The sequence below is a fragment of the Scomber scombrus genome, chromosome 17 (assembly GCF_963691925.1).
Source record: "Scomber scombrus chromosome 17, fScoSco1.1, whole genome shotgun sequence".
NCBI lineage: Eukaryota > Metazoa > Chordata > Actinopteri > Scombriformes > Scombridae > Scomber > Scomber scombrus.
Genome location: NC_084986.1, coordinates 16,224,788 through 16,296,876, shown reverse-complemented (window position 1 = coordinate 16,296,876; position 72,089 = coordinate 16,224,788). Strand labels below are relative to the sequence as shown.

At 39.6% G+C, this 72,089-nt stretch overlaps 1 protein-coding gene across 1 annotated transcript; it reads left to right on the top strand.

The window, feature by feature from the left end:
• The first annotated feature begins 50,293 nt into the window (after nt 1-50,293).
• Nucleotides 50,294-64,658, top strand: LOC133997364 (sterile alpha motif domain-containing protein 5-like). Its single transcript, XM_062436941.1, has 2 exons — nt 50,294-50,797; nt 64,482-64,658. The coding sequence occupies exons 1-2, from the start codon at nt 50,294-50,296 to the stop codon at nt 64,656-64,658; spliced, it is 681 nt and encodes a 226-aa protein (XP_062292925.1).
• Nucleotides 64,659-72,089: the final 7,431 nt, after the last annotated feature.

Here is a 72,089-nt window from a genome sequence, read left to right as displayed (position 1 = left end):
TTTCAATAGTATTTAAATATGTCCAAGATGCCGGGCTTGTGTCTGATACCAAAACACTCCAAAATTGCACCCCTCAAATATGGACAAGGATTGATGTTGATTTTCCTGGTTTGGCATCCCACTGTGGCCAGTCTGAATCAGAGTTTATTCTTCAGGACCTTGCAGTATGTGGACCAGTAAGTCAAACTTGACATTGAGTTGTCCTGAAATAAACTCTCAGCCTGAAGATCTAGTCAAAATCTGGTTGTGATTGAGTTTTGGCTGCAGGTTGAGATACTGAGCCTGTGAGCCGCTGTGCTCTTACAGACCAGAGCTGTGTGAAGTCTAAATGGCGTGGTTTGTTAACAGTGACATTTTTATTTCTTTGTGACCCTGCTTTTGGAAGATGCTCTGTAAATAAAGTTTTACTAATTGCACTGACTGTAAGATTTAAACTGAGAACCAACAAATGAAAATAATAACACACCACCAAAGAATTTTAACCCATTTTCTGTCTTCAGTTGGACGCCAGCACTGGAATTGAATACAGCTAAGCCTTAATTATGTTGCTGTGTTTGCTTTTGTTTTATGCTCTGCCATACTGACAGGAGCAACATATTGTGATAATTCCTCCCGGACAATGCGGATCAAGAAAAATATCCCAATAAGATATTCCCACAGTCTAATCCCTCCAATTTGCTTTACCCAGTATTCTGATTCACTGGGGCATTTGTCTGTGGCTTAAGATACATGCAGTATACAATTACGTTTTCTGGATAGATGGATGGTCAAAATATTGAATTGGGAGATATGTATAGTTGAGATGTGTATAGTTAGGAATGTCTTATACATGACAGCATGGACCATGAGCCAAAACTGTATGAATTTGTATACAAATTTATGTTGACAATAAGTATTTTGTCCAGGAGCTGGTGCATGCAAACACCAAAGCCAATTTATAATAGATGGCATAGACTTATATTCAATAAGAAATGTTTATGTGACAGCTTATAGCAGTTATCATTTTTAGTATTGGTTTAAATAGCCTGTACAAATTAGTCTTTGCTATAGAATACTAGTTTGTTTTAAAAATCTAGAAATGTTTTAATAGGATGTATTAAGATATAAACGTGTACAGTATCACTTAAATCAGCTTAACCAGGACGACTGCTGGTATTAACAAATTGCAAGGACAGATATAAATAAATGGATGCATAAAATAAATAAATGTGCTTTCAAGACAGCAACAGAAAGTCATAATCACAATACACCATCTCACAAGAATAAAAAGTACTGTGACAGTGTGGGAAGTTAGATGGTGAATTCTAAAACATTGTTGCATCACGTTCACGTTACTCTCATTGGTTGATATAAATCTGTGTGAAAAAATGTGTAAAATCTTAGTTTAGGTTTCTGTAACACATGTAGACATGTGAGCATGCACATACACACATCTAGTTACATCAGAGCTAATGTGTGAACCTCTTAATGCGATGATTTTTGCACATCTGATGCTATAATAGAGCTGTAATAGCACCCTGTTCAGTTACGTAACTAGTGCTAATGCAGGTTTTTTTGTGTGGCTTAATTTTTGTCTGTGGCGCCTTAAATATCAAATCATCTTTTGGGTAGTTGAGAAAAAACATGATTCTGTCTTTTAAAAAACAAATAAAGGTACAGTAAGAAAGGAAAACTGAATGAACACATGTTTTTGTGTGAACCTTTCCATCACATTTGACCTTACAGGACAATAAAGGTCCTAGACTTTTCCTTGTTTGGGTGCTTTCAAGGGTAATTTATCTAATTTTTTGGGATTGTCTGGTGAATGTATGAAAGTAAATGCATACTACGCCTGCAGCCTTTGCATTACAAAGACTGAACTTTTTTGCGCCTTGGAGTAAGCTCTGGATGAGGATAAAACATGCAAACAAAAATCAGACATACACGCTTAGAATTGACTTCACTTTAAAGTGTTTTGCAAAATCTATACTTCAGTGTATTATTAAGAGCTTCAATAGGAAGTTGAGCCTTTCCACATGTGAATGAGAGATCATATAAAGACGTACTGTGTATGAGCTGAGCTCAGTCACTGTTGATGATTAAGAACAACCTTGATTGAACCTACACTGTTTGTCCAAATGTGGTGTCACTATATGTTTTAAATGCTGTCTAAAGTGCTGAGCTTAGACACACCTCTACATCTTTGTCATCCTCATTTCTGAGCGCTCCCTACAAAATAGTTGGCACTAGTTCTATTTGCTATCAGGATCCCATCCACTCAGCACTTTTGCTTACAAAATGAACATTCCCCCGACTCCGGGATTCAAGGACACGAGAAAGAATAATGGCAGGTAGACCGAGAGGGATAAAGAGCTCAAGCTAGAAAATAAGAAGACATGGGGATGTTAGTGAGGGGTTACTGGGAGGGGAAAAATGGGGGAAGAGAAAAGCGATGGAGACACAAATGAGATAACAGAAGGGATGGCGAGATAAAGGGGCATTTTAGTGGCAGGGAAGAGCAAGAAGAAAAAAAAAAGATGGGTGTGACTCTGAGGGCGCATAAAGCTTTTTGCAAGCATTTTGTCAAATGTTCAGGGAAAGGCCCTACAGAAAGCTCTTAGGGAGGAGGGTGACAAGATGAGGTGTGAGACGACAGCTGTCACATGTCACCTTGAGAGGACAGACACTGCCAAAAAAAATAGTGACACCTTGCTGATGTTCCTGTGAAGTGGCCCGTAAAGACCACCCTGTACTCGTGAAAATACTGCTGTACTTCAAACTCCTGAGCAATATTTAATACAAATTGACAATAAACAAGGGGAAAAACAAATTGGAGACTTTGATAAAAGGGCAAATAATAATTTGGAGCTACAGTATACATTTGGTTAGTAAATAGAACAGATTAGGAAGAAATGAAAATAATAATATGGAATGGCTCTGAACCATGGTGCATAATCTCCTGATGCCTGGCAGCTACAGCAGGCAAAGACAATGAAAATTCTGTGATACATACACCTCGGCAGAGAACTGCAGCCAAAGAAACAGCTAAACATCATCAGACAAACTGCCAGGCTTATGTTTCATACAAATGAGTACATACTTAAATAAACACAAGATGGTTGGAACACACCCAAGTCAAAAAATAATCGTGCTAAGAATGAATCAACTCTGATGGACAAGACCTGGTATAAAATGTCATACGTATCTGGATTCACTGACCCTCTCTCCTTCTGTTACATAGCCATTCCTCAGCTGCATTACATGGTGCAAGGAACATATGTCTCCAGACAGATGCATAAATACATTCTGACTGACTGCAAAACATGTCACTTCCAAAACATGGTTACATTTTATTTTTGCCATCTTGTCTTTTGGTCAGCAAATGTGCTGCTAGGTGTCGTGAAGCAATTACAGTACAGTACATGCATGATTCATCTATTGCATCTGCATAGCTACAAACCAGCCATATATCCTCTACTGTCATGCCTCTCCAAAGAACTTTAATGTTGGGATCCCTGTCTGCTTTGGGAACAGTATCAGGTGGCGCTTAGAGACTCTTGAGCCAAAACGCTCAGCCATCCATACAGTGCATCAGAGACAAAGAGACAGCTGAACACACCCCATCTCTCTTCTTTTCCTTCTCTCTTTCCCTCTCAGAAAATCTCACAAGCACCTGTGCCTCACTGCTTCCATACTGCTCTGACTCCAGCTTGTCATCAATCTGAAAGAAGGATTGGAAATACTTACCATAGAAAAAGCCCACTGTGTCCAAAAACTCCAGAACAGCTTATAGTACTTTTTCCCTTCTTTTATCCTGGCTGTGATTTATCTAATCTTACTTTTTAGATTTTCATGTTTATTTCTTTTTAAATTTAAATCATTCACTGTGGAAAACAAATACTGTGAGATAATTCAGTGAAGCCAATTTACATATTTTTTGGTCCCTTTTGAATTATTAGCAAGTTATTACGTTCTCTGTAATTTAATTGTTTATTTCCCAAGATGGTGTTGTGCATAGAAGCTAGAGCTGAGCAATATGGGCAAAATCAAATATCACAATTTTCTTTGACCAAATACCTCAATATCGATATTTTGACAATATTGTAGGGATGACTATTGGTGCTTTCACAAAATATTTAAGCAATGAGATTTTTGATAAATAATCATCAGTAATGTGGATATAATGACTAAGTGAATATAAGCAGATAATACAACAGTCTGTTGAACACAGTTAACAAAGTTACATTTTTTTCTGTAATGCAGCCTTTAAAAGAAGGAAAAGACAACACTTATTCCATATCACGATATTACGATATTCAAAATCTAACACGTTATCTCTAAAGTATCACAATATCGATATAATATCGATTTATTGCCCAGTTCTAATAGAAGCTTAACATGAGTTCAAATTTAGAGCATTTGAGAACAATTCTTTTCATTACACAACAAATATGAGCAAATTTAATATAGCTGGTGGTGGACAAAACATTAGGAGCATCTTTGAGTGTAATGCAAAACTGTTCAACACCAAAAAGGAAGGAAAGGGGAAAAGGATAATGGTTTTTTATTAGATTCTGCAGCTGTACCGTGCCACCCAACCTTTTAATGTAGATGCTGTAGGTTAGACTATCTGACAGATGTAGTAGTACATAAGATGAGTATGTATAACTTTGTGAGAAATAGATGTAATATAAAGAGCAAATGCAAAATCAAAGCCCAAATAAGTGACCTAGTAAATCATTTTTGTTCTCATTTCTTCTTGCGTAACCCAATAAAACAAATAACGTAGAATTTTACACTTGAGAGTGATCTACTAATATCCCCAAAGCTTGATAGAAAACACTTTGAACAGACAATAGTGCACATGCCCCTGTCACAATGTATGTGCAGGTCCACCTGGCAGTCCTGATAATGGGACACCTACGACAGCAACACACCTGTCCATATTAGCATATTCTGTACATACAGCATGCCATCTGCACCTGTAAAGCAAACATACTGATAACATGAATTGACTTTTACAGATAAAGTCACTTTCTGGGCAGTGCCTTACCTACAGTAGACCTGTTGATGTGAAAACAAGTCTGCTTTTCATGTGTGTTTATATAAGCCTTAAAATCACATTAGTTGTTTTTGTATTTCTGTTTGTAACATAGTGATACTTAAGTAAATGTTCCACCAATATGCACAGTTTCCTGTTCTCGGTTGTTCATTACACTGCAATAAATTGGTCGTGGTCAGTGTATACATTTACAGGTGATCACTGATATAAATCTGGTATATGTCTGCATTAATAGTTAAACAATTTAGAAGTCTAGCTAAAGCATACACTATATTTGCTGTGCTCCAATTATTGTTATTACTGCTAACAGTGGAACCACCCAGCGCCCCCATGGGTATCGTTAAATTTAATCTAATCTTATGATGCAACGTGCAAGCAGCAGATCAGCCACATGACAAAAAGCTGCAAGTGTTGCTTCTCCGTGATTCATGCTGAGCTTTGTCTGTTCAATATAACTTGTCGCCAGGACAGCTAGTGTATTAATATTATAGACTCAGGCCTCACCCCCTTAATCATATCAAGCACACATACACCCTTATGCATACACACACGTAGAACCAGTCAGTGTAGCCTGAGGACAATTGCCGTTGCCAGCGACTGTTAAGGTCAAATTAGCAGATCCACCCTCTGATGCAACTGCTTCAACTGCTCTTATCTGGTAACATTGCACGAGCAAGTACCAACAATTACTCCCACCGCCCCCGCTCAGCCCAACAATTACAAACCAGCCACGCTTGCTTTATATTAGCCTACTGTACTGTAATCGCATTGACTTTCACTACCTCCTCGCTGTGAATACAGTGCGTCCGATTCAGGATGTGCTTTCATCTGAGAAGTCTGTTTATGTTGGTGATGTCACTTTCAATTGAGCTTCTTTTTCCTCTGCAATTATCTACGGCTGTGGCCTTTGTCTCTGTGTTTAATTCTTCCATTCATTTGAATCAAGGCCCCCGTCTGCTGCTTTCACTAGAGTCCTTATGGAAGCAAATTAATAGAATGCAGGTTTTAATTAGAATAGACCAGACCTTGGATTAGGTCAGCCACCACTAGTTAGTCTCCTCCTCCTCCTCCTCATATTTCGCTCTCCATGTCGGTTTGTATAACTGGATCTGCTAAAAGAAAGAGGCAGTTTAATACATTAATACATCTTGAGGTCTGGAGTTTACGACGCAGATCATTTTTTTAATCAGTGTTCACTTTTGCTGATGTCAGAAGATTTTCTTGGATGAGAAAGACCAATTGTGAATGCCTCTTTACCTAAAACAAAACTTTTTGTTTTGTTCTGAGTCTATGGGAAGTAGCAATTCAGATTCGCAACCATGCATTTTTCCAATTTTGACATATGTTTTGAATAGGTCTCGTTGGGCCTGAGGGTCATGAAACTCATCCTCTGAACTTGGGGCCATAAATAAAAAATCATAAATATAAATCACACCAGACCTCACACAATGTGAGTTGTGGGGTTTTCCAGAGCAGCAGTGAATTAATGATTTTTAGTTTTCTGAATACACAAAATGACACTAAATTCTACTACTGGATGCCAAAAAGAGCCCAGTTTAGTCGACGTATGTTTCTTGCCCTGACAGGCAGACAGTGTGTTGATTCATTATGACAACCTGATGATGATAAATATAACTTCTGTTGACAGTATGAGCACGGATCTGGTTCTTTAAAAGCTTATCCTCAGCTGAACCAAGGTCGGTGGTTATGTGATACGTCAGAGAGAATATCAGAGAAACTGTAGCCGAGAATGTTGTGCTCATTAAGTATACCTCTTTAAAGTCATTAAAGTGTAAGTAAAAATAGAGTAGATAAACACACAAAAGAAAATATTGTCACACGTTTAGACCTCCCGTCCTTTTCCCGTCCATTACTGAGCGCTGTCACTTTTAATGACTGCATTTCCTTGAGGATTATCTCTGAGGGTTTGTTTTCATTAGATACTGAGATTTTTCTTTTCATTTTGCTTGAAACTCACCTGCCAACAAGTCTTTGTTCATTTTTTGGATTTTGCACTTTCATGCAGCTTCTCCAAAGATTTTCTTTTTTTCCCCTTTCTTTTTTTTTATTTCAAGGAAAAATTGTCCCATTTTCTTCCCAGAAATTGAAAGTTGCTGGAGAACTTTGAACCCTAAGCAACTGTAGAAAGTCAGAGCAACATGTTTGACATTGTTTGCTTATTTTGCACAGTGGAAGAAATTTTTGGGGTCAGGGCTGTGGGCTAGCCACTCCATTCACATCCTAAAAACACAACCCAGATAACCCCTTCTCCTGACCCCTTCTTGTCCAAAGCTTTTAGTGGTGCTTCCCTACAAACGCATATCTGTTGAAGATTACTAGTGTTCACAGAACTACCAGGATCGTAGGCTTATTTGAGCACAAGCAGATGTTAGAGTTGAAAAGTTAAAGGCACAGCTGTCAACGACACTGTTATTATTCAAAGGATCTACAGCAGAGCATGACTTTATATTAACCACAGAAAATGCCTATAGCTTCACTGCATGTAACTGTGAGGTGTAACATTACCAAAAATGGACTTATCTGTTAAGACTGATGGATAACATACAACCTGGATCCTGTGTTTATAAAATACTGTTTTCTATAAACCTCTCGTGTACGTTGTTGTGGGCAGAGTGAGTAAAACTTGACCGCAAGCCAGAAAGTATTTCATTGTTGTTTCTGTGGCTCGTTTCTGTTTCTTTGCCCACTCTGTGTTCAGAGGGGAGCCAGACAGCTGATTTACATTCCAGCTTTATTCACAGAACATGAAGGCAGTTGAGGTCAAAACCTGCAATCTGGAGTTCAGAATTTGTAAATTAATTAAATTAATGTCGGATGTCTTTTTGTTTCAGCTGCCAACCCCTTGATTCTATAGATGTAAACACAACAAACGGCCATTTCTGTGTGTCTGTCAGGACTGATTGAAGTGTGCTAGGATTTTAGGAGCCAGTGAATATCTCTGCCCTCAATTAACCTCCAGTTTATGTGCGTGAGCTTGTTGTTTTCATGTTTTAAATTACAGCCTTTTTAAGCTGTGAATGGCTCGGTTGTCCATTTGGAATTAAAACAGTGTGTGGCCCTGTAAAGAGCACTCGCCATTCTTAACTGGCAGCTAAGTAAACACAGCAAGATCATTTAGAAAGTTTGTGGGGGTAAGGAAAAAGGTGACCTTGTTTTTTTTTTCACTGGCTGCAGTTCAGGCAGAGAATTTTAGGACACTATTTGTAGGTACTCAGTGCTTCCAGGCCTCAAGCAGAAGCTTTGGCATTACCTGCCAACTCATTACGCAGCCCATAGAGCTTGCTGCAGGCTTTGTTCCCTCTTTCTGCCCTTTGTGCAGGCTCCTGGTCTGTTTGTTTACTTGTTTGTATGTTGGGACTAAGCATTTGACGATATGAACATTTCAGGTCAGGATTATCCTGCCCAAAATAATTGTGATGCACAATATTATCCGATAATCATCAAAATATGCTAAAAACTACAATTGGCACTAAAACGTACTGAAATCACTACTTATTTTTAAAGAAACAAATATTTTTTATTGCATCACAGACACAGAATTATGGAAATTCACCAAATCAATATTGTGTTTTTTATCCGGAACTGGGATAAAATCCCATCCTTAGTTGGGACATTGCCAGATATGCACATACAATCTATTGTTTGATTTGTAACCACCAATCCATCATTTTAACGATGTGCTCCTCTAATGTCTATTACAAGAATGCAAATACAGACCATGCAAATATGGTAGGAATGCACATCTGAGCACACACATGTTCACTTTATTGCAAAGTTACCCTCATTTGGAATAAAAACATCCTATAACTGCACAGAGTAAGGACTGGAAATTTGAGACCAGAATTTTCATTCATTGATTTGGATCAACAATCCTTATTACCTCCAAAATGTATATAGTAGCTTGGTCTACATGGCCAAAAACAAAAACCATTTAAAAAAATGCCTCTTTGCATATTGATAGACAGCAAGCTGTTATACTGATTAGATATAGTGGACCATTTTTAAATGAGACCAAAATTCTGAAGCATAAAGGACTCTGAGGACTTTTTAGGGGAGGCTGAACAGCGGAGACGGTTCAGAGAGAAAGAGAGAGAGAGAGAGAGAGAGAGAGAGAAGTTAATTATGGGTAAAATAAATGGACAGACAAGCTGAATTACCTCCTTTAGGAAATGGGCTGGGAGCGTATCAAGGGAACAGGAAGTGTTATGTTAGGTTGGTAATGTCATCAGTTAAATATTCAGTAGAGCTGATTGATGGGCTTTAGCAGGAAACATTGCTACAAGGTTCAGTTGGGGTCTGGCCCAGTGATTTGGCTTCTAAGTGTAAGAGCTACTTAACAGATACAGGCTCAAAAACATGAAGGACATCCTGCTGCAGCCTAGATCTTTGTCAGCGCTCAGTCTGTTTATTCAAGCTTACAATAATCACCTTTGTCAAGGATCTTGGCACAAGTAGCCTTGAGTGTATTGACAACATCTCATTAAGTGAAGAGCAGAGTATAATCTGAGGATAAAACAGTAGCCACATAATTGTCATTGTGGCATAGATGCACATTGAAATCATCCACAATTGTAAACGAGCACAGAGAATGATTTCGACAAGTGGATCTAATGAAAGTAAAGCATATAATAGAGAATAAAACAGTTAAATTGAGAATTAAACATTTGGTATAAAATACCCTGAAAGACAGAGCGATACTGGCTGTACAGTGAACATACGTAAGTGAGGTTATATTTGTTGACTATGAGACGAGATACAGTAACTATGTGGCCTGTTATTATGAGCTACAGTACTGAGATACTAAAAACAGGACAAGGAATGGGGACAAACGTAGGGCCAGGCAGTCTGTGTTGAGGCTGTTAATGTGGGAGATGACATTGGCTGTCAGTAGTGATTTACTTTTCATATTGGGATGGAGATTGTCACTCTTGAAGGTCTTTACCAGCCAAGAATGCTTCAAACGTACTAGACAGTAGCAGCTGCAGTAGCCACAGCTGTCGTAGTAGTCTTCTCAATATTGTAGCAACAATTGCATAATATGCACCCATGCATGAATGGTTGATTTTGATGTGATAAATCATGCATACTTTTGCTGCGTATGCATGTATGTGTAAGAGTGTGTGTTTCTTGAGCATATCCAAAGTGCTGCCTTTGTTCATGTGTACCTAAATGTCTCAAGTCATTTGTCGTCCCCTGGGTCTTGGTTTATTTACTCCAAGGCCCAAATGTAACAGGCATTCTATTAAGTGTGCCTGGATGGGGCTCCCACACACCACTGAGCAGTCATTAGCTCTGTGCTGCTCCTGACTCAAGTTATTAAATCTTGTTTTACACATGTAGGCTTAGGCCCACACAAATCACATATCATCCAATATGTAGCCCATAGTTTTTATGGCTTGTTGAGATTTTTATGTATTAATCTCATGGTAAGAGAGGGAATTATTCATTATCTGCACTGCCATGTTGTAAGGACATATCTTTAGATGATTTACCAGCAAACACTTGATTATACATACTGTATACTTAATTGCTATACTGTAGGTTACAGATGAAAATCCTCAAATCATAGGCAGGCATGAAGGCTCATATATTTGGGAACTGTAAAGATGTCATGTTACAGGACTGAGGCACTTCAAGGATCACTCAGTACATTCCACTCACCAGTGTTTACAACCAGCATCCCACACACAACTATGTTTATGTTGAAGTCCAAGAATAGAGGGGGGGCTGAGGGCAGAAGTCAGACAAGCATCGCTGTGACAGTTCTCTTTTGCCACCTGGGTCCTCCCTCACAGAGGCATGCTGTACTTGGAATAATGCTTTCTAATGCCCTTCTAAGTAATGACTTTTTTTAGGAAGTCATTACTTAGAAGGGTTTATTCTTAGAGGTGGAGGTTGTTTTAGCAAAAAAATAAACAGGTGTAAAAAAATTAAAGAAAAAACTGAACTCGAGCAATGCTGCATGGCAGTCACTTAGTTTTAGAATACTTTTGTATCTTAATATTCTCTATATCTTTTCTTACTTCATCCCTTTTCTTTTTAACTCACACACACACACACACACACACACACACACACACACACACACACACACACACACACACACACACACACACACACACACACACACACACACACACTGACACACACACACACACACACAGGCACACAGAGAGGCACACAGTCTCAGAGGAAGGCAGCTGAGCCTCTTTGAGCGCCAACAGCTGTAATGGTGTGATAAGGTAGCGAAAACCCAAGGCCGGGGTTTATTTTTTTAGGCATGGTTAGAATCCAAGCGTGGCAGAGGTTTTGCACCACAATGGTACATATGGCTACCAAGAACCACACGTTTATCATTCCTCCTACCATTTCATGCTTCCAAATGAAGACCAATGACATAAACTGAAACCTGCTGTAAAGCTGCTTTATCAGAGGACATCTAGACAAGTGAGAGGAAAGGCAGAAAGAGAATGAACAGGAAAGATGGAGAGAAAGAGGAAGGCAGAATATTTCCTGACAGAATGTCCCCTTGCAGTGCAAGGCCACCTTTCTATTTCCACCGTAGTGACATTGATCTATGTGTCCTGGTGGGCAATATAGTTTGTTTTTCTCTCTCTGTCCTTTAATCTTAGATCGACTATATAGATAGAGAACACATCAGTTATAGGAATGATGAGGAGACCCCCCCAGTAGTGCTTTATCAAGGACATTTTGCTGAGAATGTACTATGTCATCTCTCACTGAGTCAGAGTCTGTTATAGTGGATGAAAAGAAAAAAACTTGTTTGTATGACATAGCTGTTAATATACGGTGACAATTCAATGCAGGATTTATATCACACAGACACAAATTAATAGTCAAGTTACTTTATTTATAGAGCACATTTAAAAAAAGAGCACAACAGACGTTGACCAAAGCGCTTTGCAAAGAGATTAACATTGATTGATGGTTACAATCAAATAAAACCACAGGATCAAAAATAACAACATGGTCACAAATAAGGTGAAGAAATAGAAAATCTGATCAAATTACAACACTAACAGCAGTGCACAGTAAATACAAACAAATACAGACTAGTGTGTGGTCAGACATGACTTCATTATGATAAAGGAGAGGCTAATAAGTCCACTGAATATCATAGCTATGATGCATTTTTACTGCTTGAAACAGGAATTAAGATGTATGTAAATGCTACTTTAGCTTTATAGTGATATATTAATTATCTTTACTCTGAATAAAGGCAATTATTGAGATTTTATGAACTTATTTAAACTGTGTTCAAAATGTTAATTTTACTTAAAAAAAAAAATATATATATATATATGTATATATTAATGTATATAGTATATGTTTATAGTATTATATTACTCTCCAGCTCAACAAAACAAACTGACTGGATATAAAACAGACTGAATATGGTGAAGATCACTAGACTTTTATGCTTTTTTTATGTTCATATCTGCAACCTGTCAGCAGTGCAGCTTCTATTATTTAAATGAAGAATTTGATATCTCTTTGAAGACATCATATAGATGCAGATGAAACACCAAAGACTGAAGTATACAGAGTGAAATTCTAGTCATTATTGTTTTTGAATGTTTAGATATCCTCAATAGTAAATTTGTATGTGTCCCTTTGTTATACTTTTGCAATAAATGCTACCTTTCACAATATTCAATTTACCAATCATGCAGAGATTACATATGTCAACCAACACATTGGAAAATAGAGCCATATGTTAATGATTAATTATCAATGTCCTGCAGCATCAACCTCCCACCCTCTGTTCTTTCATATTTCCAGGCCCTTGTTATTTGTCAGGATATATAAACGCTAATTACAAACATATTTCATCAGACACGCACACACACACACACACACACACACACACACACACACACACACACACACACACACACACACACACACACACACACACACCACCCACACACCCACACCCACACCCACACCCACACACACACACACACACACACACACACACACACACACACACACACACACACACACACACACACACAGAGAGAGAGAGAGAGCTATGCCCAATACTCTATGCATCCTGACATATTTCAACCCTTCCTGTCTCTATCTCAGGCTTTAATGTTCCTCCAATTACCGCCAATTACCACTCTCAGCACTGGTGGGTAGCAAAAAGATTAATGCCGAAATACCAAAGTCATTGGGCCACTTATTGAACGTAACACTCTTCTGTCTCAGTATGCTGCTTCTGTATTGATTTTCAAAAGGCGATGCTGCTGATCCATGAAGGCAACATGGTGGCATATATTAGAGCCATTTGAGCCAATTAGAATGATGTATGTCTCGGCAGCCAGCAGTGGCATAGTCGGCGACCCACTCGGATGGAGACGCACTCCGTCATTTTTCAGAGTAATTAGAAAAACATCAAATGCAATGACATGCGGGGGTGGGGGTGAGTGTGTAACCCCTTTGCACACTGTGATACTGCCACAGAAGTACACACAGATGCACTGAGAAGGAGAGATGACAAACACTCTTTAACGTTGATTTATGATACAGATTTCAGCTAAATACCTCACATCGTTTATCTTCATTCTAATGGGAAAGACGTCTTATTTACAAGTCAAATTACTGATTATGTACTTGGCAATATTCAGGCCTGCTGAGTTAGAGCACCAAGCTTTACATTACATTTGAGGAGGGCGCTCTGGGGCAAGTGGGTCACTTGCAGGTGTGTTCGCGTTACAGCACAGACTAAAAAGGAGCTTAATTTAGGCAGCCAAGCCAGGTGAGACTATAAGAGAGTTGGGAAGGGTGAGTGTATGTGTGTGTGTGTGTGTGTGTGTGTGTGTGTGTGTGTGTGTGTGTGTGTGTGTGTGTGTGTGTGTGTGTGTGTGTGTGTGAGAGAGTGTTGTGCACACTCATCCTATTTCTCTCTCCAGTGCTCCCATGGACATGATCATTCATGCCCACTTAAATCCTCCCCTACAGAGTCACACACAGATAAACAGCAAGCTAGTGCTATATTTGTGCGTTCGTATGCTTGTGTGAGACTGTGTGAGTGTACACACATGTCTCCGCATTATACAGTATATGGACCATATGTGCCACCTGAATACCTGTCGTCTCTCCAAACTTCAAAGCTTGACAGGTGCACTGTGGAAGAAAATGAAACACAAGAAACCACATTGTGTCCAGTAGACACCACAGGTACTGTATGTTTTCGAGCCCGAAGCAAACCCATATTTGCTACAAAGGTGATATGAAAGGTACAGTAGGCGAGTGTGTGTGTTAATACAAATGCATGCAAGGGTTTAGCGCCTGTGCACCGCAGTGTCTCAGCTGGACCAAGTGACAACAGAGAGATCAAAAGAAGCCAAAGAAAGCTGATTCTCTCAAAGCCAGGTCTCTATACAACTGTTGCTCCATTTTTTTTGGTTAATCTCAGTTTTACATGAACTGAATAGGGAGTTGAAGGCTGGGGAGGGCACTGAGGCTGTCTTCAGTGTTTATACTATTTGCCTGCTCCTGCGTGACACACAGCAGACCTAGAAAGATGAAAGAGATTGTATGGAGAGGGAGAAAAATAGAGATTAATTATAAAATTGCTTTGTCCCAAATCACTACAAATCCATTTTGGATAGAAAAAATTAAATTTGGTTTGGAGGATTACTCCCATCAGAACCTGGTTCCTGTGTGTATGTTTATTTTTGGGTTTGTTTATGCTTGTGCATCTACTATACATTTTTGAGGTTGCGCTTCAAAAGTCTGTTTAGACTTTTTTTTACAAGAGTATACGACCCCTGAAAATTTAAAGGCGTGACTTAATCTCAGGAATAATGAAAAAACATTTCACTACTTCAAACATGAACAACAGAGGTGCTGTGTCACTGTGAGACTGTGATGCAGGATGACATTGCACCATTAGATTTACAGTACTGTGTGAGCCTGTGTTAGAAATGGAGATGGGTACGGGGTGAGACAGAAAAACAGACTGGCACACATACAAACTGGAACAGAAGCAGGCTCCTGGGAGGATGGGTGGCTCTGTGTTCTCTCCGGATGACAAATTAAATCAGAATGGTGTCCTCTGCTCTAATAGAGTAGCTGCGTCCTGTTTTATCTATTTACCACTGTACTATCTGCCTCTGCTGGGCTCTCTGCAGAGATTAGGGCTATTTAGCAGCGCTGTCCAGACTCCAGAGCTGCTTCAACTCATGCTTCCTGATATTAAAAGTCCCATATCAAGAGATAAATCAGATGTTATTCTTTATTGTGTCGTTTTAGTATTAAAAACACATTCCATAACTAACCTTGAATTAAAAATGCAATTAAGTATTGTCTATACTGTTTGTGTAAAGCCTGATTGTGATATGTCATAACTACATTGTCGCCCAAGAGCTATTAAAACCTCAAAAACCATACTATAACATCGCATTCGGGTAACATATTATAGTTTATGCCAGCATATCAAACTAGCAAAGCAGTTTAGACATCTACCTGACACATTGATTTATTCTGAATGGATTAAAACTGTCCTTGCATAGTTATTTTAAATAAACTACACAGAATTCAACCATTAGCTTGAATGCAAATGTCTGAACTGTCATGTAATATTGTGGGCCCAACCCACTTTCATTCACATGCACTCTCAGTTGCCATTTCATTAGTTAAAACTAATAAAACTTAAAATGGGAAAAAAAATGTTTAAATTGTTAATAATGGAATGTACCCTGCATATTCCCATGTCTATATTTATATTCTGGGGCTCTACTGGAATATCTTTGCATGATTTGCTTCTTTTTTTTTTAATTCCTTTTTTTTAATCTTGTACAGGCTCTTTATGCAGCCTCTCAGTTCAGACTGGATGAAACAGATCCAGTTTTAGCTCCTGTCTCTTTAAGGCCCCGATCCTGATGAGCCCTCATTGGCCAGCTCCCTTAACAAACAGTAGCAGTAGGATTTCACTTGGTCAGCTGGTGATCCAACTTTGTTGTCATTATGGAGGCTATAGTTTGTGTTGCTGTTGATCTGTATTGTTATACTTAAGTGGTGTTTCTAATATTCTATACACATTTTTTACTGTATATGGAATGTGTATTAAAAGGTCCAGACAATAATTGTAAAATATGTGCAGTATAAGTAAATATCCTGACGCTCTGGTGCCTGAAGAAAATTAAATAAATGAATTGGGAATCATTTATAACACAGTTATTTTGTACACAGACCCTGTACAACATCCTTTCCTTTAAAGTACATAAATTGAAACATTTACTTGGTCTTCACTGTCTTGTGTCTTGCTCCATCGTTCTCTGGGCTCTTCTTAATCTAGACAGATCCTGTTTCTCTTAAAACAGAACTCCAAAGGGGGTTTTAATCATTGGTAATTGAAGACCCTGCTGGGAGTAAATGAGCCTTAATCTGACAGCTGAGTGCGTACCATTAGCACCAGGGGCTTAGGCATTTAGATGGCGCATTTAGTGCAATGCAGATAGAAGCAGGATTTATAGAACCGTTAGTAGCCTTGCTTCCATATTGGGGAATGTCGTCCCCACATCTGATTTGTGTACATCCCCTGTGGGATCTTTTGCTCATGTTAAACCTATTTTAAATAAGCTTGTGGGTAAAGGCTTTTGGAGTTGTTTTTCCTGCAACTCTGTCTTCAAATAGACTACTGCAACAGGCAACTGTTCAGATTGTAAATCAGACTTCTATCTGCTCTTTCCTTTGGAATATTTCCATCAAATCTGATGAAACATGATTTAATTCATTGTTGATCATATTTCCTATAACTTAGATCCCCTGGTTGCTTCACTCTTTTACCCTCACCGGAGAATTTCTACTTCTATTCAGATAAGGCACAAACTCTGAATTGAAAATGCATTATCTGCCTTTTTCTGTGTGCACTGTCTGAGGTGAAACCCTTCTGACTTACATCCCATTTGACTGATAAGCCCAGAATTAATATTTCTCAGACAAAGTCTGGGCCTCAGTCAGCTGGCAAAGGAATAGGACTGAAAAAAAGGATCTAAAGATGGAAGGCGAGCATGAATTAAAAGATAAGAGAGAAAGTTTTTCAAACAATGTTTATTTCGTATTCAGTACATTGTGAAAAGGTCATAATAAAGATAAGCCTGTCATGTCTGGAAATATGGCTTTATGAACAGATTAAAAAATCATCTTATTTAAAAAAATAATAAGAGAATGCTGTCCTGGACATATGGATAACCTTGCCTAAAATATAAATAATAACAATAGAAACCAATCAATATTCAATATTCACACTTCATAATTCATTCATCTAACACCATGAACCCATCACTGTTTCCTGCTGGGCTGAAGGGGGAATAACAGAGTGGCAACATTAGGTATGTGTAAGTGTGTATGTGCCCGTGTCTTTGTGTGTGTGTGTGTGTGTGTGTGTGCTTGCATGTACGCAAGGCAATTTGTGCGTGTCCTCAAACAGTAAGAGGTGTTTGAGTGTCTCTGCACCTTCCACATGACTGACTGTGTCGGGCTACCAAAAATGGTCACCTTCACCGTTTCCTAACAACACTTCCACTTCAAAAGCTAAAAACGGCACCTGGAGCTGTAAGGTTAACCAGAGCTGCTGGGGAACATGAACCTAAAAAGAGAAAAGGAAAGAATGTGTGATATTTACTTGTGTGAAGTGCAAAGTAACAACTAAGATGTTTGAGAAGTCAGATCTGCTGTAGTAAAATAAATCAGAATAAACTTTAATCTTCTGCATTTTTCAATCACATTGAATCATAAGTTCAAATAGATGTGTTTCTGAGATACCATAGTAAAGATGTTCAATATCTCCAGTCAGGGGGGAATCAACCAGTGAACCAGGGAGATCAGATAAAGGTGGATTTCCTGAACCTGGAGGTGACATTATCAGGGTCTCCATGGAGATTCAACCTTTTACCAATATGAGCAAAAAAAAGAAAAAGTCAGTCTGAGCTTGTAAGCAAGCATAATCAAAATGATTTTTTGTACAGATAAGCCAAGCATAAATATATAGAGAAAGCTTATGTATGTTACATATATAGAGCTCAAGCAGCCAATACATTCATTTTGTATCTTGCTGTTAAAGATAATATCTGATAGGATGAGATTTCCACAATTTAAACGTAAAGCAGGAAAAGCCAAAGCCCAGAAAAAAATCTGTGTGTTTCCTCATTAAAGCCATACTGTGGCAGTTGCAGTAAACCATAATGAGTTACGGCATATTGCAAATGGCCAGACATTGTGTGTAACTGCTGGCAACATTCAGAGCAGGAAATGTAAGAAAACTGCAACATGGCTTTCAATAATCCCTGTTGTGATTAACAACATGCATGCCTTTCTCTTTGTACATGGCATTTGTTGTGTGCATGGAGGCGTATGTGTATGTCCCTGTGTTTTAAAAGAAAAACTACCGTACTGGTAAATTCAGCTAGCAGAAACAACCTATAGTTATGTTTATGCCATATAACAGTAGTAGTTTTTAGTGAAACAGGTCAGGTAATGTCAATATAAGGTGACACATTTTCATAATCAAAGGTTGCGGGTATCTTTGTTTTGAAGTGTGACTTCAGAACTTTTTTTCTCCATTCATCTGTTGTGTTAGATTTCTCAGTTCATTTACTCTGTACCTAATGTTCTCACAATTCTTTAAAATACTTCAAAAATAAAAATGAAATTAACAACTCAGTTGTCTAATCAGTCTTTTAGATATGATGTATGCATGTAATGAATTTGATTTAGGTAAGCTTTAGGTAGAGTTCCATCCTTTAATATACAGCAAGACAAAAAAAACCAAAACCAGACATTATTTTTTGGTTCTTCTGTTTCTTGCACATTTTTTGGCTTCCCTTTTTGTCTATTGCAGTATAGACTTTACTTGCTCTCCCACCTCTCCAGGGTGGTAACACAAATTTGTGTAAATTCAATATTTGAATAATTTGAACCTTAATTATAGTAATACTACAATCAAAAATATGTTAAAACAAAGCTTTTGATTTAACCCTCTGGCTTCCTCCTTCTCTGTGACCTCCGTGACTCCTGTAGTGTTGGAGGTTGTGACCTGTTTGTGGTTTAATGGCTTCTCAGTTGGCTCAGATACAGATTGGGATTGACTCATTCCTCTTACCCATCCTCTTACTGCTAATTGGTTAACCCTCTAATCCAGCTGGTGGTCAGTAATAACACTCTCCAAAGGCAGCTTTGCTGTTTTGCTTGAGCTCGGCCTGCTGTGCCAAGAAACTGCTGCCAGTGTCAGTTCATTAACAACAAGTGGTGAGAATACACAGATACTTGGTTGACACATTTGTGAGGGAGGACTGTTGTAAACAGCTAACTTAGCAGATAGCGTCAGTGGTTAGTCAGTATATAAAGAGGATGCATTCAGGCACAGTGTTGGGTTACACAGTATCTACAGGCTGCATAGTGAAAACAGCATGTTGGCAGAGCAGCAGCAGCTTCAATACTTTGTGTCCACAAAGGATTCAAGCACAGTACTGAGCATAGGTCACCGACATTTTGGCAGCATTCAGACCCCAACACACAATCACTGTAGCTATGTGTGAAAAACAGGAGAAAATAGTCTAAAAGTGTAAAAATAAGCTTGGGATTGAGGTGATGCTCTTACTATATAGCAATGCTAAAATGCAGTCTGTGTCGATAGCAGCATTAAATTAATAGCGTGAATGTTCCAGCAGAAGTGTGAGAGACGGATACCTTAAAAAAACCATGGCTCTCATGTAGACAAGATGTTAAACAATAACGGAAGGGTTTTAACATTTGTAGCTTGCCTGCCCAGATATAATTGAACAAGTAAAAGTAAGAAATAGAATTAATTCTCAATCCTGCGTCCAGAAATGTGACAGGACGACAACCAGTAAGAGAGCAAATATGTAACAACCTGATGGCTTCTTCTGGCAGCCCTCATTATACAGAGATTCAGGATTTGAATGTGTTGTGTTTTTCAATGAGACTAATAGGAAGTTACTGTGGAAATACAAGTCTGAATTATATTTGCCTTATAAATGTATATGGTGAACTTGTCAGTTGGGTATCTCTATACAATCCTTATCATTTAAGTTTTAGTTTATCAAATAGATTGTGAGGAAAAAAGCCTGTTTCACAACATATAAAGTTTTGCCTTGGTATTAAAAACTAGTTATAAAGAGTGTTTAAAGTTTTATACAATAACCATCACAAAAGACTGAGGACAAGCAACGTCTTTAAGTTTTGGTATGGTGTGGCACTGGCGGCTACATTAGAAGTCAAATAGATGAAGTTAAAATTAGTTTACAAAGGATACACACACATATCCCTGGTGTCGAATTGATTATCTTGATTAGATAATAGAGGTGAAGCAGCAGCCATATTTAAGCAAAACCACCGACTGTAAGAAATCACACCGGACAGGCAATCTGTATGAAAGTAAATCAGTGCCTCCGGGATATTAATTACTTCATATAATTGTATTGTATTGCCATGCACAGTCTTTCCGTTTAAACTAACAGCATTATGCTCAAACAGAGCAAGATACCATATGTTCAGGTTGGAGCTGTCAACTCTCATTCAGGAGATTTCAGCCGCTCAGAGTCCTCTTTTCTCTCCATTTGTGTCAGGTATTTCCCCCCAGTGGCAAACTGGAACAAATGTTAAGGCTAATTGATCCAGCTAATGAAATTGCTGAGACCGAGGTCAGACACACACACACACACACACACACATCATAGGAATTAGTGTGCTTATACTACAAGGCAGGGAATGATTGAGGGGGATAAATGACTGGTCTAGAACTAATTACTTGATCTGATGGGTTTTGTTTGCATGGCTGTTTATGTATATGTGTGTTTTCATGCCCATTTGGATATCAGACACTGGCCTAAATGCAGGTATGATGGCTGATGAGATGGGTTAGTCAGAGGGGAAGTTACAGTAAGTGGCTCCTTAATGGGCAGCTGTGGCCTCATCATCTGTCAACTCTGGACAGCACCGGGGCATCAGGAAACACACACATACACACAGCTCCAGCTTCTCAAATATGAAAATTTGCCACTTTTCTCTGTTTTCAAATCATTTTAATTGGTGTAGCTTTGGGTCTTGGAATGTTGGTCACAATTCAACCAATTTGAAAATATCCCTTTTGACTAGAGAGGAACTTTTTTCCCCACTAAGTTAATCATAATATAAACAGCTTAGTTGAAGATTAAAATAATGTATTTTTCACCTTGCTTGTTTAACATATTTTTTTAACTGAAAACCTTCAAATCGTAAAAACTGAAATGATACAGTATATGAACCATCTGTCAGAGCAATGCGGTTCACATGCTCCTTCAGATAAAGCATACTAACAAACTAATCCCAGTTTTTAGATGTTTCTCCACATGGTAACGGTGCCCTCGCTGTCATTCTCCATTTAGCTTCAGTTGTACCAAACTGTGATGATTTTAGCTCTGAGTTTACCTTTAGGGCATGCTGCTTGAAAACTGCGCAGTTTGCCCTGCGTCATAATGGAATATTCCATTAGAAAGTGTTTTTTATGCCCCTCTGTCACTTCATGTGTATGTTGGGAGGTGGCGGTGAATCGAAATAAAACTGTGCTGATAAATGTGTTTCCTGTAGTCCCCCCCCCCTCCCACTCATTAAAGTGCTACAGTGCCAGAAGACCATTTGTCTCTGAGTGGTAAATACACAGTGGAAGCAGAGGAGTGATGGCACCGCGAGCTGTGTGGTCTCTGTCTCTGTTGGGGATGCAGTGCAGGAGGTGGGAGGTGTGCTTTCATGGTGTGTGTGTGTGTGTGTGTGTGTGTGTGTGTGTGTGTGTGTGTGTGTGTGTGTGTGTGTGTGTGTGTGTTTGTCTGACTGCATGTTCTTGCTCACACATTCTCACTTAATAATTTTCTCTACTGAATAACGTGCCTTATTTCAATCCAAGGTCACACTGCTTCTATTAAAATAGATTCAAATACCTGGAGCCCAGTCGATATTAGCTAGAGTTAGAGGAATGCAGATTCTAGGGGGGGTGAAATTGATTTCTGACTGTATTCTGTTCTGCATAGACATGGTTTAATGTGGTAAACACGAGTCCTGCCTGAGCTGAGCACACGCTACATGTTGTTCTCGCTCTGGAAGTGGGCGACTCTTGTAGTAAAGCTTTGAGTTTGAGTGGATTTCATGCTTTTAAACTTTCACTTCCAGTAATGTGGTCCTAAAAAAATGGAACTACTTTTTTCATGTGAAAGAATCATCTATTGTTTATTAACTTGATGTTGATCAAGATTAACTGTTTTATTCCTAGAATAAATAACTAAATAGAAAAGATGAGTGTATGAAAAACTGAAGAATTTGTCCCACTTGTATTTAATAATAATTTACTAGGATTCAATCATTAATTTATGAAACCAATATATTGAGATTGGTTCCTCTAATAAGTAATATCTATGTGCAGAATCAACACTTTGAGACCCTGTAAGTATCCTTTCAATAATTTATTATCATCATCCAAGATGTTTTGTTTTGGGAGCAATTCATGTTCGTTCCTCTGGAAAACCGTTTTTAAGACAAGAGTTTGGACAGCCAAGTTCTGATCGTTTTACAATTTTGCAGATTTACTGCTTTTCTCGAAACCATCACCACATGTATAATGATGTATTTGCTAATATACCAAGTCAAGCATGACAGCTGAAGGACATAACTTAAGCACGGTGGGTTATCGTGGCGAAGAGATGCTGTTCCTTAACATACTCTACATGCTTTGTACACCACACACACATCCACGCGCACACACACTTCTAATAATAATAGGGTGGGACGCCTGAGGAATGTGTCCAGGCAAGCGAAAACATTGTACCGCTGGTTTGGCAGGAATCTCACTGCCAAGTCTTTTAATTTGCCCTCCTACTATTTTTTTCCCTCTTGTGCAATCAGGGGTTTGTGTAGTTCCATGTTTAGCAGGGGGAGACAAGACAACGAGCTGCGTCTATTTATTTACCAGTCGTTCTCAGTCGGGATTGTTGGTGCGTGACCAGGAGACGTGTTCCGGAGGCAATGCTGACTAAAGCAGACATGGTGCGAGGATTCGGCTCAGCAGCAGCAGCAACAGCCAGGATTCTGTCAATGGCCAAACCACAACAGAAAATGAGTCCTGGTGTAATAGCAGTATTAAAACAGCAGGGAAAAGATCAGATACTCCACATTTAACTGCAATATCAGTACAGATCTTAAATACTAAATGCTTAAACTGAAGTTAAATTTGTAAGGTAATTTTTATGGGACTCAAAATCAACCCTGCATCTGTATTCAGGAAGTGGTCATGACATGTCATTGTTCTGAGGTCATTAATTCACCCCTCCCCAAAAGTGCTACACAATCGCTACCCTTGTCACACCTTTCCATACCGCACACATGGAAATGGGTGGAATTGCATGCATGTTATGGAAGAATTCAGGTTTGTGTATAATTCGCCCTAATAGTACCATTATTTTCCTTTCCTGTCTGAATGAGAGGGGAAATACTTGTTTCAGTTGTTACCCTCCTAGATGAAAACATTTCATGCTGCTTTCTTGCCTTTCATTTTGCAGTTTGGTCAAGCAAAATGTATTCTTGTCAGTTCAATCCAGAGCTTTTTGTATCAAGTTTAGTGAAATTCATAGGGACAGAACATGTTGTCAGAAAATGACAAATTGCCCAGAATATGCTCCAGAATATGCTATTACATTGTCAATTTCCTGTCCAGTCATTGTGTTTTTGAACTTGCGTGAAAATGGGCCAGGACAGTTTAATTTGTTTGGTCTATGCCTCACCTGACCACAGGCAGCTTTTATGTTTGTTTTTTCTACTTTATACTTCATAGATTTTTACAGCACATGTCGCTTTTTCAAAAAAAGCTGCACATCGACACCCTTGAGCTGCCCTGTGTAAAAGCAGTTTGGAAAGAAAGAAAGGCATTGTAAGTGTACCTTGATGATGGTTGTTGAGCGAGGAGAGACCATTACCTCTCCACTCTCACCACCCAGAATCTTTTTTTTAAATGGTATTTGGGATTGAGACTTCTCAAGCCATGCTGCCATGTAATATCACAATGTATTTTTTGATTATGACACATTAAATCTCAAAGCAATGTCTACTAATGACCCCTCCTCACAGGCATGTCAAAGATTTGTGTGAGCAGTTCAATCAAAGAGTGATTTATTCCTCTCAGATGTCATTTAAAGTGGTGGCCTATAGAAGTAAAACTATACAGTATTACTAACCCCATGAAGAAAAAAGATTAGAGAAAAGTCAGAAAAATAAACATTTTGTGTAGCAAAATGATTTACATTGTGTGAGTTTTGAAGATTGATAATACAGATTTTATTACATCATTCCCACAGATTGCAACCTATTTGCAATCAAAGAGCTAAACAACAATGCAAAACCAGTAAATGTCATTGCTCTTTCATATCAAGACACAAATGTATCTTGGACCCCTGTTGCTCAGTCTGGCCTTGACTATTTGTACCAATAACTTCTGAACTTTAGCTTGAGGGTCAGCAGACGGAAAATATGTCTTATCTGGTAATTACATTCACCTGGCTGATTCTCCTTAGCAGGGCTTTCTCACTGGGGTATATCTATCTGCTTAACCTCACATGGCTCACTTTAATCACAGCCCAGGTAGCATGGTGGCCTTTGCCCACCACTGCTGTTCTCAAGCCAACCACACAGGTCCCCAGTTCTTTTGCTATACCATCCATTTATCATTCAGACACAAACCAATGTCCTGGGTGCCTTTCTGTGTCTGCTCCACTGTGGAATTATGGGGACTTTACCCATTCAACCTTCTTGCTCAGTAGGTGATGGCATTATCGAAAAGACTGCTGACTCATTATGATCAATACTCCATTATTAACATTAATATACATGTTATAGGCCTCAGAGTCAGTTAACAGAAGAATAAGGGCACACTGCAGAGTGAAATACTCCACCAAAAATGTATCTTTTGACCACCCACTGATGTGAAGGATGACTATTAAAGATGTTGCACGCTCTCTTTCGCAGAGGAAGGTAACTGTTCCCCTCTCAGCTGGAAGTAGCACATTCAGCAGTTCATTGGGAAAGGGAGGGTCATATGGAGTACAGATTAATAGTGGAAAAGTTGATGATACTACAGGAGGTGTGGCCAAATTGAAGTTTCTATGGATGTTTCAAGAATTCTTGATTGCGACTGAAATCTATTGTCACTGTAGCATTTCTTCACAAAGCAGCAAGCTACTGACTTTTTAATCCTACAGGCAGTGAGATAAGTATTTGATACTTAAAGGGACATTCCACTAATTTTATCAGTTTTATCAGTTCACTTTTCACGAGGACTACCACTTAGTCTGTGAAGGATGTTGCATTTAAATCCTCTCTGGCTCTAAAGGGAGCTTTCTAAATTTTGAGACGATAACACTAATGATGTCATCAGGGTTATCTTGGCTTGAGATTGAGTCTTCTTGGGACATGGAGTGTGAAAAATGTGGGGATTTATTAGCCTTGGAGGGTCAAATGAAAGACTCTGTTGAATTGCATAGTGGAAATTGTAGGATCCTAGACACTGGAGCCAGGCCCACACTAGGGATTGAAAGTCAGCATATGTCAGTGTCTGCTACCTCGAATTAAACCTTTCTTTTTAAAAGTTGTCTGTGAGATCTCCAAAGTAAAATAAGTGTGCTCCCTTTTAAAAAGAAAACCTGGAGTATCCCTTTAAGAGGCAAAACAGTACCTTTTGTAGAAGCTTCCACTTATTTGCTTTTGTAAATTATAGTGTGTGTTTTCCTTACCTTTTAATATTGTTTCTCTTCTTTTTTTGACCTCACATGTGAAGTCTAAGACCTCATGTCCTCTCAGATGCTGATTGCATGATGGAGGATTAGTTTTTGGTGCTTGATTTTCTGCCAAACTCCCTCCCCGAAACCAAGGACAGTCATTACTGTGAGATGAGTAACTGGACTGCTGCTCTGTGCCCTTGAGAATCATGATAGGGGCATAAAGCTCAAGATGGCTACCTCGTGTGGCCATACTCTGTGGTAAACCTCAACTAGGGGGTTCTTGTGTTCTTGGCGTTCCTTGTGGTCCTCCTTGTGTCTTCCTGACGTCATGCCCAGGCAGAGTTGAATGCCATCTGTCGTCGTCGTGGAGACAGGAAAAAACCCCTGTGGTCCTGAACATGTCCCTCGCCTCCACTTTTAGTCAGCATAGGTAAAGCAACAATGAACAGGTCGGGTATCAACAGGTAGTGTAATCTGCCTGACAAGATGGAAAAAAATCATAAAGCACTTAAGGTATTAGTAGATTGCATAAAACTCGAGCCACATACGTATCCTCTCCTCAGTCAATCAAAATGGAAACAATAGATGTGACTCGCTAGGTGTGACACACTGTTTCTCTCTTCTGTCCCTCATTTCTACACAAGACCACGGTTAGTTGGTCCTACCTTTCCCTCCTCCCCTCCGTGCTCTGGAGGAATATCTAATGCCTGTATAGATTGTGAATTCTAGTTATGGCGCGTCTGAATCATTGGTATGCAGAGCGCAGGGCACAAGTAGCGGATGTGCTGGGCAGAATCGACATGTACAGGTTTATTGAAATACTCTCCTCATTCTCCTGGTAATTGCTCTCGCTCTTTCCTCCGCTTTTCTGCTTCCTTCTTTCTCTCTAGTCTCCCTGCACTAACTCTCTCAATTTCTCTCATCTCATTACTTGTACCTTGTCCTTTATCCTGTCTGTCCCCCTATATTTTAGTCCATCCGTTGTTACTCTCCGTAGTACCCCAGTTTCTCCATCTTTCTTTTTCCACTTTGTCTCCCTTACCTTCCTCTGCTGCTTCGTTTCTCCATTTTCATTTTCATCTTCATTATCATTCTCTCCACCTTCGCTTCAGTGTTCCTCTTTTGTCACCTGTGAGATTGGAGTGGAGGATAACTGAGATTCCATCATGGGTCTCATGAATAGGTTATGCAGATGTCATTGACACCACTGCACCTCCATAAATACACAGCTTATTACCTGCCTATCCCTGCATGACATGCATAAGGCCTTATATTCGTCTCGCCTAACTAGCTGTCTCTTAAAATATATGGAATTTATGCAGCATGCATGGCACTCTCTGTAACACCACAGCGGATATCCAGCACAGGTGAACCGAAAGATGTGATTTGCGAATGTCATCCTCGCTTGTCTGTTTGTCTTTGAGAGCAGACGGTATGTAACTGCTCTTCCTATCTTGAGTGGGCTGCTTTCAACTCTGCCTCAGTTAAACAAACATCAGCAGTGAACACCGTTCACAGCTGGCATTGTGTGAATTGCCTTTCTTGCTGTTGTTCCTTTCCTTTTTTTTCCCCCTTTGTTTCTAGTATTCATAATATAATGTTTGCACACTACCGCTCGTTGATTCTGACTGTTGTATTTTCTCTGTATGCATTTCTCTGCCTGTCTCTCTCTCTCTCTCTCTCTCTCTCTCTCTTTATGGACTCATCAGGCCTGTCCCAAAGAGAGTAGTAACAGTTTTTATGTTAAGACTTCTAGCAGTGGTGGAGGTGATGAAGAGTTCATTTTAGGATTACATCTCTGCCTTGGATTGAGTGTGAGGTTGGAGGCAAACCTGGGCTGTTAACAAAGACAGAATTATGACCAGGATTTCCTTGTGAAGGCAGGAAGAGGCTGAATATCACCCTGACCAGTTTAACCTTATAAGAGGACTGTAGAGAATCCTCCTCTTTATGTCCCTGTCTTATTGCCATGCGGGAGCGAGAGATAAGATAAAGGGACAGGAGACGGCATTAGCGCAATTTGCCTGCGGTTGTCAGCAATTTGTCAACATTAACAGGGTTTATGCAGCTTTCAGCATGACAAAAATAATCTAGATAGACAGTGCATTCAATTAGATGCGCAGTAGAATTGCTGTAAGATAAGGAACTTCACATCTTATGCAGCCGAGGTCCGCTATATGCTAATGGTCATCTCCAGATGGCTGAACGCTGGCACTCAGTTTGACTTGGCTTTGCTCAATGATGCATATAAGCCACATTGACCACCAGTGAGATCATCTGACCTTGCATCCCATGACCCAGTCTGTGTCATTGCCCATAGTCTAGGCTATTCCAAGCAGCAGTGTGTGCTTTGTCACTATTTATTAATATTCAGTGTGTCGTTCTCTATGTAAAATCTTTGTTGTTGCTGCTGCTGCTGCAAAAATAACAAATTTCCGTTCTGATTACATGATGTTCATTTTGTTGATATAATATTGAGTTGCATTCTGGTTTAACAAGTTTGTCAGTTGTCCTAAGGCTTCAATAATATCTGTTTAATCTCGTTCCCCCTTCTTAACTACATTCTAATGGGGGAAATCAGAAGTTTTCATTTGAATTTATCTAATCAGTCCATTTTATCCACAGCAATTCTGCTTTAATACAAACTGATATTTTGTACACTACAATTATGCTGCAGGCTTACAAAATATAAATATCCCTCTCTGTTTCCATACATCCCATTGACAGGAAGCTAGAGCACACCAGTCATCCATTGCTTACAGACATTACCACCCTTCCTGGAGCCTAATAAAAGAAAATACATTCTTGTTGGAATCTGTTAACATTGTACATGGGAAGTAATGAGGTGGGAGACAAAGGGCTGTGGATGGGGGTGAGGACAGGGTGGGGATTAGTACCAGTGAAAGGAAGGATACCAATGCGTGTGTGTGATGGCTGATGGATAGATGAAGAAAGTGTGTAGGGAGGCATGGAGGAAGAGAGCTGAGGGGCTCTATCTGCCTGCTGCCTCTCCCCATAGGAACAGCTGTCTCTCAGACTGCAGCAGATGTAGATTCACAGAGGGGGGAGAGATGGTCTTGAAACTCCCTTGGTGTTTCCTTTACTCCTCTTTTCCTGCAGAAGAAAGTATATAAATCTGTGTCACTTAGCTTTCTCAATGTGAGAACATTCTAACATGAACACATATTACCTAAACCGTTGTCATAGTGATACACTTTAAACCTTCGTAAAGATATTTCATGTGCCTCCCTCCCAGCCGTAATGTCCGACTACATTTGCAGTGTTTCATTTTGCACATTTAATGTTGTAGGATAAATTCTCTACACCATAACTTAGCCAATTGCTAATTACTAGTGGTGTCTAAACTGTAGGCTGCTTTCAATAAATAGTGGAAGGAAACACAATATAATGAGTGTGACTAATAATGTGATTCTTCGTAATGCATTACCTTTGATACCTGGCTAAATGAAATAAAATGATCCTCTTAAAAACAAATAGCTTGGTACTGTAAAGATGTTGCATGTTTTCAATGAAGTTGTTAATACAATTGAGTGACAAGGATACATGCTAAACAGCTGCATGTTAACATCAGAGGTGTTAACTTGCTGTTGTATACGCTCATGTGTTACAGAGAAACAAACATTTATTTTTCAAATTTCTACAATAGCCGTGTTTCCATCTAATTGTAAATCTAATTTTAAGCAAACTCTTGAAGTGTTGCAAAGAACACTTAGGTGCATTTCCATCAGCTGGTTTGGAATATATGAATTTAGCTATGTAAAATAGTTTTGTAAGAAGTTGGCAGTAGGCTATAGGCTATGTTACGCATGGCTGTAATAATAGAGTAGAAGAAGTAGAGATTGCAAAAAGGAAACAATACCAATCTTCTTGACCGTCTATGAGAGAAAAATGGAGAGAGGTCCTCAGGAATTTATTTCAACTGGGTAAGTTGTAATTGTTCTTTCATGTGAGCTACTACCAGCCATGTTTTCTTGTCTCATGAGATTATCCAGTAAGATGCCGACTGTTGAAACAACCGATCCATCATTTGAGTTAAATGTTCGCTATCTCAGCACTCATTCAGTGTTTGCATCTCCCATTTGGCGTATTAACTCCAAAACCACCTCAAGCAAGAATAAAAGCTTTTTTGCGAAATTGCAATACTCAAAATGCGCATAACAATACGTTGACTGGTATTATGCTTGTTTTTTTTTTGGTTTTTTTTGTTTCTTTGTTTGTTTGTTTTTTTGGACTTATATATGTAACTCATGGCAACTACTATCTGTAATAATTGGCATTATGATTATTCATTTTATTTGATCTTGTTTATCAGATTTAATTTTAATACTCATTTCTGTTGTTCAAAAATTTAAATGAGCCTTTTTCTGGTTGTGAATTCTGTTTGAATAAAAAATATTTGATCGCCAAAAAAACCCAATACGTTGACGGAAACACAGCTAATGTCACGGTTTTTAGAGAAACTGCACTATGTCAACCTGAGCTGCAGAGAAATAATGCATGGATGTTTTCACTATCCTTTCCCCCTCAGCATATATAACATCATTTGATCTTGTAGAACTGTGTGTTTTATCTTACTTTGAAGCAACTTAAGGGGGAATTTGCCAGAAATATTGGGAACATTAGTTTTCAAGTGGTAAAATGAAATCCTAAATTGCCGTTTGCTGGAATTCTCCTGAACCCATTCTCTTTCTCTCCCCATGCTCATTCTCCCCGAGATCCAAGACCCTTTTGTACAAGGATGTCAAATCCCACATGTTCCACTGCTGATGTATCTAACCTAGTTTTGGTTTCAACTGCAGAAAGCTCTCTTCACTTTCTGGCCCCATTTGAGGTTCATTTAAAGGATAGTGTGAGTATTTCTGTGTGCGTGATTATGTCTGTGTGTGTGCCATGTAAGTGTAGGTGCTTGTGTGATTGTGTTTTCTCCCATTGTAGCAAATTATCTTCTTCATTAATTTTGACACACCAGGAAATTAGCCTGTTCTCTGCTTGAGGCTACGTCTAAATTAGAATGATTGCGGTAATCCTGAGATTTCAAGGGCTTGGGAGACTAAGCCTATTCTAGGTTCAAATAGTCAAAGAAGAAAAAAGACTGGGGTATTTCTAAGTGATTTCTCTTGTACAGGTTTATCAGTCAGCCATTCGTGGTTGTTCAACCAATTGGGAAGTCAGAGTGTGATGTTTCTGTTGTTTATTTTCAGTATCTTTGTATATGTGTGTCGTATCGATTAGTGTGAGACTTGGTTGAAAAAAGAGATATGTAGCACAGTTCATCATCTACAGAGGCATTTTTTCTTCTTTTTTGACAAATTTGACTTGCTTAAGTCCTTAGCTTTACTTCATATAGTGTCTCTCCTTTCCTCATCTCACCCTAAGAACAAATGTGTCTCTCCTTCATTTCCCCTGCTGTCATCCCTTCCCTTGTTATGTTTGGCTGTGTTTGTATGGGGTCTATTGTGTGGGATGTGGGGAAAGCAGGTCGACTCTCCAGAGAGCAAACGGCATATTCCGAACACAGGACATTTGACTTTGGTGTCAGAGGATCCGCGCTCAGATACTTGACTGTTGGACTGCCCACCCAGAGGCCTGTCTGCACAGCAGCCGGCTCAGACACAATGGAGCATGGGAGAGGAAGAAGAGGAGGAGGAGATTAACAGCTGAGGCAACCATGTACTGTGCAGTATACTGCCCTGTGGGAGGTCTATTGAGTGAAAGCTTGCTGTGCTTCAGTGGCTTGCAGTTGCAGTGCAGAATTCTGCCGAACAGAATCACAATGTTGCATGTTGATTAGATTCCCTTTTATTTCATTTAGTTATTTCTTGTAGGTTTCTCATTTCCTAGCATAACAAATACACCAGCGTGCACTTTCAGAACTCAGACAGTCTACTCCAATCTCAGTTCAATCTTCGTGGCTCTAAGGTCGTCTACAGAGATCGTACCGCTGCTTTTCCCAGTTACAAAAACAAGTCTGTTTCCTGGGGTGTCTCACTGCTTCCTCGAGTTATGCCAAATTATGTTTGTTTGAAAGACCCGTCACACATATCACAGAAGTTTGCATTTGGTAAACAATTTACATCCTTGAAGCACAGTTGAAGTGTATTGAAGAGCTCTACTGTGCTGTTGCATTAGTCCACCTGGTTGCATGCCTAATAGCTTGTTAAAAGGGGATGTATCATGCACATTTCCAGTTGTATATTTATATTCTGTTCCCCTTTTAAGAGTGTGACAAGAAACTGTACCCCTTGCATTCTTCTGCTTTTATTCCTGGGTTAATTCATCTTGACATCAACTTGCCACAACCGCAGATAATTTCCTTCATAATACAGCTTTTTTATGGAAACGGATTAGTATGGTATGTAAGTGCAGTAATGTGTAAACCTTGTGAATAATCAACCTTTTAAAGAACAAATCAAATCCACTCCAGCACCCTTGTTAAATGTTCTTTGTGACTCTTGACTTTCAATCTAATATCAAAGAATCAAAGAAAATGGCTCAAACAAGACAGGGCTATTTAAGCCATGCGGCAGATGAGTTTTAAATAAACATAGCTCTTTCTACATGAGACATGGTTAATTTGCTCTAATGGTCAAATTACATGGTCATCAACCTCGAGACGCTCATTGAGATGGCGTGCGGCCAGCCAGCCCAGTATGAAGCCAGTCTTCCCACACTGACTGACTTATCTCTGCAAAGCTAATCAATAATGAACCATACGACATGCTGCGATGAGGACGTTAATGCCTCTGTAGCAAGATAGCACCTCACATTATCGCTCTATTTACCTTTTCTAATAGTGGAGTGGGCTTGTACAACTTATCAGCCATTTGGGTGAAATCCTAAAAGATTTTTTTTATCAGTTTATAATGCTCTCATATCTAGTGTAGACATTTTCTCAATCCGTCAAGGTGCATGTAAAAACCCTGAGTGAGACCGAAGAATGAAAATCTTCAAAACTGCAGAGGAGTCATGCATAACCCTCCCTGCTGTCAACACAGTGTCTGTTGGATGTGTTTGAGCATGATATTTTTAGCATGTGATCAGAATGATTTGGATTCATTTGGAGTTTGGCTTCACCTAACAAGTCTTTCTCTCAGTATTTTCAACCAGTGCAGCTGCAGAATTGAAGTGAACACTTAAAATACCTCAAATAATGAGACACTATTCCCATAATGTTGGAAAACATTTCACAATACAGACTTTCTTAATAATTTTGTTCATCTTCAGTAATACAAGTAAGCACAAGAAGATCAAATCACTACTGTGAACTGAAAACTGTAGCACAGTTGACGTGCAGCGAGGCTACAGACGCACCATGAAGTAAAATCTATGGGCACATACTGTATAACCTGGGATCTTATAAATATTCACAGAAGACCTGGAAACTGTTCAGTAACTAATTATAACTCAGTAAATTAGATGTCATTACACCTTATGGATTCCAGTGCATGCATGGTCATGTGCTTGAGTTGAAGTCAAGTTCAGATCACATGTCTCATGATCTGATACAGGAGACCTCCTGAAAGAGATCACATGGACATATCAACATAAATAGATTCTAGCCGCACCGGCTGCACTGCTTTTTTCAGATAACCTGTCAGAACTTTAAAAATGTATTTCAGTTGCTTCTGTAAGATGGTATAAATGTCAGAGGACAGGTGGATAAAAAGATAATATCCGGCTGTCATCATCTATCAGCAACAAATGTTGTCTCTGAGTCATTGTTCTTTGAAGTGCTGAGGCAAACTGGTGTGCGTAGAAGTCGTGGAACAACAGCTGATGAAACAAATCAGCTTGTCTCTCCATAACTGTGATGCATTTCCCACTGGAAATTCCTTTTTGTCCCTTTTGTGTCATTCTTCTCATCTCTCCTGTCTCATCACATATCCATTACAGAATCTAGGTTACAAAGATTATACTAAGTCTATTTTTTGTTTCATGTCTTATTTTTCTCTCCTTTACTTTAAGATGTTATTTAAATTTGGAAGTTATTATTATGCTAATAATATCCAAGGTATTAAAGTTAAAAGTACATTAACTTTCTTACATAAATTCAGGAAATTGTAACCCTTTCAAACTAGTTTATATTCTCAATACAGAGTATGATGTTAAACAGAGAGGTCATTTGGCAACTGTCCTTTGTTGCCTTCAAAACAGTGTGAATTAAAAAACATGTCTTTGTCACTGACAGGTCCTTACAGAGCAAAAAGTAAGACTAAGCAAACAAAGTGGTCTAAACAGATACATTATTCATAGAGCTCATAAGATATTCTGCTTCTACCGAACTCCTTTCCAAAAAGAATCCACTGAGGGACCTAAGTGGGAATCCAGAGATGTAAGAAAACATGGAGCAGCTCCTTCACGTTTTCAGCTTTGCCTTTGGAATCTAAACTTTGGTATAGTAATAATGAAAAGAAATGCGTGACTGTGAAACTTAAAACCAGATGAGTTCTTTTGGTCTACCCATTCTGTGTTGTCTTGGATGTTTCTTATAAGTGAAAAACCAAAAATATTACATCCAAAGGAAAGAAGGTTTGGATAAAAACAACCAAAGACGTCTTGAGTCCAATCTCCACTTTGGTGTATTTGTGTCTGTATTCTTTTGTTTTGTTAACCACTAAATAATCCCTGAGCTGCTCGTTAAAAATGGCCTGTCTTCCCACTTATGTTCCAGCACTCCTAACCAACGGCTGCCATGTTATTCGAGCAGCCAAACTAACCAACCCACCAGGGACGGGCAGCAAGGAAGCGAAGGGCACTCATAGCAGCACCGGTCACACCAAAAGCAGCAGGCACATGAAATAATGAGAAAGTTGAACTATGTTTCAGCTAAATCAATCAAGAGGAATCGATTTCACACAGCCATGTTGTGTGGCCTTTGCAGTGACAGGTGAGCATAGCACAGAGCAAATATACCTTCATGGTTTGCACACATAGTTGTACCATGTAAAGAGAGTCTATTCTTGTCTACATAGATCTACACAGATCTTTAGCACTTTTCTTTTCATAACAAGGACCAAGACTGCAAAATAGTTAGGTTTCTTTTTTAGGAAAAAAAAGGTGGATTTATGAGACTATAGATAGTGTTTGAAAATCAGCTCAAGGTGAATTTGCGTTGATTGCATCAAAACACTTATCACTAAACTGAATGACTGAAAGCCTAAGTGCATACCGACACACACAAGCCCTGGTTTAGCTTTTTTCTTTTCTCCCTATGCTTATGAGCAATATTATTCATTCATTGTAATTATTCCTTTATTTCAAAACAGTGCTTGGTTCTTACTATATATTTATTTTCATAAATCATTGGCCATACTGGGGTGTGAGATCACCATCGTCTTGTTTTTGCATCTCTACGTCTGCTTGTACTGTGTGTGTGTGTGTGTGTGTGTGTGTGTGTGTGTGTGTGTGTGTGTGTGTGTGCGTGCGTGTGTGTGTGTGTGTGTGTGTGTGTGTGTGTTTATTGTATCTGTGTTTTCACATCTCAGAGATGAAAGAAAACAGACCCTCTTCCTCCTTCCCCAAACCACATGAAAACCTTTCATCATTATCATCATTATGATGCATCCAATGCATATGAGTATGTTATTTATAGCTTGTTTTTGTTCTAGCCTGTGATCACAATGATTTGGATTCAAATGAGTTTGGCTTCGCCTAACACAAATCTTTCTCTGTCTTTTCAATCAGTGCAGCTGCAACTTGAAGTGAGTACTCAAAATAGCTCAAATAATGGGACACCATTCATTCCATGTGTTTGACTGATGAACGGGTCTTGAACAGTTCCTAAAGATGAAGTTTAACGTGGTAATTTGGAAACCGTTAACCTGTCAGGCAGAATAACCAAGTTTAACGTGTTGATGCGTTGAATACTCAACATATTGCAAATTTCCTCCCATTTTCTGTGATTTCTTCCCTCCTTGTTCATCCCGGCAGTTTAAAGGTGCTGCCATTTTATAATTTCAGATGAGCGGCACAAATGGCAATTACAGCAAATGCCAGCAGTATCATTTGCATCTAATTTGCCTTTTTTATTTATCCAAGGTCAGTTTTTAACCTAACCCCAACCCCGAATTTTGTTTGGATTGTTGCTTCTTAGCCTGTGCCTCTATGGGACCAACTGATATGCTGCTTATTTTGGTCCATTAAACACTGGTTTGTGTTACAGTAGTAAAGTGGCGATGTATTTCAACATTAAATTATGAGTAGGGGTTATCCAGTGGGGATTAGGAGTTTGAAGGACATACCAGCAATGTCTGGGCTTTATTATTATCAGTCACTTTTTATCTATAGGTGTGGGGAAATTGACACCTGATGTACTGTACATGTACATAAAACTATGTACAGTACAGCACAGTATGTACATGACAAAATATTACTCTGCATTAACCTCCTTATAGCTGACACACACAGTACAGTATGTCCTATACAGGTGTGTTTTGGCAAATGACTGTCTACTACAAGACTGGACATCTGCTGGGCCCCAGAGAACCTGACAACTATGCAATTTACTACATAGGAAAGAAGCAAGACATACCACTGTAGGTGGAAATCAGCTAGAGAAAAAAAGAAAAAGCTTAGACTGAAGACATACCAAAGGAAGTCAAATCCAGAACAATGTTAAAGGAATAGTTTGGTGTTTTGGGAAATAATGCATATTTGTTTTCTTGCTGAGAGTTAGATGAGAATATCTTGTGTCTGCCCGGGACTATTTCTTGGCCGGGTGCTGTGACTTCCTGGAGTCTTATCTTCACTTTGAGGTTGCCTGACAACCAGTGGAGATTACAGGAAATCCATCACATAACCCCCATAAAAAACTCATCTTGTTTCGTTTTGTTGTTTTTTTCAGTACAGTCATGACAGTTGTAACAGTCTTCTCATGTAACTCTTGGTTAGATACCGAATAAGTATATTTTTCAACACGTCAAACTACTTTTAAGGCATATTTGTTTTGTTCTATTTTTAATTTGTATAAAGTATTTTTCAGTTTTATTGCCTGATACTTTTCATTGTCTGAAAGTAGTAAAAACAATTGACACAAGATGGGTAGTAGAACAAAATGGAACAATTATGCCTGGTTGATTCCTGGATGATAAAGAACTAGCGATTGTTAGCGAGCACTTCTAAGCAATTTATTTTTAGAAAATAATATATTATCATCAGGCTGAGAGCACATGGCACCATCTCAAGCTACATAACTGTATGTAGTCATTTGTACCTTTCAGAATATAATTTTTTTTTAAAACAAGTGTGAAATATCATAGCAGAGTGTGGGTGGGTGTTTGAAAGGTTGCACTTGATTGTGTTGTTATTTGTTGTTATTTTAGGCTGGACACTTGTTAAATGTGCCTGTAATGTGGGTACCTGTTATTGTGTTGTTATTGCACTTTTGGTTATTACTTTAATTGTGTCGTGTTTGCTCGTTTCACTTTTACATCATTGTATTTGTGTGGCAATGCTGAAAAACAATTAAGGTGCTGATGAACCAAATTCATCTAAAGGCGGTTTTTACTGATTGAACCTGGAATAAGCCTCACACAAACAGACATAATACAACTATTTTTTTTATTTATTCCTGAAATGGAGAAAAGCATGTATTTACACTTAGCATTAAACACATTCCTCCAAATCTGTAGAACACATCAATTTTCTTTCTTTAATCTGTCACCAAGTGACAAGGATTTTCTCTTGTGTGTCTCTGCATATCTTAGCCACCTCCACACAGAGCCAGTTATTTGCTGTAAATAGCCGGCCTTCTCCAGGGAATGGTTTATTGCATGTGACAGTGGGAATGGCTGCTGTACTTTACAGCATAGTACTGATCTGCTCATCACTCTGTGCTCCTACAAAATGTTTGTTTGCTCCTCTATCTTCAACACTCTATATCTATAAGATCCTATGCTGACAATACAAATATTTCACATTTATCAATCCAATTTAAATGAACACTGTCCATCATATTTATGCAGCTTCACTGTCAGGAATTGCTTGCACGCTATAGCAATCAGATATGTAAAACAAACTAACCACCAGATGTTCAGATTTGCTACATTTACTGTATTTACTACTATATGTGATATCTTATAATAGTAATAATTAAAAAAAAAAAAACATTATTAAGGCATTATTATTAAAATATGTGGCAGCAGTTACAAAACCATGGCAATATTTTAAAATCATTACCTTTTTTCCCTAAATGAACCTTGGTTTCATTAAAATAATATTTTACATGGTAATTATTTCATCAGTTGCTATAAGGACTTTAAATGCTACAGTATGTACAGATGAAGATGTTTATTAAATGGATGTAACATGGCAGCACTGAAGAATCCTCAAATTGATTGCAAATGTTCTGGTAGACAGTAGACAACATTATAATAAAGCCAACAAATAAGTGAGAGAAACAAACCTTTATGTGGGATTTTCACCACTAAGAGTCATGCCATGAACACTAAGCGGAGGTGCAATGCAGCCCCCATACCGAGGCTAGAGAGTGACTCACCTGTTTTGCTGTGAAAAGTGTTTGAGAGTGAAGGCTTTTCATGACTCACATTTGATTCTACACCACTGCCCACTCTGCCCACCACTACACTAGATTGACCAGTTAAAATATTTCAGCGCTCTTAGCTGCTGACAAGCCACCAACGCTTGCACTCAACATGCTGCACTCACAAACCCTGAAACCTCAAAGTTTTAACAACCCCTTACAAAATATAGCCAGCCATTTCACACAATCACAGCTGCAGGAGCAATAGAATCGATCCCAGTATAGGTAGATGGTTTAGACATGAAACAGTCTTTGGGGATGTGCAGTGCCCCAGGCAATGTTTCAACATCTGGAATTAGGCCAATTCAAAGGGAGAAACATAACAGTCTAGAGAGGCAAAGGAGTATGAAATTGTTTGTGTGAAAACATTTCCTGTACTCTTCACAAGAAAATGACTTCTTATCTGGCATGTGGAATATGTTGCCCTCAGCTAGTGACCTTATTTGTGGTTAAGATGTTCAGTTTACTGTATGGACTTCAAGTGAATTCATTTGGAGCTTTACAACTTCTTGTCCTCCTTTTGAGAGAGAGAGAGATAAATTGTGTTTCCAGTTGATGTCACTCAACTTGAAGAACCCTTGAAATATTAACAACCATACCTCTCCACAAAGGGCCGGACAATAGCTAGAGTTTGACTGTCTCAACAAAGAATATCTGCACAGCAATCAAAACACAGAACTCGAGACTCTTATATAAATGCATGTGACACCCTTGCAGCAGCGCATTTGTTCATGCATTTAAATAGGAATATTATTATAATGATGGATATGTTCTACTTATAGATTCTGCTTTTCTGCCAGTCTGTTAACTCTTCCACATGCCATTGAACATTAGTCTGTAATTGGTTTGAGGGTGTTGAGGGCCCCGTAGAGAAAATGAGCTCAAACATTTGACCCCTTGCTGCTCACTCTCTGTTGTAGTTCTGGATGACTCCACTATCAATCTGCTTCTCATGCTGATTTGTTTTTTACAGATAAACCATTGCAGCTGTCAGGATGCTGAAATTCCACACTATAGTATTCTGCAAAATGTCAATGTTAAATCAGATTTGCTGTTTCTCAGTGTGTTTGATAGGATATCAGACACATGATCTTGTAGATGAAAGGTTGCTCTTTGGGACCTTTGTCATTTGTTACTGTACAGCTGGCCTATTGTATGGATAAAGGCCCCCTGAAGCTGTAATTATGCTCCATGCGAACTTCTCTCCGAACTTATACACCATAAAGGAGCCAACATGCACACTTTCAAAGATCTCAACAACACATAGTGCAGGCCTGCATGTCAAGTAAATTGATTGCTGAGTTTAATTGCTGTGTGGAGGTGGGTCCAAAATGGATATGAAAAGAAATCTAAGCATGCTACATATAATTATAAAGGAACTAATGTTTCTGAGCAATCCCTGTGCACATTCAACTTCATGCGGACAACCATAATCCCACTTTGAGTCTGCAAAAATTGCTCGTGGCATGTCTCCACCACTTAGGTCCAGACTGAAACATTTCAACGAGTATTGGATGCATTGCCATGGAATTTCTGACAGACATTCATGTTACCAAGCTGATGAATCCTAGTGACATTTTTGAAACTTTTTGTATCGGATTAATTTGCAACTGATAGTATGTTTGAAGAAATGGTGAACCTGCTAAGCATTATACACAACAACATGTTAGAATTGTTATTGTGTGCATGATAGCATGTGATTGCTAAAGAGAACCACTAGCATGGCTGTAGACTGCTAGCCTTGTTAACAAATCTTTCAAATGGTAAATTTAGATATTTAGGATGCTGCATTGTTGGGCAGTTTTCCTTAAAACTCTTAAATCAGTGCCACATAGCACATGTAGAAGCATTTTTTTTCAGTTTAAGTTCATTTGGTCTTTCTTGGCCCCACTGTAGCCGTACAATTACCACCGATTTTCACCCCGCTAGCACCAACACTAACATTAGTTTAGGAGGGAAAAACAAATCATACACACACCACATCTGATTGTCAGCTGATAGAAACAGACACAGATTACATTCAGACAAGATAGTCTGTTTATTCGGTCAACTCCTGATTCTAACCCTTTAGCTATATCCTATCACATATCCATTGTTTCTGCTGCCATTTCACCAGCTTCCTCTGGCCTGGATCTGTACTAATCAGTTCACTTGTTATTGTATGTTTTTATTGGCTTGACTCTTAAAATACTGTTTCTCATGTGTCAGTGATCTGCCAGTGATCTGTCAGTGTTTGTGCGGTTTTGCTCTGAGGCCCATGGGAGATTTAATGTTGCTCCCTGTTGAGTCTAAAGGGTATACTGTACATGATGGTGTTTGTAGACACACTGCATTTAAAATTGGCCCCTCCCCAGTTTGACCAGTATGATATAGAGAGAGAGCTTGAGAGAGAGCAGCAGTGATCGAGTGAGCGAGTACAAAGCCATGATAAATAAAATGTTTTTTTGCGATTGATTTATGGTGGTTACATTCCTAAGTACACACAAACATGCTCATACCTTGGCATAAACCTGCAGGAAATGCTTATTGGTGAATAAAGTTCACCAATAAGCCAAATTTCTACAAGACAAAAATGTATTCATTAAATAAGATAAAATTCCTCAGATGTAACATTAGATGTGTCTACATTAGGAAGGTTGAGAATAGAGAACAGAGCCTCTGACAACAAACAGCATGTATTAAACTGTACACACAAGCCAGACCTTGACGGAGAGGTATAAAAATTCTGCGGCTGGAAGTTAAAATTGTGTCTGTGTGTGTGTGTGTACATGCATGGATGGGAGTGCATGTGCCTTTCCCATGTGCAGGCAGTAAGGTGAGACTTATAGGTCCTGGGGGTTCTGTGCAGCACAGCACAGCGTAGTAGAGCTATTCCTTCGCTTAATTGTGTAGCATGTTTGAAGGAGCTTACTTGAGCAGAAAATTGAATATAAAACACAGTCATCAGACTCATACATTATCTTTTGAGAGCAGAGGGGGGTTGGTAACAGGGCAGCCACTGTGGAGATGAGAGGGAGATCATAGCAGATGTTGTTATGACATCTTTAACAGACAATGTGTGTTTTAGATGGGTTTGTGCAAAAATAATACTGGTGTGCGTCTTGAAAAATAGAGCACCACTCTCCCCCCTGCTGCAAATCGCATAAATATGCTCACCGGAATATTCACTATTTAACTGTTTCCTTAAATCTAATCAAAACCCTTCAAGCATTATCAAAAGATCTCACATTGCCTCGGCCCTGTGAGCTTTATATATGTTTAGGTTTATCTTAAATCCAAAGATATTTTTCTTGGATGGAGTTTCTGGCAAATTCAATATTTTCTCCTTCCTCTGGAGCTTAAAACAAACTTCCTTCAACACTGCCAGAGCTTTTCTTCGGTAATGTATTCCAAAAGAGCTCATCTACAATTTCAATGAAGTCCTGTACTGAATTATTTGAGAAAAGGGAGCTTTCCTGGTCATCTAATGTACAGTAGAATGGATCTCACCAGTGAAATCTCACTTGCAAAATCAGTAGGGAGATATTGTTGAGGGACTTTATGTCAAAATCATGAGAAATCATCTGCATAGAAGAAGTCTTTCATGTTTTGACCGTTAGTGGATTTAATTGATTTGGCTGAACATAGTATATGGCTCAATGACTGTGTGTCTGAGAAAACCTGCAATAAAATCTTCACCTTTACAACAAAATCTGAAAGAAAGGTTATTGCTGAGCTATTGGATTCGATGACAACATATTATACAGATACTGATTGGAAAATAAATTCAACATAACCTTTTATATTTACATGTATAATAAGAACTTTGTGACTTGATTGATTTGATTTGAGACAGTAATGTTTCAGTAGGGACTCTTCATGCTCACAAAGTTGATTGTTTTGTACTGAAATGACCTCGTGTTTCTTTCTTGAGCATTTCTTGTTTTTTTTATGAAGTGTTAGAAGTGTACAATAAACGATGAGGTGATCCTCCCGAGGCTCATAGTCTGACATCGACTCTGATTGATTTGTCATTCCCTTGTTGGGAAATCGTTTGGGTTATGATGGAATCCTTATCCACACAGCCATCTTTGTCACCCGTAATGACTCCTAATGAAAAACGGACCTACATTCTTTCCATCTGTCTTCTCCGTTGCTCTGCAGAGAGATTAATACAGCCATTGAACCTTGTGTTCGATACCCCATTTACTTTAGATTCCACTTCACTTTGCTTTATATGTCATGGACCTGTGTTGTGAGGTTAAATGAGGTTGAAGTTCTCTAAGATGGCTGTGATTTCATGAAATTATGTTAATTATACACATTTTCACAATTACTCTCATCCAACAATCATCTTTTTCCAAGTTCCCCCCAAGTCCTGTATGAAGTGTTTTTTCCACCAATACATCATACCATTACATAGCCCCAGTGGACCTGTACGATAGGTCAAATGCTCAGAGCCCTGTTCATTAATATAACATGTTAACAAACCTGGGCTTGCAGCCATCATCTTTCCCATCCATTTGAGACTAGATTTATTGCAGTGAGACTCTGTGGCCGCTGTGTCTAATTGCTCTTTTGTCTTCTTTTGTCCTGAGGTAGACACAGGGAAAGGGTGGATTCACAGCTTGAGAACAAATCCTTTACTTTATGCTGAGTTATTTTTCAGATGTGGAGACAGTGTATTAACTTCATATTTAGCTATTTATTTAAATGGTAAACAACATTCTCAGTCTTTGCAAGTTTCAAGTTGCTTGGTAGCCTTTCTGGGGGTTAAAATAACTTGGTTGAAAAAAAACCCAACATCTTTACCAGAATTTCAATATATCTAATATAGAGTATATCTATAAGTTATACTTTGTACTATCAATCATCTTCTGTAAATGTCTGTCTTATTTCATGGGTATTTCAGAAAAAAAATTCCCGCACAACTTCACATATCTTCATGATTCATTCATTTTCAATCACCTTGTTTTAATTAAGAAGGAAAATGAGGTCTGTGAAAAAAAGAGCTAATTTTTATTAATTGGGCTTTCTGCACCACTGCCTTGCTGAAGGGATTGTTATAAAACATTCTCTGAAGTCACATGACGCTTCATTTATCATCAGCTGGAAACCTTCCCTTTAGCACATAGCGCCCTGTGCTCTGTCTCTCACACACAAACACACACGGGGGACTGACAAGATGAAATCAGTTCACAAGTCTTTTTCCAGTTTGCATGAGATTTCCCATCTTTATTTGTTGCCTTGTCCTTTTATTGTCTTTTGGGATTTTATTACAATTCTGGTGCAATTCATCCGTCCATTGCAATGAAGAAATCTTTAAGAGATCTCCTGAATGTTTATTTCAACAGGCATCTCTCAGCTAGCTGCCTGGTTTGGCAGTTAAACCTTATACCTCTGGGTGCCATTGTGCTGTGAGGTTAGTCGTAGATCATGAGGTTATGTGGCTGGCCAGGATTGCCTTTAGTCAATATCTCCTGTGAGAGATCCTCAAGCCTGCCTGCAGCCAGACCCTGACCCCACTAGATTATCCTTATATCTGTAATTAAAGGCAGATGAAGAGAGGAGAGATTCATATTGCAACAGTGGGCAGACTGACAGACACACCAACTAATTTACAGCTCTTTTTATCTCCAGCCTTTGATCAACACGTGTGTTAACGATTTCTGGAGGTTGTTGTGTGTATTTGTATATGTGCAAGAAAGAGGAGGGTGAACAATGGAGAGAGAATGTGTTTATTATAAATGTGAGGATAATATCAAGTATAACATTTTTGTGCTAGTTTTTTAATCATGTTTTTTAATAATGTTTTACTTTAAGTGCATTTGATTGAATGTATGTCTGCATGCAAATACTTACCAAGTTTTCAACCCAAGTACCCAATTGCGAAAGAAAAATATGCCACATATTCATGCATTACATAAAATTCTCAGTTACACTTCTCGTATAGCTAGAGGCAATGTGTCGAAAAATTTGCATATATACATAATCCACTTATGCTGCTGTGCTTGGTTGGTGCATGGCCGTCCATATTAATTACATGAGCCTCGGTTCACCGTGATGGCATATCAGTGCGGTTGACTAGGAATTATGTGGTGGTTCCTGTGGGCATGTTGATGCCCTTTGAGCCACCAAATCTCTCCAACAACTACCTCTGCTGCTGCAAACTCAGGTCACAGGTTTGCCGGGTCTTATTAAAGTACTGCCAAAGGCAATAACACAAGTCATATTGGCTGATAATTCTCTCTTTGGTAAAGCCTGAGTTTCCATGATAACAGCTTCAGACTACAAAGCTGCAGCTTGGTTTCTGGGGATGCTTGGTTTGTGGGAATAGTGGGATTTTGGCATTTTTCTGTTTTGCTGTGAGATCTGTTTTTAACACATTTCAACACAAAGAAGCTCAGAGCACGCACACGCATTGAAGACAGTCTGACCCATTTGAAAGAAAATACATTTATTACCTGTTGTGAAAGCAGTTGCTCTCTTTGTTTGCCTAAATGCTTTCAGCTCATTAGTCTACCATGTGAGTTTTTAATTCTGTGCCCAATAAACACAATTAATTTTAACTGCTGGTTTGTACCACAACTGATTTTAATTAGGACTGTCTTTATTGTACTAGGTCTCTCCACTTCTAATGCACAGCTTCATCGCTTTTATGTTCCTCGTGTTTTCTTCCCTGGGAAAGGCTTTCAGCTATATGCTGCCAGTTTATACTCAGGTTGTGAGGGGATAAAACAGGATGCCAAAGACTGTTCTGTTTTGTGTAGAGTCAATAAGAAAAGACAAAGATCTCTATCAGTATTCTTCATGTTTATTTCAAAATTCAAATATTCATGGCTGCAGGTCTCCCACTAGTCTGGTTGTGGAGCTGAAAATGCAGTGCAGTCCAAGTTGCAGACAGAGGGGGTGAAGGAAATAGGTCTGCACTCCATCAGCCTGTGTTCCAATGAAAGTAATAACCAATGCTGTCTGATCGGAGATCTGTCCATCACCACCCGTGGCTCTCATTGAACCAGACCCCGGGAGAAGTTGTGAAGTTAGCTCCAACTTCAACTCAAAGGAGCTGTTTGATTGATGGCATCACTTTTATTGCTCCAGTGGGAATGCTAACATAGACAGCTGACTTGTTGCCTTACCAACACAATCTATCTAGTGATTGGCAGGTGACTGTAGCTGATATGCTTAGATATGCAACCTGTGCATTAACCTCGTGCTGCCACCTTCCCCCCTCCCAGTGGGTTTGGGGATGTTTAGGTTGATATTGAGCTGCCAGCAGAATGGCAGCTGGTCCTGATGTGTTCGCTTCACCTCTGGTCTCTGGAGATTGCAGCCCAGCCAGCCGTTTGTAATTAAAAGCGCATAAAGACAGATAAAGCTCTTTCCGTCTCTCCACTGAAGATGCCAAGAGGTTGAAATACAATCCACTAGATGTCTCGGACCACCAACCTCCCGAGAGAGCTCCGTTATTTCTAAGCCTGCAAAAATAAATAGTTTAGTTTTTTGCCCTTAATTACATCTCGAGAAAGTAAACAATGTGGATTTAACACTCAATTTATTCAGGTTCACCACACAACTCATCATCATAATAATTGGCCTCTTCTAAGTTTTGTATTTTCTTCTTCTGCCCAAATATCTAATTCTAAGGATTATTTTATTGAGTAATTTTTTTTTCTATCACAAGAAAGTCGTGTTAGCCATGAAAACTATCCCTGATGAAGCCATATGTGATATCCAGCAATCATGGGCAATCCTCTGCTCACTCCAGGATCCTCTGGTCTTGGCTGCTCTGAAGAATCACCTCCAGCCAACCCCCAGATCTACAACGGAAAGAGAGAAAAGAAGGTTTGACAAAACAAAACCACTGCCCACTTTGCATTTCAAATTTTACTGTTGCTCTCAGCAGTTTCATGGACACTAATTGCTATTTTTATATTGTCATGTTGCATTTTGTAGTAAATCCTAAGGGGGGTGGGGGATTAAAATAAAATGAAAGAGCCTCTGCAGGAATCGTGGTCAGAAATAGCTGATGATTAACCGCCTCTACCGCAATACCACATTCCATTCAAAGCATGAAGTGTGATTTGTGTTTTCTATATCCACCTTGGCTGTGTTGCTGGGGAGAAGAGTCTACATATCTATCAGGGGCTGACAGATAGCCATTCGCAAAAGGCTCGACCTAGAAACCAACATCCATGACCTTCATGGTGCCTCCGCATCTAGGTGGACAGAAGCCATTCTCTGCTTCAAAGAATTCTAAAATTGAGGTCTTGAAAGGTGCAACCTTGACGTCTGAAGCCAAAGAGACGCTAAAATTTCACCCAGCAAAAATCGTCACTTTCTAATACTTACTTTTCCTTTTTCTTTTGAAGAGATAGACAGCGTAGACTATTAGCATAGTGAAAGCTTGGTTGCCAGTGGAGCTGGTATTGTCTGTCTGGTGGTGTATGTCTCCTCTCCCTCCCAGCTGTGTCTACTGGAGCTTTTCTTCCCTCAACCTGCCACAGTTACACTCTTTCAATCAACACAGCCAAAGCAGCCTATCCATATTTACCAGCACAAGTAGTAATGTGCACTCTCACTGCCACATATTCATATATACCAGCGCTAATGCTCCAGGCTCCCTATTTCAGATTTTATTAAGGGATGGTTATTGAGGTTTTATTGATGTGGCAGCAGTTCTTTAGCTCCAGGCCAATGCAGCTACATTGAGTGCGAAGAGCAATGGGTCAGCTGCATGAAATGGGCATAGACTGCCTTTTTATGACACTACAAACAACGATATACTGCTGACTCCTACACAATACTGTATCAACATAATATACAAGTTAAGTTCAACTGAATAAACAATGTATCATATCTATTAAAGAAACATTATGACAATTTGTTTTTTAGTGCTGAAATTATTAGTTAATTATTCCATTTGTGGATATACAGAACATTTTATATTGATAATTAATTATTATGATTTATTAAGACAAGATTCCAAACATTTGTTGGTTCCAATTCATCTCAAATATGAGGAATTTCTGTTTCATATAATTGTATAAAAAAATAGTGGGAAAAAAAGACATTTCTTCAACACACTTTCTCCTTTTCAAAATTATTCAAATAAAGCAAGGAAAATCACTCTTTGCTTGAAATGGTGACAACTGGCAGAAATCTACAACCAATGAGGTAAACCTGCAAGTAGACATTGACCATCTCAAGCAATTGCTCAATGACTGAATGATTTAAAAACTAATCCTTAGATGAACTGATAATAAACATAATCATCTGCTGCAGCCTTTATGCATTTGTTATGATGATTTGTATCTGACAAACAAGCATATAAAATAAGCTTTAATGAACACTGACAATTTGCATGTAAAGTGCAGGCACACCTGCAGCACTTACATTGACAACAACAAATAAAATTCATGAAAGGCACGAGACTCAGATGAATGCATCACAAACAGTCTTGTGTATTTCCATACAGCTAGAGAGACACTTGTGCGAGGCTGCCATGCACCCTTGTCTCTCTCGGCTCCCGCTGGTCGATCACCGTGGCCTGGGGCAACAGAGTGGAAACAGCAATCCTGGCACTGCCAGTATGCACTCTTAGTCCACCCACCGTAGAGCGCACCAGTCTCCCTGTTCCATCTGTCACTCTACTCCCATAATCCCTTGCTCCTGTAACTGATCTAATGACATGTCTCTGCCCAGAACAATGGGGAGAGCAGAACTGTGGGAGTTTTATCTTATATGCTGTAGGAAGAAAACTTATAATAGCTTGGTGTTCAGGATGAATGTTAAAGGGTAATTCTCAAGTTTTTAAAGCTTGTGCTTATTGTCAATGTTGAGTCTGCAGATAGTTGCTGTCTGAGACGTTAGTGCTAATTTTTTCTGGCATATTCTGATGTTAAAAATCCTGTTTTTAATACTATGTCAGAGCTGATTGTTTCCATATGATTGTTTTGTATGTACTATTCTGAAATTCACTCTGTATGTCAGCTGTATCCACAAACACAAAGCTCTATAAACACAGACACTTGTGGCGTATTTGTTGATAAAGTGGCTGAATATTAATTAGAGATGTACTATATTGTAATGTTCAAAGATTTAATTCTACAGCTCCCATCAGTCAAATCACTTTATACAAGTTGTTACAGAAGATGGGCATTTCTGAGCGATTACTATGACAGCAGCAGACAGGTAAATCACAGGAAACATCAAGTCAGTCGACTCTGATTGGACAGGGAACATGTTGAAGGTTATGCATTGGTGTTCACTTCTTCCTCTGACATTCTGACATGCATTTTTCTTGGCATGTTTCTCCAAAAGGAGGCTGTTTGATATGCTTACCCACTCCTCCAGGACTAGCGTGTTTGTTCTCTTGCCCTGCTGCATGTCATAATGGGCCGAGGCAAATCACTTCCAGTCCAGAGCTGAGATAGTGATGGTATCAAACTGACCCCTAACAAGCTGTCAGCTCACATTTGATAAAGCATGGATCAGCATGAGCCAGTTTGGCATCCATTTGGACAGAACAGACAGATCATATTCAAACGGTGTTATTCCCCTAGTTCTCTGTCTCTTTCTTTTCTTTTTCTTATCTCTCTCTCTCTCTTTTGCCAGACAGTGTAACTTGTCTCATACTGATGATGATAATGACATCGAGTGGTGCTGCAGTATTGTGAGGTCAAGATGAAACTGTGTGAGATGTCTGTTCATATAGGATAATGGAAATAGATGGAAAGCTGCATAGACGGATGGATGCATGAGTTGTATCTCAGCCTCTCCTATTACATCAGCTCCAGTGCTGCGAAATCTTCAGTTCCCCAGTTACCACATAGAGGGAGCTCATGCGTGCTGTGAAACCAAACTGTGGAAATGCTGAATGAGTGAGTGAGAGTGTGTGTGAGAGCAAGGGAAGGAGAGAGAAAGAGAGAGAGGGGAGAGGTGCGTAGACGAAATCACGGCATAGGGGAATGATAATGTGACACAAACCAGCAGCTCGGATTTTCATTTGCACTGTGCAGCAGGTTTAAGATGCGCTGTCGTTTCGGACCAACTTTGGACAAGTCGGTGGGAACCTGCGACGCACTGTATGCCCCGAGGCTGCGTGACAAGTTGGGAGAGGGAGAAAAAAAAGCACTCGCATCACTATTTTTAAATGGGTACAGTGAGATTTGGGGGGCGTGGACGGTAGAGGAGCAGCAGTGAGCATGTTGGCTCATGGCTGCAGTTCCAGTGTAGTGATGTGCCGGCTGGAAGAATTGGACTACGCGTAGACCGAGCGGCTGGACGCAGAGCCGTGCGGTTGCAGTCAAACGTCGGAAGCCGACTTTCTGTCAATTTGAAGCACGTTTGACATTTTTTGGATTAATTTCTTCCACGCGCTGCCGTTTGGAGGCAGAAAGGACTTTAAGGAAGGAGCGCAAGCTGTTGAAAGGGTTTTTAAGACGCAGCAGCTGGTCGAGCAGCTATTTGAATGACAATAGTTTAAGGCAGTTGTTTTTGTATTTGTTTTAGGAAGCCATTATTGGAACTGATTGCGCATGGTAAGTCACTGTGGGCTAGTAAAAACAATGTTGAAATGACATTTGGGACATCTGTCTAAAGTGAAGCTTTCATTTGTAAATATTGACAGGTGTTGTAGTCAGAGTATTCAGGCTGAGCCTTTAATTCACTTACAGTTCTGCTTAAATGTCTTAAACACCGCGGACTTGTAAGGTTGGGTATTGTTACCAAACCTTTGGCATGGATAATCCAACATTTGTTTAATCCAGTTGTCTACTCTCCTAATACTCGGAGATTCGGGAACACTATTGTTATTAACATCCTTATAATGGGAAAGTAGCCTAACCATCACTAGTGTCTTCAACCCTCCGAGTTGTAGCCGATCTGGCAACAGCCAAAATGACAAGCAACGGACCTGTCATTGTCTACGAGTGGCTGAAGACCCTCCAGCTCGCCCAGTATGTCGAGCCTTTCGTGGATAATGGTTACGACGATCTGGAGGTGTGCAAACAAATAGGAGACCCCGACCTGGATGCCATCGGCGTCTATATCCCTCACCACAGGCAGAGGATTCACGACGCGGTTAGAAGGCTGAAGGAGGAAGCTAAAGAGACGGCCAGTGGACTGTACTTCACCCTGGAGCCGATACCACCCGCAGCTGAGATGTATACAAGTCACATGGTGGACCAGTATGAGTCCAAACTGCGGGGATCTAAGTCCTGGACCGAGCCCAACAGTGACAGGGTTGGGCGCACCGGTGGGTACATGGGCGCACAGAGGAACCTGACGCTGGGCAACAGGAGGGAGCTGGTGATTTACCCCAAGCTGAAGCTGAAGATCATGATCAGGGATAAACTCATCAGAGATGGCATCAACCTTGCCAGGCCACCCTACTCTAATAAGGTAGGAGAAAAGCTGATCCTCGCAAGTCATATCAGTTTTACGGGACAAAGGGGAGCATCACCTGCCAAATGTCATACATGACAAATAGTGGATGGAAGCATCTTGGTTAATACCCATAAGCTATTATATTATTTAGACTGATATCTAATTTTAACATACAAATGACCTCTTTATAATTATTGCATTATTTTCACTGTCTAAAAGCAAGAAAAGACACTTGAGAAATTGTTTTAACAGGTTGATTTTCATTGACATCAAACATCGCACCTTTGTCTGTAAAAAAAACAAACAAACAACACATTTCAGAAAATGCAATTTGAAGACTGCACATAGATTGAATGATTTGCAAAGTTGGTTGTACTTCCAATATGCCAGAGGTGGTTTTATGCCACGAAAGGAGCTGTCACCTGCTCAGCTTCATCCATCATTTGGATGAAAGCACACTGTCACTCACATGGAGCCCTTCTCGTGCAAAAAGGGCAGATTTCACTGATGTGTTCAACATCAAAATAAGGTAAGCGGCTTAAGGTAAATACCAGTGTGAAGCCTAAACGTTTCTAGTCTCGCTGCACTTTGCAGAAGTGCAAGAGTGGTTGCTGTCACAGTGAATGATGAGAATGAAGTTGCCACTGGATCAATAAACAAAGAGCAGAGAGGAGATCCTGAGGAGCTTTCACCCTGTCTGTGATTTCCTGTAGGGGGAAAAGATTTACACTTAAATTATTAATCTACTTTGACCTCACCTGTCCAGTGACTTGCCTCCGCATTCAGTGTGGGTGGATCATCCAGGCCTACGAGCATATAAACCCTGGCTCTTTGCTGTGATGAATGGGCAATGGGGTATCGATTGCAGGGGCAATAAATGAAGATGAAGAGCCCCCAGCTGGGGAAGCTGTTGCAGTCCTGTGAGGATCCAGACTGAGAGGGCCTCTTGTTTTCGCAGAACTGATAGCGACCTTTCATTAGAAGTGTCTGAATCATATGCCTTACCAACTGAATGAGTGCTGTTTACTTACAGTGATGCTTTTCATGTCTGCAAGCCAGTGAGGAGGCAGGTTTCATCAACTGTATTTTGTATGCTGAAGGCCTACAATGCAAGTTGGTTAACAATCACAAACTAAACCTGACATAGCATTTGCAGTGTCCAATAATAACAGTCTAGGGTGATAATAGGTATGTTAGCTGGTCAGCAAAACAGACAAAAGCAGCCCTTATCTACTGTACTGTTTAAAAGCAACATGCACATGATGTGTGGTAGCTTGTTTTGAACATGGGAACTTATGCAAATACAGGAATCTGAATGACAGTATTTACTCGGAAATCACTGACTTAGGAATTAATTATTACTTTGGGGTTAAGACGCCTAGCATGAACCACAACTTCCTGGCATCAGTTCTGGCTTGGGAGCTTTGTAGCGTCTTTCTCACTCTCTCATTTCCTGTCATCCTTCTGCTCACCCCAAAATATTTGTTAAAAAGGAAGTTAGTTCTCTAGAGTAGGTCTTAAGCTTTTTGGTGGCGTAGCCAGGAACATGCCCTCTTGATTCAACTGATCTTGAGCCATTTGATGGGGTTCTTTTCAGTTAAATGAACCTGGAGAATGACAGTGGAAACAGCTGTCCTGAGGAATTATATGTGCTTTCATGGTGCATTGATTTACACTGAAGTATTCAAAAAGTCTCCAGTGAAAGGGGAAGATCACACTAATAGACCTGTGTATTTCTAAAATCCTGCTTACAGCCCTGCATGTCAGCTGGATTGTGTGTGCATTTGGAAACTTTACATGCAGGTGTGTTTTATGTGATCAGAACATTCACGACTGTATTTATATGAATCTGTATCTGATATGTATAGTACAATATGGTTCATTTTGTAAGGAAAACTAGGTAGCTACGGTAGTTGCTTGCTTTCAAATTACCTTTTGAAAGTGATGCCAGCTTTGATTCCAACATTTGCATGTTTTGTAAAGCTCTTTTTTTATCAGTCTGTATGTTTCTGCCACTTTGGCTAGACATGAATCCCACAGAGATTTTGGATTTGTGAGGGATTATCTGTCAAACCAGCACTGAAACAAAGTGTTGGTTCCAGAGGGTTAAACCATCTCTCCCTTTGAAGGCTGTATTTATTTAGAGCCAGAGCTTTGGCATTGAGGCTTTGGAAAGGGAATGAGCAGGTCAAGGTCTTTCTCTGTCTCTCACTCTGGTGTGTGTGTTTGTGTGTGCATGTCCAACCCTGTAGTTTTGAATTGGCTCCAGCCCAGTGCTTTTCTCCCCAGGAGGACTGAGAAGAGTGTAAAGAGATGGAGCTGTGACCAGCTAATGGAAGTTTGACTAACTGGACTGTGATTGGTCTGTAGATATCTCTTCTCTCGCTGCCCTTGAGACGAGATGTCACCCCCAGCGGAGGCTGAGACCAGGGTTGGCAGACTGAGGGCAATTACAGGACACACAATGTCAAGTCTCAAGGGATGTTCATTGTATAGCATAACCAAGATCTCTATCCACATTTAAACTGTCCTCTGTGCTTTCAGTAGGCTGGAATTTTTCATGGACTGCAGTCCGCCAATTCTGTTCATCTTTGTGTCAGGCTTTGTCTCCATTGTTTGTCATTATGCAAAACACGTAGGCAATGTAAGCAGCAACATTCAGAAATCCTCTCTAGTGTTTGCTGGATAACTTCTTGTGAGACAACCTATTATGAAACAATTCACTGAAAGGGCTCTGCTGGGTGTAATAAATACCCACGATCCTTATCAAGGCCGGAGAGACCCCTTGTCTGAGAGCGAGAGTTATTTCTTATGATGTAAACAAACACTTGTGCTACGGGTTGCACAAGATCTCTCATCAGGGAACAATATATGTAGAAAAGATGGTGCTGCCTGTTTGCCTGTTGTTAAATACACTGCAGTGGCTGGCGTCAGTGTTATCCTTTTTTTTTGTGGCCAAATGTTTACTTGAGAATTGAATGAACAAATTATAAACGTAAAAAATTGAGCGAACATCAAAATAATACAAACACTTATAAATCTTGAATATTAATAGTATGCATACATATCTGTATATATATGAGTCTACCAAAAGAAGACAAAGGACCCCTACCCTCCTAGCCCACCCATACTCTGAAACACATTAAGACTCCAAAAACATGTAACATATTACAAAGGTATAAAAAAAATTGAAAAAGAAAAACGGCCCCATGCATGCCCGCCCAGGTGCTACAAGGGGATGCAAACGCACAACACAAAGACAGAAAGACAGACACATGGACACACACGCACACACACACACATATGTACAAGCAAACAATTGCCAGGGGATAATAAATTCATACAAGTAGGGATGTCACAATGGGTGATGATAATCAAGACTAAAGAGGGCGCCTCAGTAAATTTTTAAGCAATTCAGCTGCCATACCAGCTGCATACAGTTTTTTCTGTGGCCTTATGGATATGAGCAGTTGATAATTCCAGATAAACCACATCTAAAAAAGTAAGAATCCACTGTCTAATATTAAGCACCTGGGAGGGTTTCCATCGTGTCACGACCATCTTCTTAGTAGCTGTCAGGCCAGCTAAAAGGATACGCTTGTTGAACCTGGTGATATTCAGTACGTCAGTTATATCCTCAACCTGTTAGTTCTTCATAAATGAAATGACATATATATATAATGAGCATTGAAGGAACTCAGACAGTCTTCCTCCCAAAGCAAGAAACAAAAGCATAACAATTTGATAATGTTGATCTGATGAGATTTGAAGAAGTTGTTAGAGATTTGTGCGGCTTCAAAGAATCCAATCATGCATCATTCTAGTCTTTGATTTGTCTTTTGCTCGCCATCACAACTGCTTCCTTTTGATAGGCGGGCAAGCATCAAGGAGCATCAATCAGACACAACATAGTCTGCCCAATTTTTATCAGATGAAAATTGTGTTGCTTTTTTCTATGTTTTGTAAGTTTCACTGGTTGTTCGGAATTATTGAAAATGACTTCTGAGGAACATTGATTGCATTGTGTATGAGTGGAAATCTGATCAGTTTTTGCTCGTTTATTTATTTATTTTTGGTTGTCAAAGGATTTGAAAAGACGATGGCTCTATTTTTATGTTCTTTCCTGCTTCCTTAAACTTTCCCTCATTCATGATTCTTGGTGAGAGATTCTACAAGTTTTATCTTATCAGAGAATTTCCTCTTATTCTTTTTCAACTCTTCAACTCTGCACCAAAGTACCGCATGGGAAGATGTGCTCTCATCCTGGTCTCATCCACAGACTGGTGTTGGAAACGGCAGACAGTCAGTCATAATAGCGCCTCATTGTTAGTGCTGTGTGTCGGGGGGAAGTAGAAACTAAACACTGGGAGATTCTCCATTGTTTGTATGGAGCCTCATGTCCTTTCACTACTGGTCTGTTTTGCATTCCCAATTTCCGTCCATTGAAAAGGACTGCAGAGGCAAGTGTCCAGCATTGTGCCGAGGGTGGGTGATAAAAACGTGGGTGTCATGAAGAGAGAGAAAGGGTTGTAAATAGATGGGCACATTGTTTTTGCTGGGTAAATAAAGTCTTGGGTGGGTGTTTGGGTTTGGAGTCAGCTGTCAGGTGACAGAGGAAAGTTAGGTGCTAAGGGCCTTCTCTGACACCCACAGAACAGCTGATCAAATGTGGTGGGTGGGAATCATGAGAGGCCTGCAGCTTAACTAGACCTGAGAATGTAAGAAATGCAGTAGAGGTGTCATGTCTGTCATGGAGGTAAGCAGAAGGAAGGGCAAGCTTTTAACTGACTGTGTTATGAGCTCCCTTCAGCAAAAAAAGAGGAAGTTCACCACCTTACATGCCAAACACTCACCTTTCTTATCTAATATCCAAGCACTCTCACCAACCAGGAAATGAGATTTTTGTTTGACGACCCTGTGTTGGCCCACTGTGGTTGTTTAGGGCCCTCAGGCTTGAATGGACAGCTGCCAAGACTTGGTGTGAACAATAGTTTTGGTCAGTTTTAACCTTTGAGATCGTCTTGAGCTTCCCTGGTTAAAAAAGATATAATGTGTTGGAGCCAAAGTCGTCAAACCTCTTTCCGCTGCAGCGCTGCCAAAATCTGCATTCCCAGGCTAACTGCTACAGCACAGATAAACGCAGGGATGGAATTAGATTCAAAACAACGTAGTGACACACATTTCTAGTGGAGCTGCTGTATTTTGTATTATATCTATTCCGTTATATATCTTGTTTTATATTCCACATGCATGTAATATATGGCATATTGTAAAATTAAAAATACTTGAACCCAAAGTCAATATTTCATTGTGTTATATACCTCTTTTCCGAACGAAGAGCCTTTTCTCTGCCTCAGTAAAGCTTTTCATGAGCTTTTCATTTAGCCTGTTTTTTGGTGAACAACCTCTTCATCCTTGTCCCCTGCTTATAGAGCTGGCATTTTGCCATAAGGAGGGAGAGAAAGCCTCTAACAACAGCCTCAGTTTTTCATGTATTCTGCTGAAGGCTCTGTTTGCTTAGTCTTTATTAAGGGCTCCTTAAAGGCATAATCAACCAAGGACTCATAAAGGGGAAGTCATAAAGAAGTCAAGGACCCGCTCTATTGTTCTGAAAGGGCAGGGAAAGTCAATTAGCAAACTGAGCTGCTGTTTACTTTGTAGAAAAAATGGGGTTGCATGAAGCCCTAAAACACGATAGATCACATTTCCGTCAGTGAAAGACTCATACACTCATTTGGTGGCTCTTGTTGTAAACAACCTGTGTTTAGGGCCTTTTAAAGTCATCTTTGTTAAGCATAAACTACAAGTACCAGTATTTAGCTCTTTGGAGAGCATCTGGGAGTGGTGAGGACTGATGGCTATCATAGTGACATTTGACCCCACTGCTTTTGACCTGCTGGAAAGATCTCAGCTGAGATGATGAAATGGATTGCACACATCCGTTCTTAGTGTCAGTGTCAAATGTATCTTACATTTTATGCAGTCTGTTGTCTCAAGTGCATGAGACAATGAAGTATACTAAAAATACTGTGTGAAGTCATTCACAAGACAAATTGCACATCTTTGCTTCAGTTAGTCCAAAAACAACACCTGTAAAAGCAGCTACATCCAGTATTTACTTGCTATCACTACAAACAGATATCTATTCACTGGTTGTTGTTTTTTTAACTGTGTATGAGGCGTTTCTTGTCGGTCCCTCCCTCAGATAGACTTGACCACATATCTCTTGGGATCATGTGCAAATGTGGGAAAGCAGCATTTATGCTGCATTTGCAGCTGGCCTTCTCATTTCAGCAGAAGGGGGTGAGAGGTGCTTACTCACTGTGCTGTTTCTCACATGATCAGCTGGCTTCTGAGCAGCTTTTATTCTCTGGACATCTGAGCTTGGTTAGAATATATGATATTTCACAAAGCTCAAATTTGCAATTCAACGTAACTCCACTGTGCGTTCTCTCCGTTCATTAATCAGAGTTGTCAAGCCATGATAATCTCAACATTTAGACATTTAGTTCAGGGAAGAAAAATTGAGTTTATGCTCATGGCAGTATAAATGTCACCCCTTCTAGCCTTTGGAGATATATTGTATTTAAACAACATATATGAGCTACAATATACAGTATGTGTATCACTTCAAGTTATGCAGTCATGGTAACTGCTTTAAATAAAGCAGGCCAGACAGTTAGCACAGCTATTTCATTTTCCACCGTTTGCTGGAGAACAGGTCCTGATGACACACATTCATGACAGATACATTATCAGAGCTATTCTAGTCCAAGGTTTCAGTGGCTGTCAGACAGCCTGTCTACATGACCACATACTATCTGCTTCAGGAATGACTGCAGGCTTCATTATCAATATTGAAATATGTCTTCCCTTTTTCTCTCATGTTTAGTCATTAAACAGGCGTGTCGTTGGTGTTTAAAATCATCTATGTTCCCTAATTGTGTTAATTCTGTATATTTCATATGTATTCAAAGCTATAAGGTTTTGTTATCATGCAATATTGCCCCCCTTGCATTTATTTAATGGTCTCATAGAAAAGCCATTAATGGAAATCATCCAGTTTAAACCAGAGAACTGCATTTAATTTCAATACTAAGTTACCGTATGTCTGACATGGGGAAAAAGTCAGTAAAAAAATGAATTCAAGCCTAGATTTTATGGATCAGTGCACAGAGGTCAGATTCGTTTCTAGTGACAGCAAACAGAGACACTGCATGCTCAGTCGCTGCTGTAAACATGTTTGTTTTTTACACATTTCTTCACCAGCTCTGGCTCAGTGCTCTCAAATGCAATACACATATACAGCTGCTAGCCTTTATCCTGTAACAGTGTACCCTAACTTTTCTATAATGATAACAGCAGTCTTGACTACAGTTACAGCACATGTGCACAATAATGACCATGTAGTCCTCTTTGAACGGTGGAGGTGGAGGAAAATGAAGATATCAAGTGCCCCAACAGGATGGAGAGTGACAAGAGAGCAGGCCTGAGCATCTGTCTGTGTCAGGATCCAGATTGCAAACGCACTTGCAAATCAACACATCAGCACATGCTCTCTCTCTCTCTCTCTCTCTCTCTCTCTCGCTCTCTCTCTCTCTCTCTCTCTCTCTCTCTCTACATCTCTGTCTAGCACACTCATCACAGTGATTACGGTGGAGGAGATCATTACATTTTCTCACAGAAAGCACCAGAATTTTTAGAAATACACAGGCATACATTGTTTGTTACATAATGTACAGACACCGCACGCTGACTTTGCTTTGACTGATACTGCTTTGGGTGGTCATGTGTGACCTTCAGTACAAGGCTAATTACGTCTGACTGTCACACATCCATGAGCCAGGAGGTCACACACTAAAGATGCTTTTGAAAAGTTTCCAAACAAACGTAATATTTTAACATAAAACCATATGTTTGTTGTGTAATCTCACATTGACTGTGTTTGCTGGCAGAAAACGTGATTGGGATTATCACATGATGCTATAATGCTACAGTATGAGAAATATGAGTGATCCGTAGTTTAAATATTGCTCAAGCTTTTTGATTAAGCAGCACTCTCATATTGCGTTGTTTCTGCAAACTGTAATTCATTGTGCTGAAAGAGTCAGCTTAGCAATTGGTAGCAAGAATAATCCATGAAGGTCAAGCCATATTTTATCAACTACTTATTGAAGGTTTAATGTTATTGCATAATCTTTATGGTGGTAGATGATAATGATTTTAATAAGTATTTTCCTATTTTATTAAATTCAATGATTAATCCTGTAGTCTAGAGGAAATTTCTCACAGTGCACCAATAAATCAAATTATCCATTGTCCGTAAATGCTAATTATTCCATTTACAATTATATAAAGCATATAAAAGCAACTAATCCTCACATTTGAGAAGTTGGAACCAGCAAATATTTGGAATTTTTGCTTGATAAATAACTTAAACAAGTGATTGGTTGTCAATTTTTTTGGCAATTAGTCTATGTAATTGTTTTAGCACAAACAAAGTTGTCAGTTCCTTTTTGTGAGCAGAACTCAGATTTTTCTAAAACCATGCTTCCAGACTCTGCCCCAGCTGGATGAAATAATCCTCTTTCCTATGAAGATGCTGTTAAGAATGAACAATGACAGTGTTCTCCTGCAAAGCAAGGGACTCAGACAAGCTCCATAAATCAGAATGATCGGAGACTTACGTTCGCTGTTGGTCCGTGTGACGTTACTGTTGGTCTGTGTGCAACTTAGCAGAGGATTTCTGAATGCACTGAGTAGTTTTGGGTTAAAGTGCCACCACCTACAACAGAGCTTAATTGTCTTACATGTCGCTACAGCTTGGCTTATGTCAGTCCATATTATTTTGGACTGTGTTTAAGGGATATAATGTAGGGGTGTAGAGAGATGAGTAAGGCATGATAGCAGTGAGCATGAGTGTTAGAGAGACAGACAGGGTGAGTGTGTATAATTACTTTGTCTGAAGCTGCTGCCAGCTAGGTGTGTGGAACGCAGTACAACCAACTCTCAACCCCCCCTTAAACCTAATTGGTCCATTTCCAAGGCATGAGGGCAGGGTTGTGCTGAAAGCTTTGATCACAGAGACCACACCAGTGTCGATATGTCCCTACCTGAGTGCTTTTGTAGTGGCTTTTCCTGGCAGGGGATTAAGCCATACTAAACCCACGGAGTGTCTGTCTTTCTCTGGCCTCCCCTCGGCTTTACATACCTGAATCTGAACTCTAATTACCTGGCAGTTACTACATTCCTCAAACACGCCCACGCAAAACATGCACACATACTGTGTATTGCACATCCTTTTTAATAAAAGCACTGTCGGCATTTCATAGGTATACTGTCGTTTTGTGTGGTTTGCCGCCTCTAATATTCAAAGCATTTACATAAAATGTATGGGTTCTAGCATGTTCTATGATAATTGTTAATCTGTGTGGGAATATAGGTGTGTGTGTGTGTGTGTGTGTGTGTGTGCGTGTGTGTGTGTGTGTGTGTGTGTGTGTTTGTACCTATTTGTCCCTACATGTGAACACTATGTGATGTAAATTTTCCCAAACAAAGAGTTGAGATGAAATAGTGACAGATGACTAAAACAGGCTAGCTCCTGTTTCTTTAAAGGTATAATGCATAGCACGTTGCCTGTTTAAGGGTTAAAACATTGCAAAATTAACTAAAATTATCGACAGAATGTGAAGAAATAACAGTTTTGACATATGTATTGTGTTGGAAAGATATCTACTGAAGTTAGCATGCTAACCAGCTACCTTTTTGCCATACTGTCTCATAGACTTTGTATGATGTGGGTGATAGTGAGTCACTGTAGTGTCCAGTCTGCCCTCAGTCCATCATGAGAGGAAGGAGAAGTAGCAATGCCTTAGTCATGTTGAAATAGTAATCGCATTATTGAAATTTTCTCTTCAGAACTGTTAATATGTCCCTTGAAGGTTTTCAGATGAGAAAGTAAACATTAGATTCCCAATATGTAGTCAGTTCATCCTAAGAAAAAATGATGCCTCAAAATGTTTTATTTGGATGAAAAACACTGTTGTTTTACCATTATTGAGTTCCGTGACATATGATTTACACCTATCCTAGAGGCATGCGTGTATCTATTTAGTTGTTACTTAGAGTTATGTTATAACTCATCGCTGTGTTTCTGATCTCTGCTCTTTCGTAATTTACTGCTGGCTCTAATGTCTCTACCATTTTGATATATTAACAACGTCATAGAACTGTTTCACTGTAAACAGTATTTTTACACTTCATTCAGTCAGTGATAATAGTGGTAGGGTGACACATTTGTGGGTAAGGGTGGTGTGTGTGCGCGTGTGAACCTTTAAGGTCCCCCTCTTTTCTTTTCTTGAAACGGAAACCTCAAAAATATATCCTAACCTATTTAAGACTGGGTCTAATCTGAAATGTATGAGTTGACAGTGTGAACAAGGTGTGTAAGAACAAACAGCTGTTTGTGGGCATGTGTAACCAATCTGATGTCATGAAGAGGAAGTAAAGGTAATATTGCAAATGAAGCACTCATATCAGGCTGAATCCTGGGCTAATTACTTTCAGGGAGCATTTTTATATAGCTTTGTACAGGTTTTGGACCTTTCACCATGTTTAACATACATCTGATATTATAATAGAATAAAATAGCAGAAAATCACAGAACACATGATATGGCCCCTTTAATATAAAGAATAAGGAATTGTTCATATTTCATTTTTATCTACACCACTATGTAAGGTTAAGCTGACTCTACTAGTTCTGTTCAAATGGACTGCTGCAAGCTAGTCAAACTTGTTATTAGTGGATCAATCTAGACATGCTCAGTATGGAAGGCTAGAGTTCATCATGATAATTGGTGCTTTTTGACCTCTGTACATGTTAGAGTTAATTGCTCTATTCATTAAATGTTAATTGCTTGACACAGTACTTCATGCAGGAGTAAATAGGAAATCCACTGAGACTGGTAAGACTCTACCAAAACATTTTTCTTTGTTTTTTTGGGCTTCAAATCTGAATCCCACATTATCAAAGCTTCATTAGAGTTGGAGTCCTGTGGCTTATGCAGAGTACAGTCTGGTCATATTTGTTTTTGTTTGGGTTAACCTTGTAACATTTTATTCAGTGCACCCATTGTAGACTTCCCTAAATTTATGACAGCTAAGTGAACCTTGGAGATCATGTATCATGTACCAAACAAATGTTGCACTCTCAGTGTTTCCAACTGTGTCAGCTTTGCATATGTATGAGAGTAGTGCTCTAAATATGTTGCCCTCTGGGTATACTATCCATACTTATACACATTATTTCATCCTACGATGTTCACATACTGTAGCCATCTAAGGTCATCTATTGTCAATGTCTGAGATGTGCACTCTTGGTGCAGCTTCATCTGCAGTGGATGAACCGCAAAACCACAATTTCCATGTCAGCAGATCTTTCAACCAGACCAACCTCTGTTTACTTTAATAGCGCTTGAGAATTCTTTCTAAAGGAAAGTCTGTTAGACGAATCTGGAAATGCAGTGTCTTCTCTGGTCCCACTGCATTTTTTAACATGATGGTGTCGACCTTCGGGGTCTGGCGCCGCCGTCTGAAGGATCTTAGATCATTCCAACCTCAGTTTAGTCTTAGGGTTCATGTTACACAGGGAACTGAAGTCTTGGCTCAAGTGGAATGTGTGAACAACGTAATCAGAAAGCTTGCTTAATTTTTTTTATTTAGCCTTGTTCGTAAACATAACCATCTGAAAACTTGTCTTCGTTGGAGTCGTGTGACTTTTACTGAAAGACACCATCTTATGCAACAAGTGACAGATTTCTAATACTCAGCTTTGCTTAAAGAGGATTAGGTTAAGTCCGTGTTTATTTCGACATTTGGGGCTTTGAAGAAATATTGCAATGATTGAGGCTTATTATGGGCATTTGAATGTGTTAGTTTATATCAGGGGAAATTTATAGACTAACAAAATGGAGAGTTAAAACACTAGAAGTCGCTCAGATCGGCTTTGCATGCTGTGGCTCAACACCTAGTATAGTCCTTTTTAATTTTTACTCTCTCTTAGGTCAGAGTCCCCCTGCAAAGTAACTATGCTGATTATCTGCCCCTGACGTGCAATGGTAAAGACCTTTGGAGGCAGGGAGGAAGTGCGGTTAATCTGGTAAATCACCTCCTCACTGTGAATCCATGAGGTGCAGAGCTGATGTCACACACAAAAGCCAAACAATGAACTGGCCGGCTGACAGCTCGCCGTCCAGCCTGAGCGGAGGGGGTCATGCATCAGGAATTTTTTCTGCTCCACCAAACATCCTCACCCAGTTTCACCTCATTCTCACTTACTCACAGACAGGGAAGACAGGCTGAAATACAAATAGACAGACTGACAGACCTGTCAAGCCAACAGAGAAATGGGGATAAAGAGAGACGGGCAGACAAACAGGCAGTTTTAGACAGACAATAAAAAACAGCAGATGGAAGGAAAGGCCAGCAGAGATGGAGCTGGATTGACAGGGTGTCGGGTATCTAGAAATAAGTGACATGGAGCTTCGGACTGTCTTGAGAGTCATTAATAATCTTCTTTCACGTGATTCTTTTTAAGGACACACTACCATTATGAGACCCCTAACACACACACACATATGTATATGTATATCTGCATGTACAAGGATGTTTTTTTCAGCCTTGAATGTTAAGCACTTATTCTCATTAGATATGCTCCAGAGCATTGAAACTTTGAATAATTAATGTAGGGATCATGAGTCAGTTCATAAACCATGCCAGGATGATTGCAGAGGTTAGAACATATAGTGATGAAGCGAAGTGCTTGTTAATTAAATTTTTTCTGTCTCTTTAAAGATGCATCACCTGATCACAGACTTTTCCAGGAAGGTAAATGACACTGCGTGAGATTATTTTCGTTCCTCTATGGCCTTATTTTTTTAAAGTGGATAACATACTTTTGGTGATTTTCTGTTATTTTTACTCTGTTATGGTGTTGAAGACCTATGTTAAACACCTATGTCAACATTCCAAAACTTGGTGAATGTATGTAAAAACGCTCTCTGCAAGTCAAAAGCCCAGGCTTCATTCAGCTCTGAACACTGTTTGCAATGTTTACTTCTACTTCCTCCTTGTGATGACAACAGATAGCCACAAATGGCGGTCTCTTTCATAGCCTTTGTAGCCTCTGTTGGGTTGTTCGTATTGTCCACTCGCATATTTCCAAATGGATTTTGGCTTTGTATTTGAGAAGTTTCCATGTTGCGGATGAGAAAGAGAAAAATATGTGAAATCCTACTACTTCTGTTTTTTAGGTAGGTACATTATTTTTGATATTTTAACTGTAAATCATGCACAGGTACAGTATACCAGTAGAGACTCAGAATATAATTATAGACCAGGAAATGTGCATGATACATCTGCTGTAAATCTCCATATGGCAGTGAGTGGGACCATGTAGGAAATGTATGCTATGGACAACATGGAAAAGCTTGGCATTAAGCATCTCTCAGGCAAACTGTATTGTGATTTGAGTCTTTGTTCATATGTTCACTTAGCCTTGTCCATGGTCTGGACTTGGGATTATTTTTCCCTCCGATGAGAATACACTGTCAGTCCAGAACAATGGCCTTGCAGGACTAAGCAGCTTCTCCCAGCATCCCCTGTAGTCTTGATCCCTGTCCACTCCATTTATGGAACAGTCGAGCCAGCTAGCCAGCCCAACCACCCCCCTCATCTACCCCCCTCGCACCCCCAAAGCAAACAGTGCCTCATTCTACTTCACATACACTTGGTCAAGGCCAAATTCTTATAACTGCAGTAGATACCCTGAAATAAGTACCATCCTGAGGATCCTCAAGGCGTTCAAGTGCGGTTGAGTTAGAGGACTACCTTGGTGATACTTTACTGAAGATGACAATTGGCCTTTACTGGCTCCTTCAGCAGCCATACTTAGGCTTGTTTGGGAAGTTGACTACAATGCAGCAGTGGAAGTTGAGGGTAGCGATTATGTGTGGAGGCTGTCTTCATTGTCATGCAGGAATCCAACAGCTAGGCTTATATCAATTGTTATGTAAAGTGCCCATTCATATTTTACAATCTACTTGGAATGGAGGTTCTGGTTTGGCCTTTGTGTGGAAATGATATAGAATAGAGGAAAGAAAGACATGTCTGTAAATATGTTGTTACTGTGTTGCTTTTGTTTTCCTTGTATCCTCCTTTGAGGACAATACGTGTGTACATATACGCTAACCATCACTTCCTCCTCTTTTTTTCACCATCAGCTATATGTTTTTGTAGAACAAAAGCATCTAGTCCCACCTTTTCAGCAGATAAATGTAGGGCATTCTTATTTCTTAAATATGTTTGTCTAGAAATCAAAGCCTGCCACCGCTTCCGTAATCATTACCCGTCGAAATCACAACAGAGTGCACGGAGCTCAAGTGTTCTTATTGTTGATTAACAGAAGGCTTCTCCTGTAATCCTAATCAGGATATTGATGATGAACCCTCTTCATGTGTGAAGAGGCTGAGGAGGCTTTTGTTATGAAATGGTGTTAAGCCCTCAGAGGCTGACTCAGACGTGACTGTTTATTCCAGTGACACAAGTGATGCTGTTAATACAAACTGAGGGAACATATTTAGAAGAGTTCACATACAGACTCGCTCTCTGTAGTACTGTTTATTTTTAAGTGGTAGATTGCAAGGTGTGTGCCTTCCTGCTTAAAGTCAATTAAAGTTCCATCAGCATTTGTTTTTCTTGGTGCTGCTCTTTTCTTTGCCTCCTTTGTTTAGCCATGGTGGATACTGCTGCTCAGGTTAACCAGTGCCAGCTGATACTTGTGTTTCGGGGAAACTAAACAGCGGGTACAGTTTTTCACAGTAGAAAAAACATAATAAATTAAGTAGCAACATTTGCAATATTGTTGATACTTGTAGTCATAGGCTCCGAAACCGTGGGTGCTCCGGGGCCCGGGCACCCACGGGAATTCATGAGCACCCACGGGATCCAGCTGAAATTTTTTTTTAATCAAACACGTACTTCGGACGAGACTAGCGGTTTCTCTGTTAAAACACTGTAACTCCTACCGTTGTTCCTACTTACACTTATTATAGACGTCCGATTGGGATATATAGCGCTCTATTTAAAATATGTTTGCATAACGGTGCGCAGAGAAGTGTAGTCATTTACTTAATAAAGGAGCACAATCCATACAAACAAGCATTATATTTGTAATGTTGTGTTTTGAGATGAATTCTGAGGTTCATTTTAGGCATATTTAATTTATGTCCATCAAAGAAATGTTTAAATATTTATAATATAGCTTCTAATTACTTCTAATTTTTGGTTATAAAGCGTCTCACGAATGCAATGAAATGTAGGCTATGATAATGTAATGTAGCCTAATGATTTTCACTCTTGATTTATTTTATTTTATTGTCATCTCATCTGTTAAAGATTTTTGTGAAGCGTTTCAAACACACTCATGTTTAAATCTGTTATAGGCTACAACCAGTAGCAAGACCTGTCTAAATCAACTGATTTAGCCTAGTTTATGAATGGAATCAGTTATCTTGGGCAATGTGATTGTGTTTAACTTGTTTGATTGCAATCAACCAGCGTTCAGTATCAGCCTGTTGTTTTACCTGTTGAATTTCCTGATACAACTTCATGGTTACTCAGCTAAATAAATTAAGCTACTCAGTTAAAAAAAATGCAATGCCTAGGACTCACGTTGACAGTGCCAAAGTTAGGCTACTCGCCTTGCAATAAGAGGTAAATAAACGTTTATTCTCCTTTATTCAGAGCGAACAACGTTTCGCCTCTGTGCGTTCTGTTCGCTCAGGCATTAAATAAGCATTTCTTTTATTGTCCTGGACATTATTTTAGCCTAACTCTAAACCAGTTAATAGAAATATTTTCATGATGTCTGAAACCTTTGAGTGTCGAAAATTTGGAGGAGGGGAGTCAGATTAAAAGTGCCAATGGAGATGGCGCGCGCACCCATCCGTTAGCAGCCTATCCAAACTCAATGCAGGGATAAAAGCACCACCCTTGATAAAATGTAGGCTAGATCTTTTAGCAAAGTGATATTACCACACTACAACACATGTACTAGGCTGGCTACAGATTGATTTGTCATATTACAAAGCTCAGCTTGACTGCTTTACCGTGTTTTCATCCCGGGAAATAGTTTTGGTCATAAGTGCCATCGGTTGTGTCGCGTCAAGCGTTTGCCGTGTAATTCCATTTTCGATTTAAATTTAAATAGGTTATTTTATTGTAAAATATTGATGCGATATGCACAGGGAAAATAAATAGGACTATATGAAACGTTATTATGCAATTTATGGGTCGCGACCCCCAGTTGGGAACCGCGAGCACCCACGGGCAAAAACAAAAGTCGGCGCCTATGCTTGTAGTAATACTGTACATGTCAATGTAAAAGGAGGATCTGCTGTTTTTCTTCTAAGGGCCAAGTTCCCAACCCAACATTATGCATAATCTTACTTCAAGAAGTTGAAAAATAAGTGTATTCATAAACTACTTTGGAACTGTATAGAGAATCATTTGGCATTATGTCCAGTTAAGACACAACACTATGGAGCCATGTACATAATTATAGATGATAAAATACTTTGTTTATGGAGTCAGATGCTCTGTAAAACATTTTAAATGTGCTATAAAAAACAACAATGCATTAGGCCCTCTCCTGTTCAGGTATCTGGCACCGCAAGAACAGATGTATTCATCCACCCTATGTGCTAAAAACATAAAGCAAGGGAGGCACAAGCTACCTACTTATTATTACCACTGGTTAAAAAGCAAGCAAGCTGGGACACCTGGATGAAACCATACATTAGTGTTCACACAACATGGATATATAAGCTATACAAGAGCATTTAGTTCCTACTGCCAACAAATTAATTCATATACCAAAGAGATAGATCCCCCCGTTTGGTGGTTCACACCAAAGCATTTACTATAGTTGGAAAATGTAAACGTTTTTTGATCTAACAAAATCAGCAATTTTACTACATGACCCTGATTTGAGAATGTTTTTATCATCTGAATGTTTTCATTTTATGTTTTTGTTTTCTGCAATGTTCTGCAGTATTTTTAACAATCCACTGTTGATGCTGATTTTAAAAACCTAAAAGGTATTACTTCCTGTGAACTGGGAGATATGTCTTAGACCAAACAACAAGAAAATTTTTTGTTTTAGATGTTTTCAACATGGCAGCTGGGTCACAACGTTTTTCATTTTACATCTAAACAGTACCCTAAAATATGTTTCCCACATTTGAGGCAAGAAATAGGCAATGCAGTTATAGAATCTTGATTCAAACTTGATCAGCACTGCCTAGTTTGACAGTGTGATCTGAGTTTCGTGAGCCTTGTGTTCAGATGCTGCTTCGGTTTTTTTTTTAGATTTCGTACATTTCACCTTTAATTAAATACTGTAGATACAAGTTGAATCACTATGATGGAAATACCAAAGTGAAAATGTACTTTATATGAAAAATTCCACAAAGTTTTAGTCCAAGTTCAAGAATATAAATGGCCTTCTGGAGTTAATACTTTTCCATTTGTGGGCTCGTTCCCATTTGAGGAAGATGCAGAATTTTGTCCTAGCTGCTTTGTAATGGTTGTCTCAATATCACATCCACATCATGCCTGCTGTGAAACAGGCTTTTGAGCTGGATGCGCATCACTGCGACTGCTGCGTGAGAAAGCAGACATGCAGTTCAATACCAGTTAGTATCCCAGAATGCCACAGGGGTCCCTGTATTCATCTTATGTGATCTGCAAGGCTCTGAGGTTGTCAAAAAGAGTCTGATTAGATGAATGTGACATGATGTGCATTTTCCCTCCGGGAGTTTGTGTATTGCAGAGTAACCTAGGAGATAAATACAAACTGAGCTGACATTATTGCCCTGTTTACTATTCCACTCCATTTATTGGTTGGTTTTCCTATCAATGTTAAAGTGCTGATCATGTTCAGCATCTCAACCTCTCCTTGCCTCTGTAGTCCAGTTGCTGATTAAAGACCATGTGGACTCTTGCCAAGGACACTTCCTCTTGAGTCAGCACTCTGGCCCCTCAAGAGATGGAAACAGCCCTGGGTGGTAAAACACAAGCAGACGTGTGACAAAGGTTTTTTCATTGAAGCCATGAGTTGTGTGTGCACAGGCAGACACTTCAGTTTGATTTTTGCCATCCCAGAATCCTCTGCCCCCCAGCACAGTTATCATACCTACACGCATCTACACTGCATGCCTGCTGTGTTATCACATTAACACTGCACCATCAGTTACTCAACACTGTAAACAAGTGCAATATTTTGATGCTGTTAAGCTTCTTTGTATTTGGCTGACCCAAGTGACAACTTCTCTATTGGGTATTGTTTCCTCACTGAAAGGGAGCATGAAGCCCGGGTATTTATGTTGACAGTCCCCACAGCCCTGAGTGAAGCCCCCCACTGAACCCCATTCACCACCAGCTCATTATGGGATGTCAAGTCTGGCATCCTTCCTATTTTCCAAGCCATGGAAGTGTGGTTTTTTCTTTAATAGGTTACCAAGGAAACATGTAGGAGCACTGCTGCGGTTTTTTTGAGTGGTGCGCTCTCCTGTGATCCTGTGGACAATAAGCCCAGTGACAGGCATCGCTGACATGCTTGCTGGGGTAATCATAATGACAGAGATCAGGTCTTGCTGCTAGGTTAGAGCTTTCTGGATGTAATTTATTGACGTGCAGTAGGTAATTTAGGTCCAGTGCTATAATTTCTCCTACTGCTTAGGTTGTTTTCCATCTTGCATGTCACACCTAAGGATTGGAAAGCCGGGGTGCAAGCCAAAGCTAAAGAAGTAGGTCACTATGTAGTGAAAGATGGAGTGAGTGTTGAAGTGTGGTGGTGGTATGTTCAGCCTGTGCCCTCTAAACACTATTCTGCTAAATACCAAGCCCTGATAAATGAAGACCCCCCCAGTCATTCAATCCTGAAGGGTTGGACTCACGCATGTCCTTTAGTAATATCCTGACGCAGCCAATCCTGGCATGCCTGCAGGCTCACAGCTGCTAATGTGCTCCTAACTTGTGTGTCACGTATCCCCCTACTGAAGGTCAGAGGTTGAGTGGAATCATCATCTGGTCTCCAGAAAGGCGGAAAAGGCTGCAGCAAAGGGGGAAGTGTGGCTTGTGCCGCATAGGCCCTAGAGCATGCCAAGCCCCCATTTCCACACATGCAGGAAGTTATCATTGATACGCTCCTTATCCAGAGAGAGGGGAATGGGTGGGAGTGAAGAAGGAATGTATTTTCTTTTGTTGCTTTTTCTGTTGGGAGATCCCTGTGAAGGTGTGATTCATTATTTGCATGCAACTGAGAGTTGGGCACAAAGCCGAAACTTATCACACACACACACACAACAAAAATGTTTTTAGATATTGGGACACTAAATATACAGGAGTATAAGACTACATATTTAAGACACTTTTGTTGTTATTAAAAAAAACAAGCATTTAATCCAACTTTAGGCATCATGAATATCCATGCTTTGTGCTTTTTGATGTTTTTATGGACGCATGCTGCAGTGTAAGCAGTTACCAATCTTGTCTATTCTTTCTTTTTCTTTTGGGTGTGACCTACGATTGGAAACATACTTTCACATGAAGGTAAGAGACTATATTTTATGTTTTCATAGAACTTGCTGTGTTCAAGGGATAAGACCAGTACTCCTCTTTGTCTCCCATTGTAGCTTGATTCGTGGCCAGTAAAACTAGTGTATCAAATGACAAGATGATGATCCCTCTCAATCATCACTTAGACCCACTAGAAGAGTGTAGTGGTGTATTTACACAGACCCTGGCCTATGCCTGTATTTTCTTATTTTGCTATATTCTGGATGTTTGTGGGTGTCAACCTTTGGGCAGTGGATGTGTCGCCCCTAGCCAATAACAGTGTGCAGGGTGTGAGGGCGGGACTCTATAAAAACTTAATGACATAGCACTTCTGGTGCCATTGAGCTGAGGAGGAGGGGCCAAATTTAAATGCTGTGTTAGCAAACCATAACTGACTAATTGTGCCTTTCATTCTGATATGACCCCCTACCCCCCTCCTCTTTTCCTATCTTTTCTGTATATAAGAACAACACCAATAGAAATGTGATGAGTTTGAGCTTCCAAATGCAATATGGGTCACAGTGAGACAAACCATGCACACACTACAGCAGCATTTTAATACAATGACTGTTTAAACCCAATCAAGTGGCTTTATGAGTTTAATATTACTTCGCAGTATTTAACACCCTCGATTCCTTTTGTAAATGTCAATTTATGCAGTCATCTCCAGAGATGTTACTTTGCAGCGGATGCATAATTTGCATCAATTATACAAGTCTGTGCTTTTTGTTTTTGTGCTAAATTCATCTGTTTATTTACTTTGAAAGAGTTGTCTCTTCATTAAAATTTCAATACGGCTAAGAGGGAACACAGAAAACGTATTTATTTTCATTTCTTTGCAAAGCAGTTTCATCTATTGTGTGTGTGTGTGTGTGTGTGTGTCCCTTCTTTCTCTCAGCGGAGGAAAACCTGCTGACAGAGGCTCTTTGTTAATAGGGGGAAGAGAGAGATGAGACTGGGTCATACAGGCAGATTAGTGCTCATTGAAATCCTATAGGAAAGGTCATTTACATAGTGCTGCTTAAATCCACTTGTGACCTCATTCGTGAACCCATTCACAACCCTGACAATCTCCACTCATGTCTGACACTGTTTTGTAAACAAATGTGGGGAACGCTTTTCATGTGCTTTCACTGTGGGAGTCTGGGCATGAAGTTTAACAGGCAGACCTGCTTAAGAGGTGTCCATTTTCTCTGCTGACCTAAAGCAGTGTAGCTCAGTAACAGTTACAGACTTTCACTCTCCTGTGATATTTGCTTTAAAGAGCTTTGGCTGACCCCAGCACATTTTTTTGTATGAATGCTCAGTTTGTGTCGGTGCTTCAGTCTCTAGACTGCTGATACGGACAACAGGAGTTTGTCTGCTAAAGTTATTTTCTGGAAATGAGGACAAGAACGGGGAAATGCCACTGTGATGAGCTGTTAAGAGAGATGCGTTTCACAAATATCTAGTCCTCAGTCCTTATTAGCAAATCACCAACACAGTGACCAAAAGTACTATCTAATATTGTAGCTGGCAAATTTGATTGGAATAATGTGATCAGTCTACTGTGTGTTACTGACATTTACATGCATGCAACATATCAGAACTAGATTTATACAGTTGAGTACAACACTGAGCTCATCAGA

Bases quoted from the DNA above. Each gene is read 5' to 3' on its own strand.
- LOC133997364 (XM_062436941.1), top strand. From the start codon at position 50,294: ATGACAAGCAACGGACCTGTCATTGTCTACGAGTGGCTGAAGACCCTC. The intron at 50,798-64,481 runs GTAGGAGAAAAG...TTTATGGAACAG, and splicing joins GGCCACCCTACTCTAATAAG to TCGAGCCAGCTAGCCAGCCC.